Source organism: Lactuca serriola, chromosome 6 (assembly GCF_051521515.1).
Source record: "Lactuca serriola cultivar US96UC23 chromosome 6, Lser_US96UC23_V15, whole genome shotgun sequence".
Taxonomy (NCBI): Eukaryota; Viridiplantae; Streptophyta; class Magnoliopsida; order Asterales; family Asteraceae; genus Lactuca; species Lactuca serriola.
In genome coordinates, this window is record NC_136413.1 from 35,720,913 (window position 1) to 35,793,001 (window position 72,089).

Here is a 72,089-nt window from a genome sequence, read left to right on the forward strand (position 1 = left end):
CTGAGTTACCTGAAGGATCAGCCGAATCTGAATATGAGGCGGTTCCGGTGGTTGAATGTGGTGAAGGATTATGATTGTGAGATCCTTTACCATCCGGGAAAGGCCAATGTAGTGGCCGATGCTCTCAGCCGCAAGGCTGTCGCAGCTCTGATCAAGGATATTTTTTTCAGGATGACCATGATTACTCCACTTTTGGAGCGGATTCGTGAGGCTTAGATCAAGGCTATGCAGGAAGAGCACCAGAAAAGTGAGTGCATTGTGGGTCAGGTGGCTTCCTTCGATTATGATAGCTGAGGATTTTTGACTCTTTATCGGAGAGTATGGGTTCCGTATTGGAGTGGTGTGCGTCAAGTTCTGATGGAGGAGGCACACAAATCGAGGTTCTCCATTCATCCTGGGGCGATGAAGATGTATAGAGATCTTCGTCCTGATTATTGGTGGCCTTGCATGAAGCGGGATTTAGCTTTGTATGTGGAGAGCCGTTTGACTTGTAGGAAAGTCAATGCCGAGCATCAACAATGTCACAACAAGATGCAACCGTTAGATATTCCCGTTTGGAAATGGAAGGAGATTACCATGGATTTCATTACGAAGTTGCCTCAGACTGCGCACAAAGTGGATTTAATTTGGGTCATCATATATCGGTTGACCAAGAGCGCCCATTTTATTCAGATTTAGGAGAACATCTCTGCGGAGAAGTTGGCTGGGGTATACATCAGGGAGGTTGTAGCACGGCATGGGGTGCGGGTTTAAGCGGTTTCAGACAGGGACGTTTGGTTCTCTTCTAGATTATGGAAGAGGTTCCACGACGAGTTGGGTACTCGTCTCCATTTCAGCACGACATTCCATCGTAGACTGATGGTCAGAGCGAGCAGACTATTCAGACCTTGGAGGATATGCTTCGAGCGCATGTTTTGGATTTTAGTGGGAGTTGGGATACGTATCTTCTGTTGGCAGAATTTTCATATAACAACAACTCTCATGCTAGCATCGATGGACCTCCTTTTGAGATGCTTTATGGGAGGAAAGGCATGACCCTGATTTGTTAGGGTGAAGTCGGTCAGCAAGTTGTTGGGAGTACCGAGGTGGTACTCAAGCCTACTGATTTGATTCAACAATTTCGGAGTAGACTCCAGACAGCTCAAATTCGATAGAAGAGATATGCGGACAAACGTCGATCAGATCTAGAGTTCCAGGTGGGGAATATGGTTCTCATAAATGTGTCACCTTGGAAATGTGTCATCCGATTCAAAAAGAAAGGCAAGTTGGGCCCCAGGTACATCGGTCCTTTCATAGTTTTGGCTCGGGCGGGCCGGGTTGCTTATCGCTTGGATCTTCCCAAGGAGCTCAGTCAGATCCATAGCACGTTCCATTTCTCTCATTTGTGGAAGTGTTTATTGGATGATTCCACAATGGTTCCATTGGAGGATATTCAGGTGGATGACCGCCTGAATTATATTGAGAGACCGGTGTCGATCCTTGACCAAAAGACGAAAACCTTGAGGAAAAAGGTTGTGGAGCTGGTGAAAGTTTAGTGGTAGCGTCGCAAGGGTTCAAAATGGACGTGGGAGCCAGAGGACGAGATGAGGGAGCACTACCCAAGGTTATTTGAGGCAGCGAACTTCGATGATGAAGTCTGATTCAAGTGTGGGAAAATTATAACACTCAAGTTTTTGGTAAGTTTCCTTTTATCCCTTCAATGCAAATTCTTTTCATTTTGGTCCTTGGTTAGTACGCGGGGTGTACTTTATGAGCACGCTTAGCGTACTAGCTATAATTCGGCCGTGTGCATCACCTATGTATGCTGGGCGTACGCATGGTTTTGGCAAACCCTAATTTTTAGGGTTTGCACCCAATTTAAGCATCATTATATCGCCTCTTGGACATTTTAGACCAGCCTCCATCTCCCTTTACCCTGAAATCGAAACCCTAGAGCATTTGGTGAATTTTGAGCTTGAAAGAGTGTTCGGTGATGGTTTGTGAAAAAAAAAAGAAACTTTAAAGACTGAAATGGCAAAGTCAAAATACATAGTAGGGCTAATGTGTCATTTTCCCTTAATTTAAAGATCACCCAAAGAATGTTTGTCTTTGCCCCTACTTATAATATCGACACATACCTAACAGTATAATTTAAAAAGAATTTTATAAAGATTTGGAATAGCGTGTACCGAAAAATGTACTCAAATATATTACACACTAGTTTATAACCCGTGGGAACCACAGTTACAAAATTAATTAAACTTTTACAAAATCAATTATTTTAAATAACTTATTAATTAAGAGATTTTTTTATATAAAATTATAATCATTGATTTAAATAAATATGTGAAATTATATCACTTTATAATTTGTATTAATTTTATTTTAATTTTTATCATATTGTTATTAATTTAATATAATTAAAGTGAGAAGTTTATAATTTTGAAATATAAAATAGAGAATCAATAGATTGACAAATGACATGCATTAATTAGGAGACATAATAGAATGACACATGTCAAAAAAAATATGCATTAATTATGAGGCCTAATAGGATGATACATGTCAAAAAGAAAATAAAACTATTCTTTTTATTAGATAGAAAATAAAAAAATCTTAAATGATTAAAGAAAAGATTTCGAATAGCGAGTACTGAAAGTGTAGTCAAATATATTACACTAGTTGTGAAACATGTATGTTATACGGGTTGGATAAAACAAAAAAAAATTAAATATGAAGGTTTAAACAAAAATTTATTTAAATTTGAAATTTAAAATTTAAAATTTGAATTTAAAAGGAAACATATTTAATAGTATATGAGTTGTAATATTGTAATTTAATTGTTATTTTCAATTAAGACAATTCTTAATTGAATTGTAAATATGATGTGTTAATTAAGAAAAGATAAACAATGAGAAAATGACAAATGAAAAAAACATTTATTCAAAAATACCAAAAAATGACATGTGTCCAAGTTAATGAAAAAGTGACATGTGACAAAATTATTTTCATTTATTAGGGAGGATATCCTTACATGATTTTTTTTTGTCATGATAGGCAACATGTACGGCAACACAAACTTTTTAATCCACTTTTAGATTACAGAGTAAAATATATGAATGGTCTCTATGGTTCATAGTAATTTGTATGTTTGGTCATTAATTTCTTTTTTTTTTTAAATCGGAAGGTTTCTATTGTTTGTTTTTTTTATGCGTTTGGTCAATGTTTTACTTAAAAATATTATTTTACCCTAGACTTTTTAATTTATTTAAATAACCACATCTAACCCCACCTCCACCTCACTTTACCTTACCTTACCTATCCGCCTTATTTAAATAAATTAAAAAAACAAAGACAAGATAACATTTTTAGGTAAGATAAGGACCAAACTCGCAACAAAAACAAACTATAGAGACATTCCGAATTATAAAAATAAGTTATGAACAAAAAAATGCAAATTACTACAAACTTTAGGGACCTTTTGTGTGATTTACTCTAGATTATATAATTGTTTCAAACGCGACTCAACTATTTAGACTGTGGGTATCATTATAATTCCAAGTAACTTTGAATTAATAGTACTTGGATATAAATATAATATAATAACCTTGGGTCATTAGGATAGAAAAACTCAGGGTATTTTATGACTATTCATTGACAGATTACTCGCCCATCAACTATTATCAATTATTTATCAACGTTGTTATCACGTTTTCATCGATTGTAATACATGCCCGTTAAGAAAACATATAATTTTGGTTACTTTAAAAAGGAAACAATACAACATTATATTTAAATTTATAACAATACAACATTATATTAATAGAGTCCAACGGGTCATGCATTCTAATGTCATATCTCCTAGATCCACAAATGTTGTTTTCAAAAAAATTGATTTTGCCATCCAGAAAGGGCTAGCAGCGCAACTTGTTGCCCGTTTGCCTTCATAGATATGTATTGAATTTTATTATTGTGAATAAAAAAAAAATTAACATAAATATATCTCCTTTACTTTAATCAAAAACATTATATATATATATATATATATATATATATATATATATATATATATATATATATATATATATATATATATATATATATTATTTTGTTTTCATTATCTATTGTGTGCATTTAATTAATATTCATTATATTTTCAACATGTAATATACATTAATTACTTTCTTAAAATAATTAAAATGATTGGTCCAGAATCAATCATACATGCACACAATAGATAGTGAAAACAAAATAACCTAACCCATATATATATATATATATATATATATATATATATATATATATATATATATATATATATATAGGCTCATTTGAAACCATGTTAATTTCATAAGACTGTGAGACACAATCTAAAAATAATTTTTAAAATGCAAAATCAAAGAAAAATCCAAAATATCTTTTTTTTAATTATTATTTTCGTCATTTTCTGTACCTAAAAAAATTAAAAACATAAAAAAAAAATTACCGTTTTTTTTTTTAAAAATACGTGAAATATTCTAATAGAATATTACACAGTAAATATTCCAATGTGATTTTTAGAATGTTAGAATATTCTAGTATTCGAGTAGATTTGTCAGATATGTAAAATATTCTAATATTCTACTATAATATTTAACAGACATTTCAGAAAAATAGAAGTTTATTTTATTTTATTTTTTCGATAAAAATAGTGATGGAAATAATATTTTAAAAAAATAATTTTGAAAGTTTTCAATTATTTTGCATTTTAAAAATATTTTTTTTATCTACAAAATGAGTCACTAGGATTACGTCTCTCCGACTTACAAAATATTATGGTCCCACATGAACCTAACCCTATATATATATATATATATATATATATATATATATATATATATATATATATATATATATATATATATATATATGAGAAAAGTGAATATACAATTAAGGGTTTATAAGTTCAGGTACACAAACCCACTGTAATACATTATTTTGTTTGATATATTCATTATAATGTTCTTAAATTTCAACCCCTAACTTGATTTACTTTCAAGATTTTTGAAATTTCACTGTGATCTTCTCTTACATTACATCTTTTTGCCGAACCCCTACTAGGCTATATATATATATATATATATATATATATATATATATATATATATATATATATATATATATATATATATTACGGTTGAAAATGAAAATTATGTAAAAGGAAGATAAATGTGAAATTTATAAAAATGTTGAAAGTAAATCAAATTGGAAGTTGAATTATAAGAACATTGGACAATTACAATGTATATATAATACAAAACGATGTAGTATGACGAGTTTGAGTACCTAATTTTATATATCCTTAATGGTATATTTACTTTTCCATGTATATATATCAAGGTTCTAAATGGCGTGAGGCGTGTCATGGCGGCAAGGTCAAGGCTGAAGCTTAACGAGCCATAACGTTTTTCAAGGCGTGATGTAAGGCGGCGATTTTGTATTAATTTAAAATTATATTACCATATAAATATAAATTTATATTAAATATAAGTACTTTTTATAAGTGCTAGATCAATAACTAGTAACAAAATTTTAACGGAAACCACAATACCTGTATCTCCGATTAGAAAAGACATAACAAAGAGCAGAAAACCGTGTCTCAAACGAAAAAACACGCGCCATGGCGCGCCATATCACACCTTGCCACGCGCCACGCCTAACAGCAACGTTATGAGACTTTTCGTAACGGCGGAGCCACGCCTCACACCATGGTGCGCCTTTTAGAACACTGATATATATATATATATATATATATATATATATATATATATATATATATATACACACACACACACTCGGGATTTGTTGCGAACCCAGATTTTCCCGCGATCTTTCTCGTGTGGATTTTATTTTTAAAAGTGAATCAAGACTAAATCGGTCATATATAAGTTTATTGGCAACATAATAATTAATAATAATAATAATAAACTCGAAAAAATATGCAGATATGAAAGTTATTTTTAACGAAAATATGCATTTTCGATGTTTTTGCATATATGCATTTTTCATGTGTGCACATTTTTTCGAGATTTATTATTATTATTATTATTATTATTATTATTATTATTATTTTTTGCGAATTCACTCCTATATGACCGACTTAGCGTGTTAAGTCGTTATTTTTTAATTCACACGATAATGTTCACAGGAAAATATGGGTTTGCAAAAGGTCTTGAATATATATATATATATATATATATATATATATATATATATACACACACACACACACACACACACACACACTCACACAGGGAGAGAGAGAGAGAGAGAAAAGCATCAAAAGTGGTCCCAATGGTTAGCTGAAAATTACTACTTTGATCCAAAAATGTTTCGACTAGTACTAGAGGTCCAAAATTTTCATTTTATTGAGAATTAGATCCAACTAGTTTTAAAATTTTTTATAATGACGATTTTGCTTTTACTCTTTTCTTTTTTAATTTTATTTTTTTTATTTAAATACTCTTCTTATTAAAAGAAAAATTAAAATATAACAAAATTTAAAATATAACCCTAACCCTAAATACCCCCACTCCATATACATGATGGGTTTTATAGATAACACAAATTTAATGTGGCAGAAAAAACTCAACACTTAAGTTCACATTCAACCAATAAGGATTTATGTTTTCTCTATTGAATGTTAACTATGAATATCAAATAAACCCTAATGAAACCCTAGGTATTTTTTAAAATCATAAAAGATATTAGGGTTTACATACCTTTTAGTTGTTATTGTAAGCGACTAAGAATTCCCTCGTGTAGATCTCTTGGAAGCAAGCAACACAAGTGTCTTGCCTCTAATGGTTCACACCCAAGGTAGCAAGAGGAAAACTATAGAGAGAGGAGAAGAGTGAACAATTTTTGTCCAAGGTTCTTAGAAGAAAGGCATGGACGAAATTAAGAGGCCAGGGACTGCTTATATAGTTGAGGAAATTTGGTGCCAAAGCTATAGTTAAAGGGAAAGAAGAGCATGTGTAGGGTATGAGAATAGAAAAAAATGGGATGATATAAGAGTAAGGAACGAGAAAATAAATAAATTAAGAAGAGTACGATAGATGTAAAGATAGAAAAGAATAGATCATGAGAAGGATGCGAGATGAGATAATAAGATGTGAAAATAGAGTATGAGGAGAGTATGACATGATCCTGTGAGTAGGCTAAGGAAGTGTATGAGGTGAGAAGGAAAGATTAGATTTACATAGTATAGGAAGAAAGAATGTTAGAATATGTAAAAAAACGATTAGAGGAAGAATAGTATAACATAAAAACAATTAGAATATAACTCACCAAACCTGTGGTCTAATGTTGTAGATATTTTTAATGTTTTGTAGGTTTAGGTGTTAGCCGACGTACGAGAGGATGTAGGAGCACAAGGACTTAGAATAGAAAAATAATTTTACTTATTTTTATTTTCCCTTGTTGCCTTAAATTTTAGTTTGGTTTATTGTAAATCCCAAATTTACCCTTGGATGTAAATTGTTTGTGTTAATAGAATTTCTCAAATTTTTAGCAATAATTCTGATAATCCCTAGATTATTAGATGAGAAAAGTTTGGGTCGTTACAATCGGTATCAGAGGTATAGTTTAAGAGAATTAGGTTTGGTATGTCCATACATAGACCTAAACTATGCAAGATGAAAAGAACCAGAGTATGAGTTGGTTTTGTGATAAACCATGATATTAGATTTAGGTATATGACTATAGATATATGTAGATAATAAAGCTAAGAGTTTGAATATGGTAGATTGACCAACCGTATGGGTTTGGGTCAAGATTGTCAAGGATTAAGAAAGAAATGTCATTTTGTGAAATGATAAAAATGAACTCTATACTTAAGGAGATGCTAAGTGTATGTGTAGAAAGAATGATATTGTTGTTATCATGGTAGAAATAGGTGTTAGAGATGATGTGTCGTTGTAGATGGACAATAGTTAGGGCAAGTGTCCCTATATATAAGAGATAATGGAGACTTAGAGATAATGGTGGACATATATAGGGACAAAAAAAAGAAAGAGATAGAAATATGGAGAAAGAGTGGCAAGAAAGGGGACAAAAAGATTAGAAAGAGTAGGAGGGTTAGTATGCCTAGAAAATAGAGAGAAAGATAAAGAAATTATATCTTATGAAGACCTTAGGTTCAAAGAGTGCACTGATGAGTAAAAGTGTAGATTGGTGTTGCTTGAGGGCAAGTAGCATTGCAAAAAGAAAGTCCATTGTTATATGGAATGAGTATGTGATGTGTGGGTAGAGCTTGCACCATGTTGTTCGATGCAATGGTGATAGCATTAACAAAAGATACATTAGAAGAGAAATGACGTATTACTATAGACCACAAACTCCTCATTCTCCTCGAGAAGAAAAAGAAAGAGAGAGAGAGAGAGATAGAGAGAGAGTGAGTGTGAGAGAGAGAGAGAGAATAGGATCTTCGCACAAGATCTTCTTCAATGTATGAAATGCATCCTCCTGTTTATCATCCCAAACAAACGACTCTACCTTTTTAGTCAACTTGGTCAACGGACCGACGATCTTGGAAAATTCTTTAATAAATCTCTGATAATAGCTCGACAGGCCCAAGAAACTACGAATATTGGTAGGAATCTTCGGCTTTGGCCAATCCTTAACAACCATTATCAAGGTTGCATCCAATTTGATCCTATCTAATCCAACAATATGTCCAAGAACATCGACCTCCCTCAACAAAAACTTACATTTGAAGAACTTTGCATAGAGTTTCTCCTTGCGTCGCATCTCCAAAACCTCTCACAAATGCCTTTGATGGTATTCGGCACTCCGAGAATTTATCAGTATATCATCAATGAATACAATTACTGATATGTCCAAGAATGGACGACAAACCCGATTCATCAGGTCCATGAAAAACAGCAGGTTCATTCGTCAAACCAAACATCATCACTAGGAACTCATAATGCCCATATCGCATCCTGAAAGCAGTTTTGGGAACATCCCATTCACAGACCTGCACCTGATGATACCCCAAACACAAATATATTTTCTAAAAGTGAGTGGCTCCTTGCAACTGATCCAAAAGATCATCGATCCTCGGGATTAGGTATTTATACTTCTTAGTTACTGGTAGTCAATACACATCAACATTGAGCCAACATTTTTCTTCAGAAATAGGATTGGTACTCCCTAAGGCGAGGAGTTCGATCTAATAGAACCCCATTCTAATAAATCCTACACCTGAGACCACATCTCCTTTATCTCTGATGGAGCTAACCGATATGATTCCTTGACTATTGGAGTCGTGCCAGTAATGAGATCGATCTGGAAATCTACCTCCCGTGGTGATGGTAAACCAAGCAACGTATTAGGGAAAACATCGCTAAAATGCCTACCACCTCCACGTCGGCCAGATCCACTGTCTTCCTTGTGCTCTCGGTCGTATGAGCCAATAATAACTCACATCCCCTCTCCAGGAACTTGCATGCCTTCATCACAAAAATAATTTGTATAAGAACCATAAAAGTTTTCCCTCGAACCATAATACTTCCTCCCTCGGAAAGATTGATACGAACACGCTTCTCAGAACAAAAGATCCCAGCTTGATTGGTAGACAACCATCAAATTTCTCCTACACAAGAATAGAATTTCCTACAGTTATCTCAATGTCTAACCCAAAACTAAATGGACTACGAGGCTTGTATACCTATTTAATTTTCCAAATTCCATACCCGGATAGAACCCTTAGACTATATAAAGGCTCTCTTTCTACAATGACTTCGATCAATGATAAGCCAACAACTTGAAATGCTTGTTAAATTCGTGCATTCCAAACATCCCCTTAAGATGATCCTCCATTTCCTTGATGCATGTAATACCAGTTGAACTACAAATATTCTGGGATAACTGAGCTTGTGGGTCACAAGCAACTTGAGACAATGGGAATGCAACCTACATTAATATTTTTTTGGTAATTTAGAGCTCTTCTTGCTGCTCCTTGTTTGTTGATCCTTAGAGATAGAACCGTTTCCTTAAATATTGACCAATATTAACGATTGTAGGATCCTCGAGAAAGAATAGTGGGTGTTCCGATATTAAAAAGAGTAAGAATCCTAAGGCATATAGCAAATAACATAAAACTCTCAACACATACCCTTCCCCCTTAAGAACCTAAATCAACCTAATTAAGACAATCTACATTGTGAGTCTGAACACTAACCTCTTATTCAGTTCGCTCACAAACTGACTCTGATACCAACTTGTAACACCCTGATTTTTCATCTTAAATTTTTTTTATTTATAAAAACATTATTTAACCGATTTAAGAAATTCATGTCTTAATTAATGTCATAAAAACATCATGAGTATTAGTTTCAAAAACAAACCATCTAAATTTAAAGTTGTAAATTGGTACCAAAACAAGTACCAAAACCAAGTATAAATGAAACATCACATCAGGTCTCAAATTGGTATAATCTCTAAATAACATTATAAGAACTACCATGTAACATCTATTCTAGGTAAATGACTTATTTATATTTTTGGCAATTAAAGAAGTAAAATATGAGTTTTGTGATGACCACGACATGGTGGAGGATACATCGCGATGTGGTCATGTCCTTATGAAACACACATCAGTCTTGTGCACGACGACATGACAAGGTTATGGCCACAACATGGTGGCCACCAGAGTGCAAACCCTAATTTTCCGAGTTTCGGGACTTATTTAATGGATGTGATGGCTAGGTTTTCCACATCCTCAGCCTCTATCACCTCCCCTTTAGCCTCAAAGAATCCCTAACCTCCATTTTTTACCTTGTGATCTCTTTATGGTGATTTTAGCCTCTCGAAGAAGAAGAAGAATATGTTCTTGGTGCATTTTTTCAGCAAACAAACCTCCCCTTCATCATATTGTGTTGTTTTAGGACTCTTGTACGCCCTCAAGCTCCTGCCTTTATATGTCAATTATTCTATATCTAGGTTTTCTCCACTTTCTTCCATGTTTGAGGTGGTTTGAACGTATGAACTCCTTAAAGTTGGCAACTTCATGGGTCCTTGAGTTTCCTTTCTGGTTTATTGTCCAAGATATGGGGAGTTATTGAGTTTTGGGTTCATGCATGAGATATTGATCTCATTTTCCTCCATTTTAACCTAAATTATGCTCAACACATGCATTGGACATGCATGTCTACAAAGAAATGATTTTATGATGCTTTGGAGAGGGTAAAGCCTTATGGAAAGTTTGAGTGTATAGCTTGAAGGATTAAAATCTTAATTCATTAAGATGTCTAGAGCAGTTCCCACGACATGGCGATGGACATCCTTTGCAACTATTTTTTCCTAATGCTACGACGTCATGGCCATATAGTGTCCATGACGTGGGGGTCGGCACAGGCTGACTTTGACCATTGTTGACTTTAGTCAACTTAATAGTTTTAGTGTAGACTGATAGGATACTCGTATATTGTGTTGAGGTGTCTCGTAGTACCGGTCTTCTTTATCAGAGAGTTGTGTTAGCCTGTTATTTACGAGGTGAGTCTTATCACTATATTACGTATGTCATAGTAGATGCATGTTAAACTAGTTGAGTTTTATTTGTTGATTGTTGTTATGTGTGTTTATTGAGTGTTGATAACTCCAAGACTACTAATAGTCCATAGGATTTCTGATAATCCACAAGGTTGTTGTTAGCCCATAGGACTGTTGATAGTCCTAGGGTTACTGTTAACCCATAGTTGTTTATTGTGTTTTGTTATATGTGATATTTTGGGAAGTCACTAAGATTCATGCTTATAGTTGTAGATTTAAATGTGTTTCAGGTATTTCATATGATCGTCAGAAGGCAAAGGCTTGACTATACACTCTCATCGACAATTTTCATGATTTTTGATTTTATGATACTTTCATTTTTGGGATGAGTATATTTTGATACGTATGGTTTCTTGACTTGCTTTTCCCTAGAAATGATATTTTTACTTAATTTAAAAAATGAAAAAATTTGGTTGTGATTTTTTTGGGGTGTTACATTCCCAAAAGTCCCAACCTCACCAAGTCATCAATATCAAACTACCACCAATACAAAGACACACCAATAAGCAAAGAAACAAGTGTCAACATTAGCACAATGAGTCAATCCCAGGAACATGGATAAGAACATAAGCATACTTCATACAATATGCTTAGTCATGCAATCAAATAGTGTCATTCAACATTTATCTCTTATTATTATTAATATATATTGGATATATTATTCTGGATATTATTTCATAGTAGTAATTATTTTATTGTGTTCATCGTTATAAATAATTTTAATGTCCCTCGGTACACGGATTTAAAACATCGCTAAAATACCCAAGGAAAGACCCCGTTATCCAGTAACGTGACCTGGCAACCCAATGCACCAAATGGGTCGCAACCCCCACCTGCAACACTATCCCGAGTTCTTTGTGTTCACTACTTTGACTTTGAATGTACGAACATGATGTATTTTCATTGAAGGGTAGTTCAATGGTACTTTCAAACGCATACCCTCACCCATACGTGATGCTTGATCCGGCGTCTCTGAGTAGCCAACATCACTCCAGTCCTTATACACCAACGTGCACCAGAACCATGTTTTGAAATGAATATCTGGAAAACCACTCGACATTGACTTGGATTAAGCTCTTTTCATGCAATGATATCCTTCCACCGTGACATACAATAGGACAAGCACCTAAGTTTAGGTTTCTACCATTTTACCCCCACTATATGTATTCTCCTTCATTTTAATTAGTTTAATAATCAAATAATCCACTCGCATGCGGCATACACACACCTAAACCATTAACATTATGTAATCATGCTTGTATATTATTATTATTCCTCCAAGTCATATTACATCTCACAACATACAACAAAGGTATTCTCTCAAAATTACCAAATAACATCATTTTGTAGCACGTAAGGAAATACATTTTTTAACAACCAACTTCTAGCATGCATTTCGTAATTTCATTCAAGTATGACAAAATAGAAATATAACATGCATATAATCACATTTAAACAACATGAATAAAACTCACTAGTAGAATATCCCTAACACTCTCTTTTACGTCAACCAATAAATTTAAGAAGTATACCATACCAAAGGTCTCCTAAATCAAAAGTTTTTGCAAATACTTCACAATTTCAGATTACATACATCTCATATATTCAGCTTATAGCATCACACAAAATCAGTTAGTTCTAACATATGTTCAAGAGCATGCAATTTCCCATACTTGTGCCTAAACAACCATAAGAATTGAATCACCTCTAGTCCAAGATGTGCGGGGCTACGAACAAAGGAGAGGCACCTTCAAGAAAGAAATCTAACACCCCTAAAAGATTACACCAAGACCCCATCAAAACACAACAAAAAAAAACGAAAAGGTTATGTACAGACAGAAACACGTCATGGTGAAGAAGATGCCATGCCGTGGTCCGAGCTTCATCCGCGACCTGAAACCGATCAACTCTCACCTCCACATCGTGGTGGCTTGATGGTCACATCGTGGCGTCGTTGGTAGTTAAAAATCATAAATCAATTGACTACATTCTCCTGTTCGGTTTGGGTCCATCAAATCATAACTCCTCTATACCTTACCTAAGTGTTCATAATGTCTACGACAAGAATAGGACCAATGAACACACCTAAACCATGGATTTTTAGCATTATCCAAGGTTTCTTCTTGTGTGTGGTTTGAAGAACTACAAGATAATCTAAAGGGAAATGTTCATACCTTCTAGAAAATCTAAAAATGAATCCACCAAGATTGCAAATAGAGAAAGACTTCAAGACCACCACCAGAAACACCAAGCCTTCACTCCTACTTCACTTACTTTACATACACACTCCAAGGAAGGAAAGAAATCCCAGAACACACTTTAAAGTAGGGAGGAGGTTACCAAGTAGGGTTTAATCCTAGGTTTTAGGGTTAAGGTTGCTTAAATACTTGTAAACTTTCAATTTATATCCCTTGAGTGTAAGAAGATGACTCCATGACCCATGTATATGATTAAGTATCATTTTCTTGCACTTTGACCCCTTAAAGTTAACTTTCACCTTGTCAAAAGTGACTTAACAAAGGATACATAACAGAAAACTAACCTCGATGATGGAATATGAAAGTTCAGGTCGTTACAAAAAGCTAGACCCATGAGATTATATAGATATGTGTGTATGTAATATTTTACTTGTGAGTAACTATTTGAGAAAGAAGAAAGATTGAACCTTATAGATAATATAGAAAGTTACCAAGAGAGTGCGAAGTGGCATAGAGTTGTGAGAAGAGAGTGGACTCGTGAGAAGAGTTTAAGGTTGTGTGAAAAGTAGGGGTGAAATTGGTATGGTATAGATTCTTGTTTCCCTAAACCATGTACCGTACCAACTATAGTTGATATACAATTTTTTTTATTATTATCGTACCAAGTATACTTGGTACCAATATGTTTGGCTACCAACAAGTTTGGTTGGTACAAATTGGTAATGGTATATACCAAATTCTTTGAATTTGCTATTCTAGTTTGAAAATAAAGAAAGACATCTAGGTAATTTTTTCGTTTAGTAAAGAAGTTAGTTACGTAGTCCTTTTAATTTACAAAATAATTCTATTGAAGTAAAGATACCGTAACTTTTTAATTTTATGCTTTAATGTGGTAATAACTATTGACTAATGTGACCAAATGACATATATAATATTCTTAAAACTGTAAACACTAAAAGGAATAGAAAATTGAAATATATGATTTCATTGGTACATTATTACCATGGTATTCAAACTTTTGTACCATTAACGTAGCAATATTACCCAATTTGTACAGTACTACCAACCAAACATGTTGGCTACCAAATGTATTGGCTACCAACTTTTTTGGTTTGGTTGGTAACAAGTTGGTTGGTTTTCCGTGGTAAAATTTTGACATCCCTAGTGTAGAGTCCCAATAAAGGATGAAATGGCTAAGTTTCATATAGGAATGAAAGATTAAAAACATTGGGAGTGTGTGATTCCCCGATGTAAGAGATGAGTAAGTATGTGAAAATACATCTTTTAGATGTATCAAGTATGGAGTTAGTAAGAAGAAGTGTGAGAGTCATAGTAGTTGGCTAGTAAGCAGTTGGAGATAAAAGAAGAGATAGAATACTTAATAACCGGGGAATGAAATGGCGATATTGAAAGTATACAAGTATAATATGCATGCAGTAGTATGGGCATTGCAGACACATTGCACTTATTGTGGTTCAATGGAATCATAAAGTTACATGAGAATCGAGTGTCTAGATGAAAAGTTTTAACATGATACCCAGAACAAATTGTCATGTCTAGATTGATACTTAGGGTCTTAGTAGTAGTAGAGAGATAGATGTTAAAGTTTAGTGCACAAGCACTAAGAGAATTATGAGCAGAAATGAGTTGTAGTAGATATAACAATTCAAAATAAATGTGAAGTGATTTGATTTGATACATCACTAAGAATCTAGAAGGAAGTTAGAAAAGCAGCGGTAGGGCCACCTGTTGTGGAGTCAGAGTGGTGTAGTGGAAGTGCAGTGGTTTGCAACTTACGTACGAGTAGGTGGTTAAGAAGTCTGTTGGTTTGAAACGACACTTATGAGAAAAGAAAAGAAAAGAAAAGGTAAGTTTATGCTCATGGTTAAGTAAAGTGGGGCAAAAATTGGAAGAATGTTGTGAAGTATGCAATATGATTGCATAAGAGTATAGTAGATGTCCCTTAACAACCATTATGAGTACATAGATGAAGAGAGTTTGGTAACTCCATTAAGAATGCAAAGAATTGGAAAGTAGATTGCTATTTTGGGCTATGAGGTTAAAGAAGATAATAACCTAATAAAATAGCCATTGAGTGAGAAAATTGCTAAGGAATTTGAGAGAAGATTTCGTGGAAAAAACTTCTTAAAGGAAGGGAGATTGTAATAACCCAAATTTAGAGAGATATAACTTTTAGTCAAATAGTGACCAAGAGGGAAAAATGGTCATTTATAAGAGTTATATGAGTTTATGAAGTTGTGACATCATGAAATTAGCCAAGATAAGTTTAAGTCACTTAGATGAGATTGGATGAGTCGGTTTAACAAAAGAAATGCATGAGAAGATGCATTTTGGCTAAAAGCGTAAAATATGAATTTTTATGCTTTTTGGGCCAAGTTTGTGACTTAATATATTAAGACCCGTATTAATCCAGTGAGACGAGACTTAATAGAGTTTTACATATCCCCACCTTCGTGTAGATATAAATATCATAGAAAACGGGTATAAGACGAAAACAGGTATAAGGCGAAGGACATATGAATGTTAGAAGTTTGGAAGAAAGCTGTCACAAGCTGGAATGGAATCAGCTAAGGGAGCTGCTACTGATCAAACATCATTGTGACATTTCCAATTTTAAGGATAATTAAAATCTTTTTCTTTATGCTTATTTAAAACAAAGTATTATTTATATATTTGGAATTGTCCCAAAATAATAACGCGAGATAAAAGCATTTCAAAAGAAATGTTTTCCATTTATTCTTTAAAAACTTGGGATGTCATAACTGATACATGAAACATATGCATAAACATAGTCATTACAGGCCTTACAACCACTTATTGTATTAATGCCCTAATCTTCTCGAATCTCTCAGTGGATTCAAACATCACTATCCATGTATCTTCGTACTACTGCCTGTGATACAAAGAAACTGAGTTGGCCAGTGAAACATCTTATATGCTCAAGATTCATATTATAATGATATTGATAATTAAAATATGATACTAATGGGTCAAACTAATAACAACTTGATACAATTGATTATTTATTAGAAATTGATTTTAATAAATATTCAATAAACTCTTATAATTAAATGTAAATCAATTATTTCATGAAAATATTAATTTTCATTAACAAGTAAGATTACATATTTCACATGGTATGAATTAATACATCACGTACAAGATTTTGGACTAGAAAGACTCTTTTATCTTTTACTAAAAACTTAAGGTTTATATTTTATAAAAGAGTTTATAAAATTTACAAACTTTATATATTTCTTACTAGTAAAAAACATGGCTTTCTTTTAATCAAAAGTAAAGAAGCACCGGGGGGGGGTCTAGCTAGTAGATGCATGGGGGGTTAATGGTTAAAGACTCATGTGTAGTGTATATGCTTTAAGTGATGAAATAAAGGCTTTCATTTGATGACTTCTTCCTTGTAAAAAGTCGTGGATTGTTCTCCCAAACTCTCTCTATTTTGTTCTTAAAAATGTGTTAGAATACTACTTTCATTTGTTGTTGGATAATATGGATAACTTGTTTTTGTAAGGAAATGAGTCCATACATATTTTCTATGACAACTTTATTATTGTTATTCTTGAGACAAAAGTTTTCATGCATTTTTTGTCATTTAAAGTTGGCTTACAAAAACAAAGGTCGTTTTATGTATACTGTTGGGGCCAAGATCCTCAAGGCATTCGGGATCCTCAAACCTCATCAAATATTCAAGATCCTCAACTATCTCAGGATCCCGACTATTACCATAATTATTATTTATTTATAATGGTTATATTTGGATCACAAATAACACGTGTGCAGAAATAGTGAAGGGAAGAATTATTCTCGACAGAGTTTCGTCTCAACTATGCTGAAGAACTAGAATACTAAGTCAAAAAATGTTCACAAAGCTAGTCATAGAGGATCCCGGGAATATCGTATATTTTGTTAGGTAGTTTAGACTATAAATTAACACTTTTTATCTAGCACACAACACACTCTGCTTACTCTTAGCTTACTCTACGAACTTTTTCACTTATTCTTACTAGAATACTCTCTATAATCATTATTTTACATTAATAAAATCATCAATGCAGGTCATCATTATCACCTCCCAAGGTTTTGTGCTGGAGATCCTGGAAAGGATCAGGGGCTTTCCTTGTAAACAATTGTGTCATTCTCTTTACCTTTCTATATTACATAATTTGAACATCACACCCTCTCATTCAATTTGGTTGATCAACACTTGTGTAATTTTTCACCAAAACAATTTAACCCCCACCGTGGGGTTCAAAATCCTCGAAAGATCATGTCTGCACAATCGATCCTTTCTTCATCCTCCATTCCTTCTATTCCAACCAAAAACCTACCACCTCCTCCGAGTGGACCCCTTGGTCAGAGGAAAGTGCCTGACACTTCCAAGAAAAGCACCTCTCCGGTCACTAACCAAGGAAGTTTAGGATCTTCAGGACACCAGGATCCGACTGCTTTGATCACTACCACATAACTCTTCCCCCTGATGAGGAAAATGACGCAACAGATGACCCATCAGCAAGAGGAGAATAGAACACTACTTAGAGAAGTGGAGAGGATAAAGACAAAATTTCAGAAATCCCAAGAAACAACGCCCATAGTTGTACAACCAAGGATCCCGAACTTCGACAATGCAGGATCCTCTGGAAATCACCAGGGGGAACATAGTTTTTGCCACTGTTGTGTCACCTTGGGGGACAACTATGGACAATCGAGTATCTAGGATCAACGATCTCAATGAGCCTTTCAATACTCCTAGAAACCTTGATTCTAGTAACTTCTTAAACAACAATACTATCAATACTAACTCTACTAATGTTGTTGCAGGAATAAATCCAAACATGGCTAGGGAACTTCAGCAGTTGAGACAAATTATCTCAAGCGTTCCCGGGGTGGTCTAATCCACACCAGAAGCACCTCTAACAAGTCACAGGATCTCATGATTTTCTCATGCGATAGTCGATACCAAAGTTCCTAAGCACTTTCAAACTCCTAGCATGAAGCCTTATGATGGAACTACGTATCATGAAGAGCACGTAGCACAATACCGAGAAAGGATGGAGATCATCCCCATCCCAATGCACCTGAAGGAAGCTTGCCTATGCAAAGGCTTTGGTTCAACCCTTACGGGATCATATCTTAAATGGCTGCTAAACGTTCCCCCTAATCCACAACTTCCTTTGCACACTTAGTTAATATTTTCAATAACCAGTTTTCTTGTAGCAGAACCTTCGAGAAGATCACTAGTGATCTCTATCGGGTGGTTCAGGATCCTAAGGAATGACTTAGAGATTTTGTTAATAGGTTTGGCAGGGAGGCTTTAAGCATCCCCATCATCTGATGGATTTTAAGCACTCTAACAACCTTATGGTGCACATGCAACCCTAGATGCTTTGGATCTATGTTTTCTCTAATTATACATGCATTTCATTTTCCAAAGCATACATATCCTAACTAGCATGCAAATTATGCAATTGACAATTGAACAATACAAATGGTCAGAAACTTTACCTCTTGTTGTAGCTAGTTAACTTTGGCCTTTAAAAGCTTAGCACCTCAAATGTGATGCCTCAAATGCTTCACAAAACACCACCAACAATGGAGGACATGAGAGAGAGTTTCTTGCACAAAAATCAGCTACTATGAACTCTTAGAACATATGTATGTCTGATTTTAGCTATAGGGTAACATATATATATATATATATATATATATATATATATATATATGGTAGAATACTAAGGGTCATGGTTAAACCCTAATCCATACCTTTGGGCTTATTATCCATGATCCATGATCCATATGAACCAACTCTTTATGGATTCATCCATAAACTTAGTCCATTATGTATCATAAGCCCAAACCATATATATAACTAATTTACATAACTAGTCCCCATTAACTTAATTAGCCTCTTTTGATCACTAAATTAATTCCAAATTAATTTTTGATCAATACTAATTAAATTATATGATTTCTCAATATATTATACTTATAATATATTAGCAAATCATAAAAAACCTCTCAAATGTCTATTCTATCAGATTGTTCTGGTGAAATGTAACCCAAATGGACCATGCTACTCTCGAATCAAGTATATACCAAATATAGTTATGGGCTTAGGCACCTAATCCAACAGTCTCCTACTTGGATAAGTCTAATAACTATAACTGCAAGTACAACTTAATAAACCGACTAGCAATCGTAGCTTTTAAAAGCCTCTATCTAACTTTGACACGCCATTTAGATAAGTGATCATATAATCCTTTGTTCTTCAAGATATCAGCCAGACAAATACCTGGAATAATGTCATACTTATTGTCCGACAGTTTGTTTCTCGATTTACGATTTGTTTTACAGAGAACTTAATTGAACACATCAATTTAATCCCGATCGGGCTCGACACATAAGTCAAAACAAAATCATCGAGGGGCCCAAGATATCACTTTTAATCCTCCAACAATTAAAAGGAACATATCAACTTCGATATTATATGCTTGTAGTAACTATTCGTTAAATCATACACAATAGTGCGTTTTATAACATCAAGTTACTGATGCGTTTTCGCACTATCAATGTACAACCAATTCATAGTCAACAACTCATATATCTTGGTTTGAAGACTTATATGATATTATTGTCTCATGATTACTCGTGATAAATTCCATGAAGTGATTCAAGTGAGCGTGGGTTTAATCCAATACTCAGACCTTATGAGCACTCATGAATGTTGTAGCAAACTTTTGCTATGTCTAAACACTTCAGACAATCTACAAGCCCAATTCATGACAGTCTTGCCTCAATACCTATTTCCAAAGTATGATCGACTGTGGATAGTTTGAACAATATAATTATTCTGGAAATCAAAACATGCAAAATGAAACAATAGTAAACAATTGACACAAGATAGTAACTTTACTCATCAATAAATCACCTTTTATTTAATCATCAAATGTCAATTACATTTTATCTATTACAAGTTTCAAAATAGCTATCTAATCATTAAAACTAATATAATCCTTCAGCCCAATTCTCCTTGCATGCTACAAATGCTTAACCCTACTCAGTCCCTTCGTGGGGGGATCTGTTGGGTTCTCATCTGATGATACCCTCTTTACCAAGAGGAATCCTTCTTCTATCCGATGTCTTATGAAGTGATATTTTCTGTCGATGTGCCTGGATTTGCCATGATCCCTCGGTTCCTGGGCTAAGGCGACCATACTCTCGCTGTCACAAAAAATTTCCATAGGCTCCTTTATAGCTGGTACCACTCCAAGTTCTCCGATGAATTTCTTCAGCCATATTGCCTCTTTCGACGCTTCGCTTGTTGCTATGTACTCTGATTCGCACGTTGAATCAACTACAGTCTCCTGTTTGGAACTTCTCCAAGTTATTGTTCATCCAGTTAGGGTAAATATCCAGCCTGACTGAGAGCGGAAATTATCTTGGTCAGTCTGAAAGCTGGCGTCACTATACCCCATCACTCTTAAGTCAACACTCCCACCGTGAGTAAGGACCCAGTCCTTAGTCCTGCGTAGGTACTTAAGAATATTCTTTATTGTAGACCGGTAAGATTAACTAGGATTCCCTTGATATCTTTTGACCATGCTCAAAGCAAAGGCCACATTAGGGCGAGTACAAGTCATATAATACATGATCGAGAAAACTGTGGAAGCATACGGTACTCGACTCATCTCAGCTATTTCAGCGTCTGTACTCGGACTCTAAGTCTTACTCAGTTTGGTATTGCCTTGGATGGGTAAGTCACCTTTCATGGAGTTCTCCATGCGGAATCTCTTCAACACCTTCTCCAAGTAGGCACTTTGACTAAGTCCAATTAGTCTTTTACTCCTATTTCTCAATATCCTTATCCTTAGGATGTAAGCAGCTTCTTCAAGGTCCTTCATAGCGAAACACTTCCCAAGCCATGACTTAACTTCCTATAAGGCTGGAATGTCATTTTCTATGGGTAGTATGTCATCCACATACAACACCATAAAGCTAACTATACTCCCACTAGCCTTAATATACACACATGACTCATCCTAGCTTCTCGAAAATCCAAACTCTTTGACTTTCTCATAGAAACAAAGATTCCATTTGTGAGATGCTTGTTTCAATCCATAAATGGATTTCTCAAGCTTATACACTATGTTAGGATACTTTGGATTGAGAAAACCCTCTGGCTGACTCATGTAAACATCTTCAGCCAACTTCCCATTAAGGAAAGCAGTTTTGACATCCATTTTCCATCTTTCATAGTCATGAAATGCAGCTATGGCCAACATAATCCTAATAGATTTAATCTTTGCTACTAGTGAGAAGGTCTCATCATAGTTAACTCCATGAGTTTGAGTAAAGCCCTTTGCAACCAGCTGCGCCTTATATGTGTGTACATTCCCATCCATGTCGGTCTTCTTCTTGAAGATCCATTGGCACTCGACTGTCTTACAACCCGGTACATTGTCAACAAAGTTCCAAACTTGATTGTCGTACATGGATTGAATCTCGCTGTCCATAGCCTCTTTCCACTATACAGACTCGGGGCCTGGCATGGCTTCCTTGTAATTGTTAGGTTCATCAAAATTTACCAATATGCTATCACTGATAATGTATTGATGGGTTTTGGTCATAAGACATCCTATGTGCTCATACAAACCCTAATGCTTGGATCTAGGTTTCTCTATTGTACATGCTTTGAATCCAAGACTATAAACCCTAATTCTAGCATATGTAAATCGATATTAACATATAATTAGGTTTATGATATTACCTTGATTGTTATGTAGCAATAACAATCCTAATTCCTCCTTGAATTGACCTTGGAAGGCTTAGAGTCACAAGTGACACTCCTCTAATGGCTTACAAACACCAAGAGCAAATGGAGAAGGTATAAGGAGAGAGGGGAGGTACTGAATTCGTTTCGAGGACCTCTTGGGAAGGCATGGACGAATTCATGAGCCTTGGGGGGTCTTTATATAGGTGTAGAGATTAGGGTTTTAGTCCTTATCCTTATCTAGTTGCTTGCCTACCAAGTAACCATAAGATAAGTCTTGAAACCCTTATCCTAGTCGAATTCTAAGGCCTTATCACCTTAAATTCGTCCAACCTATTAATAAGATAATCCTTACCTTATTTTGTAACTATCACATAATTACAATTCAGCCCCTCTAGTTTAATTAATTACACTTGATCACAAAATTAATTCTTAATTAATTATTGACCAATATTAATTAAACAAATATGATTTCTCCTTTAATATATTATTCTAATAACATATTAATAAATCATAATAACCTTTCTCTTAATTTATTTCTCCAATCAAGTTGCTTTGGTGAAGGCAACCCAAAAGGACCATGCACCATCGGGTCAAGTACATACCAAAATAGTTATGGACTTAGACACTAATCCAACAGTCTCCCACTTGGATAAGTCTAATAACTATTATGCGTATGACTTCAAATCCTGATCTGCAATCGTAGCTTTCCAAAGCCACTGTCAACTCTGATCCTATCAGATACGCGTGTCCTTAAGATAAGGGATCATATATTCCTCCATTCTAGATATCATATGAGATATGATTTCAAATCATTCTCTTTGTACTGTATCTCGATTCCAATTTATGACGACTGACTAATTGAACAAATCAAATTAGCCCTAGCCCGGCCGAGCATTTATGTTTGTCATCACTAAATCATCGAAGGGCCCAAAGATATCGCTTTTATCCTACTTTGAATAAAAGGAATGGATAAACTTTGATACAATGCTTGCTTGCACTCACGCACCGAATCACACACAACAATATGTTTTATAACACCAAGTTACTAGTGCGTTTACATATTATCAATGTGCAACCGATTTGCAAGATACAACTCACATATCTCGGTTTCAAGAATATAAGATGTTATCGTCTCACCAATCACTCGTGATACAATCCATGGAGTGATCCAAGTGAGCGTGGGTTTAATCCAATGCTCAAATCATATTCATAAGCACTCATGAACGTTGCAGCAAACATTTGCTTATGTCTAATACCTTATAGACAATCTACACACCAATTCATGACAGTCTTCATTCATATCTACTTCCAACATATGAACGACTGTGGCCCGTCTGAATAATTCGATTATTCTTAATAAACTCAATTATTCTGGAAGTCAAAACATGCAAATGTGAAACACAAGAATAATACTAATCCCATATGGCCTCAAACCTTTGAGTATAAATAAAACTCCTTTTATTTATCACCATATCGATTACTCATTATCTATCGTTTCGGGTAATCAACTTCTTACTTGAATTATTACACTTGTCCCATGCTCTTAGCATGCACACAATGTTTACCTATGGTTCTTACTTTTGTGAAATATATCAAATTGAACACATTTCCAACCATTCTCATTTCACAACTCCAAATCCTTTTTCATAAGTATAAGAATATCAAATACTTGCCACTTATAGAATATGCTAGATTCTAACACTTTATGCAATGATCCTTTTTGTACTGTCACTGCACCAACGTCACAAAGACTATTGCCAATGATATTACAAAGTTCTCTATCGGAGATTGTTACAAGATAATTCCTTATATATGATGTCTCTCACTCAAAGTACATTCCTTTGAACATCCTTTTGCATAAAAGTTTCTAATCTTAGACATAGATTTTTCAATATTCAATTTCCAATATGGACACGCTTCCATATTTTCCATATGACAACTCATTCTTAATAGAATATTACCTATTCATAATAATGTCGATATGGTCCATCCAATATGGAAAAATTTCCATATTTTCCAATACTATACTTCCAACTACTCACAAGCGACCAATCCTCGTCGAACTTTGGATTGTCCTTTGATAGTTGTTTAATTATTTTAGTCAAAACCGATTCTAGTCCTTTTTCCCTCTAAATGCGCTAGACATTTGGAAAATTTTAGAATGGTCAAACATTAAAACATTTGCAATCGATCCTATACCCGAAGCGTATGGGACACGACGCATAATGTTTTATTTGCTATGTTCTCAAAATTCGAATTGTGAAGAGGAATGCCGTAATCATAATCGAAATTTTAAGAACACACTATGTACCTTTGACTAAATTTATTAACATTTCTCAACCTAAGCCTTTAGATTTGAAATGAAGCATAATATTCTCTCCCTTAATTATAGCAAAACAACTATTCCATCCTTACAACTTTGCAAAGAATGACTCTTGTTTTCTATAATTAATATTGCCAACTTGCAATACTTTCCTCAATAATCATACAATCATAACTTTTATGCTCCTACTATCATGATGATTATTATAAAACATAACACTTATGCTCCCACTAGCTTCGACATGTATTTATAACCATCTTAACTTTCAGAAAAAAATACCTATTGAATTTCTTAAGTCCATGTTTCTAATACTTAATGCTTTGATAATCTTTTATCAAGGCCTCTTAAACTTATACACCTTTGCCTTAGATAGTTCATATGTGTGTCTAAACATTTAAGACTAATTGCCAAACCTCACAATTCAAATCATGGAAAGGGATACTCTAACCATAATTGAATTCGAGAATGCAATTTTACAATCACTATCTTCTTAAAATCTTTCTTAGTGAAAGCATTTCCTCACAATCATTTTCATGAAAGAGGAAATCTTATGACACTTAGATTTTAAATGGTGTATATGTTCCTATCCATGTGAATTTGTTGAAACTAAGGTTTACGACAAATTCAAACTCATATGGACCGATTTTTCTTAATCTTGATTTCTTGCCACCATGTCTTCCAAGTAGTTAAGCAGCTCACCCTTTCCTATCAATGTACCTTTCATTTATTAAGGTGCTTTTCCTTTTATGCGTTCAAAATGAGAACTCATAGAACTCACATGCATAATTAACTCAACTGGAACAACACAGAAACAAAATAATGTCAACACGATAGGTTGTAAACCTCAACTCGTGTGCTAGTGATAATCGATTAAGGTTTATTTGATTTGTTCTTGAAATCTTTCAAGACCATTAAGACTCCCACTTACTCCTTGTCATATAAGATTCTCTTGTCAATAAACATTTCTTGACAAACAAATATTCAAGAGTTAGTGTAGTTTTTATCAAACACTTCATAAATTGGTCCTAGTTGGTCTTTGTCTTATCCAAGACATCACAACTTTCCACATTTGATGAATGTTATAAACCTTTTAATACTTGTCACTCATTGTCACAATCTTAACTCTAAGACTTGTTTTGGAACGAAGTATGATTGACTTCATGATTTAACCATTTCTTCAATTCTTGATTCCTCTTCTTAGACATACAATTGTACTAAGACTCATTAAGAGGATCAATTGAGATATGGTTCTTAATCATTAAGACCTATCATAAAGCATAAAAGGTACTCTCCCATCTTCTTAGAATGGAGAAACTTTTATCTTTCTGCCTACTTGATTCTTCTTATTCGTTCTGCTATTGATCTAAACCCTTTAATCAATTCAGAATTACACTTAATCTTGTAAGTATAATCATATTTACTAAACCTTTAGTAAATCATGACGAATATCTTTGTTACTCTTATGGTGGACTTGATCAACACGCAACTTTGTGTATTCGATCTCCAAGTCCTTCACTTGACACTTTGTCAATGAATTAGTCTAATTTCCAAATATGAAATTTCTCATTCATCGTGCAACCAAGTTGCATGATTCCAAATTTCTGTCCAATTGAAACTTGGGCGATGAGAAACTCTCCCTATTTGGTAAATTCTCGACTTTTCCATAAACACCATAAATAAGAATCATATCCATTTGTTGTAGAAATATGCAAACACCAATTTTCATAACGATTTCATTGCAAGGAAATAAACAAATAAATAAATAAGTCAAACGAAAATTTATTTTATTTATAAAAGCAGCGGAAAACATTTGTCCTTACAATGCAAAATCCATTGAAAACTATGTATTTCAAAAGAAAATTTTCTAACAATTCTATCATAACTATCTAAGCTCAAAATCTAATCTTCAAGTCCATACGATCAAGATCCATTCCTTGTGATTAGATTCATCTTGCTCTTTCACCAAGCTTCCTTTCTTTTCACCGATCCTGTAAAACATTCAAATGCAATCTTATTACATTATGTATTAAGAATTAATGAATAGGAACTTAATGGAGTTAGATAGTGGATTTTACCTGAAGCGCAACCATACTCTTTGACTCTCCCATCTTCTGGACTCTTCAGGCTCTTTGGGCAGACTTGTATCCAACGCCCTTTCTTTTGGCAGCAAACGCAGGTCGGTTCTCCTAGAACTTCCTTGGAAGCATGGTCGGTTGACTTTTCCAACAAATACGCTCCATTGTTTCGCCAAATCATTTCTGATTCAGCAGCAATGAGCATGTAAGTTAGGTCAATGAGGTTGTCGTCATGGTCCATCATATAATACTTTCTTTTGAACTCATTATATGATTTAGGAAGTGACTGCAAAACCCAATTTACAGCCAACTCATCTGGGAATGACACACCCAACATTATCAACCTATCAATGTGTGATTTCATTCCTCGAACGTGGGCACACACGGGTTTACCATCTTCATGTTTCATTTCCAATAGGGCATTAGTGATATTGAACCTTTCAATTCTTCGATCTTGTGGGTTGGGGAGAACAATAGGAGGAGGAGGAGGAAGTGAAGCATGATTTCTCGTTCCTCGATTGAATCGTGGAATACCATCGTCATGTGGAATGCTTGTTCCACGGGATTTGGGAAGACCATAGTTGTCGAACTTTGACATCTACAAAACGAGAGAAAAACAAATTCAAGTTAGTTGATTGATTGAGTCCTTAGTAAATCACCCAAATGAGATACTAAGGCTAGGACCCAACACAATATTCTACAACTCGGGAGAGGGATGCCGTAACCCTAATTGCAGAATATTTGAAGGTAAGTGAATGACGATTCACTAATTTCCACAACGAAAAACGAAAAGGAATTTAAGTTTTAAATCTATGAAAACTCCTAGATTCTTTGAGATTCATTGAACTTTCAATGGCATGTTTAAATCTCGGTATGCCCCTCTTGTTTGTGACTGGGATGCCGAGGATCACAAAGCGGGTGTGAATAACCATGCAAACTTACGTGGTGCCCTCACATGTTACAGTCACCTATTCGATGTGCCGGTAAACCACACACGCTCCACCGAACTATGACAAACATTGAGTCACCCTTTGCTACCTTTGCTTAGAACCATTTAGTGTGCCGGTTAACCACACACGCTCCACTAACGTCTTCGCAAGGGCACAAAGTGTAATTTCATGGAATTACATCAATTCACTTTTGCCTAAGTAACTAAGATTGGGAATTTTATGAAAACATTTAGTTACTTTGATAATTCATTATACTTATAATGGAAGGTTTCGTCCTATCCTACCCGTTCGGCTAACGACCCTCCACTAGTCAAGAGTGCGGTGGGTAAGAGTGGATACCCATTCAATCGCCATTTTATAGGCAATTTTCTTAAACACCCTTATAGACCAGCTTCTTGAATGAGGCCTACTAACGGTAAGACTGACTTTTACTCATACATATATATAATGTTAGACTTTTAATGCTATATATATAGTATAGGGTGTATTTTACACTTTTAAAATATTAGGTGGTCTAATTTAACAATTATACTTTTAATTCAATTAAATTATAAACCTAAACTTTTATGGATTTATTAAACCTCTTTTAATTATACACCTTAATTAACTAATAAAACCATAAGGGTGTGATTTGAACCTTTTCAAAACTATACTAGAGTTTTAGAATTTAACATTCCTAATTAAACTTTTAATCAACTTTTAAATTCCAAAACTTGAGGGCATGTTTTGAAACATTTCAACACATTAGGGTTTAGAATTTAAATATGCATCAAAATTAAACTATTAATCAAAATTTAAATTCCAAAACTTGAGGGCAAGTTTAGAAACCTTTTTTCAAAACATTAGGGTTTCAACTATTTAAATTTCAAAACAACAAAACCTTTGGGTTCAAATTTAAACTATAAAACCTAAAGGGGAAAATATGAAACTTTTCAAAGCACAAGGATCAAATAACAAATAAACTAAATTAACATTTAATTACATAATTATCCATGTTTGATTTATTTTAATGATTTCTTGCAAAACAATTTATCAATTTAGTCAAAATAATTAATCAGTTATCACATAAGGAAACAATTATCTTATTAATTGATAAATATCTTCAATTAGATCAAAAATATAGTCAAATATATCATAAAATCGGATTTATATTGATCTAACATGATAAGGTAACTATCCATAAGCAAAAACAGCAAGAAATCGCGAAATACCCTCCAACTGACGAGTTGACTCGTCTAGTCAAGCATGGACTCGTCGAGTCTGCATGGACTCGGCGAGTTCAGCTATGGACTCGGCGAGTCCAGCCTCCAGAACATCAAAAATCGAATTTTTTGAACATGTAATGCATCAATACAATTGAAACCAGTATAGGCTCTGATACCACTGATGGGTTTTGGTCATATGACATCCTATGTGCTCATACAAACCCTAATGCTTGGATCTAGGTTTCTCTATTGTACATGCTTTGAATCCAAGACTATAAACCCTAATTCTAGCATATGGAAATCGATATTAACATATAATTAGGTTTATGATATTACCTTGATTGTTATGTAGCATTAACAATCCTAATTCCTCCTTGAATTGACCTTAGAAGGCTTAGAGTCACAAGTGTCACTCCTCTAATGGCTTACAAACACCAAGAGCAAATGGAGAAGGTATAAGGAGAGAGGGGAGGTATTGAATTCGTTTCTAGGACCTCTTGGGAAGGCATGGACGAATTCATGAGCCTTGGGGGTCTTTATATAGGTGTAGAGATTAGGGTTTTAGTCATTATCCTTATCTAGTTGCTTGCCCACCAAGTAACCATAAGATAAGTCTTGAAACCCTTATCCTAGTCGAATTCTAAGGCGTTATCACCTTAAATTCGTCCATCCTATTAATAAGATAATCCTTACCTTATTTTGTAACTATCACATAATTACAATTCATCCCCTCTAGTTTAATTAATTACACTTGATCACAAAATTAATTCTTAATTAATTATTGACCAATATTAATTAAACAAATATGATATCTCCTTTAATATATTATTCTTATAACATATTAATAAATCATAATAACCTCTCTCTTAATTTATTTCTCCAATCAAGTTGCTTTAGTGAAGGCAACCCAAAAGGACCATGCACCATCGGGTCAAGTACATACCAAAATAGTTATGGACTTAGACACTAATCCAACATGTATCACCCTCAGATGTTTTATTAAAACCATATAACATAGGTGGAACACTAACTCTACTGGAGCGCCTCATAGGTACGAACTTGTCAACTGGTTCAACAGGAGTTTCCTCCTCAGGTTGATTGCTAGTGTTTGAGGTTCCTTCACCGCTTGAATCTTGAAGCTCTTCAAGGTCAATTTGCCTCCCACTGTCCCCTTGGCCTATGAGTTCTCTCTCGCAAAAGACTCCTCTCCTTGAAACGAAGACAAGATTATCACTCGGTCTTTAGAAGAGATATCCAAAGGAATTCTGTGGGTAGCCGATGAAAATACACCGCTCAATACGAGGTTCGAGCTTGTCATGAGTCTCACATCTCTCGAAAGCCTCGCAACCCCAGACCTTGATGTGTGCTAACGAGGGAACCTTCCCTGTCCACATCTCGTGAGGTGCTTTGGCAACCTTCTTAGTTGGGACTAGATTAAGGATATGGTCGGCAGTCTCTAAGGCATAGCCCCAAAATGAGATAGGTTACGAAACTCTACTCATCATGGAATGAACCATGTCCAACAAGGTTCGATTGCACCTCTCAACCAAACCATTAAGTTGTGGTGTATTAGGTGGCATCAATTGTGAAACAATACCACATTCCTTAAGATAGTCTTGGAACTCGATACTAAGATACTTACCATCCCGATCGGATCGAAGCATCTTTATTTTCCTACCCAATTGATTCTCCACTTCTTATTTAAACTCTTTGAATCTTTTAAAGGTTTCTGACTTACGTTTGATTAAGTAGATGTACTCATATCTTTTGTAATCATCAATAAAAGTCACATAGAAGCACTTAACATCCCTTGTGGCGATTTTGAATGGTCCACACACATCGGTGTGTATGAGATCCAACAAACCTTCACTTCTTTCACATGTACCAGTGAAGGGTGACTTGGTCATCTTTCCAAGTAAACAAGATTTACAAGTGTCATACGACCTTAATTCGAATGACTCCAAAACTCCAACCTTTTGGAGTTGGCCTATGCGCTTCTTGTTGACATGTCCTAGACGACAATGCCACAAGCATGCCTTATCCAAATCATTGGAAGAATCAATGTCCAACACATTATTTCCTAAGTTGTTTACAACCATCACAGTTTCATATACACCATTATAAGGAAATGCTTTAAAATAAAAAACACCATTATAAAAAGCATTAATAGCACCAATTTCATTATCAAATGAAAAACTAAAACCTTGTTTGTACAAACCATGAAAAGAAACAATATTTCTCACCATTTCATATGAGTAGCAAAAATTATTCAAATCTAATTCTAACCAACTATTAAGGAATATAGAATAAACTCCAATCTTGGTGACAAGTGAAACCTTCCTATTCCCCATGATCAAGTTCATCTTCCCATGATTCATATCCTTACTTCTTTTTCGTCCCTGCAAATCAGAACAAATGTGAAATCCAAAACCTGTATCAAGGATCTAAGAACAAGAACATGATGAGTTATTAGATAGAATAGTATAAATACATGCATGGGTGGGTTTAACATTCCCATCCTTGACATCCTGCAAGTATTTGGGACAGCTTCGCTTATAGTGCCCCTTTTCATGACAATAGAAACACTATGCTTCCTTAGGAATGGTAGAGGGAGTGGCAGAACCAGCTGTGGTCCCACTAGAAGATGATCCATCAAGAGATTTTCGATTGCAGCTCTTGGAGGGAGCCTTCCTCTTCTTCCCTTTCCCATGTCCAATTGCAAAGATAGGGGTAGTAGCAGTAGGAGTAGGAAAAACATTTTTACCTTTAAGACTACTTTTTGCAGTCCTCAAAAGGCCTTGAAGCTTGCTAAGAGTGACCTCCTCCTTGTTCATATGATAGGTCATATGGAACTGATCATAACATGGAGGTAATGAGTGTAGAATTGTCACACCCCAAAACCGAGAACGGCGGAAACGTTCTGGGGTGGAGGACGTCATGTAAAGTATCACAACAATGCAAAGTAGTAAACAAGCAACAACATCATCCATTGCATTAGTATTATAATTTTAAATACAGGTGTTCTTTCATAGTATAAAACAACATAATGAATATTCAAAATAAAAGACGAGTCTTGATTGCTCCGTCTTCACAAAACCTGGTCGGCGTACCAATGATGGCTTTTTAGCACTCTAACAACCTTATGGTACACATGCAACCCTATATGCTTTGGATCTATGTTTTCTCTAATTATACATGCATTTCATTTTCAAAAGCATACATATCCTAACAAGCATGAAATTGACTATTGAACAATACAAGTGGTTAGAAACTTTACCTCTTGTTGTAGCTAGTTAACTTTGGCCTTTAAAAGCTTAGCACCTCAAATGTGATGCCTCAAATGCTTCACAAAACACCACCGACAATGGAGGATTTGAGAGAGAGTTTCTTGCACAAAAATCGGCTACTATGAACTCTTAGAACATATGTATGTCTGATTTTAGCTATAGGGTAACATATATATATGGTAGAATGTTGAGGGTCATGGTTAAACCCTAATCCATACCCTTGGGCTTATTATCCATGATCCATAATCCATATGAACCAAATCTTTATGGATTCATCCATAAACTTAGTCTATCATGTGCCATAAGTCCAAACCATATATATATATATATATATATATATATATATATATATATATATATATATATATATATATATATATATAACTAGTTTACACAACTAGTCCCCATTAACTTAATTAGCCTCTTGTGATCACTAAATTAAATCCAAATTAATTCTTGATCAAGAATAGTTAAATTATATGATTTCTCAATATATTATACTTATAATATATTAGCAAATCATAAACAACCTCTCAAATATCCATCCTATCAGATTGTTATGGTGAAATGCAACCCAAATGGACCATATTACTCTCGGGTCAAGTATATACCAATTATAGTTATGGGCTTAGACACCTAATCCAACATCATCGACATGGCGACTACCATAGAGGCCTTCAAGATGGGTCTAAGGACGGATTCACCCTTCTATGAAGATCTTCTGATGACGCTATGCAACATATTAGATGAAGTTAGGTGCCGAGCATTGAGATTCATAAGGCTTGAAGAGGATAAAGAAATCCAGAAAAGGAGAAAACCTTCAAGTTAATACGAGAATCCCAATAGGAAGGCTGAATCCTCGGCCCCAAGATCCTACAAATCGAAGCCCTATTCCAAACCGAATCATAACAGGGTTAATGCCCTCGAAGTCGAAGGAGAAGAAGAGGTACTTCCTTAGATCGCTGGCTATTGCTTTTCTTTGGATGTTTCAGGTATAATCCATGTTATGCAGAATCTCGGAGACAAAGCAAGATGGCCAAAGAGGGATAATAAGTCCACCAGTTGGAAAGACAAGTCCAAATGGTGCGCTTACCACGAAGACTTCGCTCACATGACGGAAGATTGTATAGCCCTAAGAAAAGAGATCAGCTACCTCCTTAGCAAGGGGAACCACAAAGAGATCCTCAAAAAAAAAGAAAGAAAAGTCCCAGGAGAACAACTAGGATGGCCAGAAGATCCCAGAGAAATCAGGATCTCCACCCCCAAATGCCAAGATAATCGATGTTATCTCAGGTGGATCTAACTTTTGTGGTACTTCTTATTCTCGGGCTAAAAGACACGCCAAGGTTTCTAAAACAGAAAAGGAGGATAGGCCACGAAAGAACACCATGATTAGCAACGAAAAGGAAATCACATTCGAGGAGATGGACATAAAAGGGATTCAGGATCCTCATCATGACGGACTCATGATAACACTATACATGGCCAACCACTTCATCAGAAGGATCCTTGTTGGCGAAGGATCCTTGGTCAACATCGTACACCTAGACGCACTAAAAAGGATGAACATCCCAGAATCAGAGATAATCAAAAGATCCTTGGTCCTCATATGATTTAGTAGGGAAACAGAACACACTATTGTAGAGATAAAGCTGCCAATATACATAGAGGGGGTAAACTCTATACAAAATTTATGTGTTATTGACACTTTATCTTCTTATAATGTGATATTAGGTAGACCGTGGATCCACGAGATGAAAGTTGTTCCATAAACATATCCCTAGTGTGTAAAGATTCCAACTCCATGGGGAACAGTGAAGATCATGGGAGATCAACAAGAATCGAAGGAATGCTATAAAAAGTCTATGAAGCCTATGACCAAAACCCAATAAACATAGCAATTAAGGCAGGGGGCACGACATGTTCTAGAAACAAAAGAGCAAAATGTGAAGGAAGTGCCCCTGGGCATAGAGAATCCTGAAGCCAAAGTCCTCACATGATCTTCAATACCTGAGCAAATCGAGCAAGACCTATTAAACATCCTTCAAACCAAGAGCAATACATTCGCATGGAAACATAAAGATATGATAGGTATAGACAAGAGTATTATCACTCACAAACTTAATATTGACCCTTCTTTCAGACCAATACACCAATAGAGAAGGAAGTTTGCACCTAAAAGGAATCAGATCATCCAAGAAGAAGTGGAAAAGCTCCTCAAGACAGGGATGATCAAGGAAATAAAGTTCCCAAGATGGCTAGCTAACATGGTTGGAAGAACGGAAAATGACGAGTATGTGTAGACTACACGGATCTTAACAAGTCTTGTCCTAAGGATCCTTACCCTCTACCACACATTGACTCCATGATAGACACAACGGTTGGCTACAAACTCCTAACCTTCGTGGACGCTTCAGTACGATTCCAACAAATCCAAATGAAACCATCCAATCAAGAAGATACAATATTTATAACACCAAAACGTATATATTGTTACACTGCAATGCCTTTTGGTCTTAAAAATGCAGGTGCAATATATCAAAGATTGGTGAATCAGATGTTTAAAGACAAGTTGGGGGACGCCATGAAGGTCTATATTGACGACATGGTGGTGAAGTAAATGAAAGCTGAAGATCATCTTAGGGATCTCACAGAAGCCTTCGACATCCTAGACGAGTACAATATGAAGTTGAATCCACTCAAATGCCACTTTGGGATGAATTCGGGCAAGTTCCTTGGGTATACGGTAACCAAGAGAGGAATAGAAGCCAAGTGCGCAGTAGATTAAAGCAATCATCGATCCGAAATCTCCATCTTCAACGAAAGACATCCAAAGGCTAACTGGAAGAGTAGCGACACTCAACAGGTTCATTTCAAGATCCCCAGAAAGGTGTAAGCCCTTCTACGATATCTTAAAGAAGAACAAGAAGTTTGAATGGAATGAAGAGCACGAAAAAGCTATTTAGGAACTCAAAAAATACTTAAGTTCTGCGCCATTACTAGTAAAGCCCATAGATGGAGAACCGTTTCTCCTCTACCTCTCGGTATCCTCAAACGCGGTAAGTGTTGTCCTGGCCACAGATCTTAATGGAAACCAACATCCTATCTACTATGTAAGTAAAAGTCTTCTGGATCCTGAGACCAAGTATTCACATCTCGAAAAATTAATTGTTGCATTAGTAACTACCTCTACTAAGTTTAGACATTATTTCGAGACACATACTATGCATGTGAAAACTAATTATCCTATTAAGAATGTCATGAGAAAACCAGAGATGTATGGAAGGATGGTAAAATGGTCAGTGAAGTTAAGAACGTTTGACATCAAATATGAGCCAAGATCTGCCATAAAGTCACAAGCATTAGTAGACTGTGTGGCTGACTTTAGTGATGAGCTACAAAACGAATTAGACATGGAAGCCAAACAACTCCTAGAAGATGACCACTTGGGAAAATGGACACTGTTAACAGATGGAGCTTCAAACCAAAAAGGAACAGGTCTAGGGATCATACTAAAATCGCCACAGGAGGACATCCTACCCCATACAGTTAGTTGTGAATTTAACATTACCAACAACGAAACAGAATATGAAGCACTCATCATGGGACTACAATTGGCTAAGGATCTTCAGATCAAGGATCTTCAAGTATTTCTAGATTCTTTATTATTAACTAATCACTTCAATTGATCTTATGCAGTTTAATTCACCCCCGTTTATAATTTATGTTTTATTGACTAGAATGTGCCTGATGCAAAAATACATTGACCGTTAGGCTGTGTCCCAGAGGATTCGATCCTGTTTCCTTATGCTCTACTATTAGTGCAACCAACAGTGAAGTTTTATTTGCTTAATATGCCTACGACAACGTGTTAACAGATACCATGTTCATCAAATACTCTGATGGATTTTGTTCCTATATGACTTATATCGGTCAAGCAAGCTTCTAGCTATGTAGTCAAACCATTTGTCTAAATGATTCATCAGGCGAGTTGATTTTTCCTAGATAATTATGAACTAGAATCTGTGAGGATTGTTTGGGATGGTTATGTATAGGTGTAAGGTTTTATAAATATCTAAGTTATAGAATATATCTATATGTTTTCGATAAATGTTGGTTTTGAAGGTTTGATAATTAGAAAATAGACATTTAAAGCCCCTGTCATAAAGGGTATAGATGACACACAAATGCATATCATTGAAGCCCCAATCGTAAAGGAGGATGACTTGCATTTACGACACACATTGCATGTCATTAAAAACCCTGCCATAAAGAAGACGACACACATTTTTTTGTGTCATAATTTTAAGTGTTTTAAACAGTATATATTTTTAAAAGATTTACTAAGTCTTAAATTAAATAACACATTTAAAGTATTGTAATACAAAATAAAATACCAAACACAAGAATGATAATTCATTGCACAAAATATAATATGTCAAATCCAAATGATCATTTCAATGGTAAATAAATGTATCAAATTGCCAATATTGCATAAAATTTTATTATAGAAAAACAAAACAAACCATTAAAAGGAACAAATAAGTAAGTTCTCATTTGATAGTCTATATGACAACTTTAAGCCTTGCAACTTCAGCACTTGAAGATGCATCCATCTCAACCAATGTAAATTGTGGAAATTTACCAACCTTGCCGGTCCTCCCCACTTTCATATCGTCCAATTAGAATATTGCAATCCACCGAAAATCATTGACTTGGTCAAAACAAAAGGGAAAAAGCAATATTATGAAGACAATCCAATTATTAATAAAAAAACCAAATGTCACGTACTTATTGTTTTTTAAGGAGTATTTCTTGCCTGTAAAGGGTTGGAATTTGTGTTCTTCCTTCTTATATGATTCTTGTTTAGCATCTTTCACAATAACCTGCAATTCAAATAATCATTCATCCAATTACTTTCAATACCCTTAATTAAAAAACAACTAATCTTTTGCTATAAAAAATATCATACTTTTGGTTTGCATTTGGCTTTTGCTCAACATTTGACCCAAAAACAAGTGTCCCATATTGTTTTCTTGAAGTAGATGTTGATGGGGTCGAGCCATTGGCATCAGTAGTTGTGGACTCGGTTTGTACCGATGGTCCAACAACTGGCTCAACTGGTTTCCCATCTAACCGTCTTCTTGAACCACAAAGTGGACTATACTTGGGTATTTACTTAGTCGACTTGGGACATCCCAAATTTTCATGATCCGAAAAGAACTTTGATTTATGCTTATTTTAAAAACTATGGGTGAGCATAATAACCGACAAAACGAACCATAACCAAATTAACCAATATAACCGAGTCATTAAAACTGAACCATTATTGAAAATAATGATTCAATTTTTTATTTTCATTAATCGATTGATAATGGTTTGGTTTCGGTTCTTCTATGAAACCTACTCATAATAAATCCAACCCCACCAATTAACTTATATAGATTTAAAAAATATTTAATATATTATATAATCGGTAATATGTTAACTAGGTTAATTATGTAAAGAAATAAATGAATCGAAAGCTTTAATTCTTTAACGAGATACCCAATAAAGGAATTGTATTGAAGAGGTCAACAAACATTATCACATTCTTCTTCATTATCCGGTATCATACACAACATTAAATAGAAGATACTATCATATACAAAATTGAGCAGAAGGCATGTTCTCAAACCCCAATGCAATTGTGAAACATTTTTTCTTGCAAGTGCGAGTACAAATTATTTCATTGTTTTCATTTAAAGTAAAGTATTTTAAATGGTGTATATTTTATTCCTTTATCTTGCAATGATGAGTTTGATAATGATGAGTTTTTATGTTTTAATGCAATATAAATTTTGTATATATTGTTTGTAATTACATTATGTTGTCGGATTTGAATTTTACTCCACAGGTTTATGATATGAGTAATACAAGAACGTAATCCTAAAACCATTGTATTACCACTCCTTATAGTTTCATTATAGTTTGTATTATAATAAATATAACGCCGTGATTAATTGTCTATATTAATTATTAATCTTTATAAAATTATAGTGAAGATCGTGCACATCATAAGGCGAGGAAGGGGTTCATTATTTTCTATTTTTATTGTTATTTTTGAGGATTACGCTTAATCGATATTAACTGTTAACCAAAATCATTAAACTCTCAGCCCATTAACCGAACCCATTACTAACCAATACCCAATTGCTATCAAAATATATTAACCGAATATAATGGTTATGGTTCGGTTTTAACCAATAACCGAACCAAACCGCCCCATACACACCCTTATTAAAAACAGTGTAGTGGGAAATTTGTCCCATAAAAAATATTTACAAAGAAAATGTTTTTCATTGGTTAATAAAACTTGAAATGTCATAATTGATACAAAATCTAAGCACAAATGTTACCATTATAGGCCTTACATCAACTTATTGTGCTAATGGCCTAAACTCCTCGAATATCGCAATGGAGTGTACCTTCGTATCGCTACCTGTGATACAACGTAGCTTAGTGGGTCAAGCTTGGGAGCATGGTGAACACATAGGGTTTTCAGCTGACAATAATTTTATTTATTTTTCTCAACAAATAATTAAACCGATTAATCATTCTCATTATTCTCACTCTCTTATCCTAAATATCTAAACCCAAGAGATCAACCCTAAGGATCTCTATGAGTAGACAATACTGTTGGATTAGGTGTCTAAGCCCATAACTATAATTGGTATGTGCTTGAATTGATAATAGCATGATCGTTTTGGGTTGCCTTCACACGTACAACTAGATAGGATGATTAATTGAGAAAGAGGAAGAATTTATTAATTTGATTAATAAATTGGAATTAATTCTTTATTAATATGTTACAGAAATAATATAATAATTAGTAATCATGTTATTAGTTAATATTTAATCAAAAATTAATTTGGAATTAATTTTGGGATTAAAGGAATTAATTAATAGTGTAGGGACTAAAAGTGCAATTACTCAATAGTTGAGCAAAAGGGTCCAAAATCTTCCTAGGGGAAGGTTGGATAGTTTTTGGTATGTATATGTAAGATTAATCTTGAGTTTCTAGAATACCTTATCATATATGGATAATAAAAGGGGGTGGATAATCACCATAAATGAAATTAGGGTTAATCCATAGCATCCTTTTGCACTATATAAAGAACTCTAAGGCTAGGATTTTCGGCCAACCTTTTGGAAGAAGCTAGAGCCGAAAATTCACCTTATCCTCTCTCATATCATCTTCTTGCATTGTGTGTTTGTGATTCATTAGAGGTGCTACACTTGTGACACTAAGTTCTCAAGCTTCAAGATCTACAAGGGATTCATGGTTATTACAATATAACAATCAAGGTATGTAACCTAACCCTAATTTTATATGAATTTCGAAAATAGTATATCTCTCCTAGGGTTTCTCCTTTCGTGTTCAAGTTTACATGTTCAATTAGAGAAAACCTATATCCAAAGCATTAGGGTTAAATGCACATTTAGGAATTGTTGTTATGCTCAAAACCTAACAGTGGTATAAAAGCCTAGGATTAGTTTTCTATTGAATATGATGCAAATTTGAATTGTTCAAAGGAGAAGGGAACACAATCGTCATTTTGTTCATCGAACTCGACGAGTTGACATCAACTCGACGAGTGCATTGCCCAACTCGACGAGTTGCACTGTTAGATCCTGAATTTTCGGTTTTGATAATTGTTTCATGGATTGATTAGGATAATTACCTTAAATTCGTTTTAATTGCTTAAAATGGGATATTTTAATCATTAATTTTGTATCATCATCATGAATTCATGATTGGGTTAAGTTTTGATAAAGATAAAATTAATTTATTAATTTAATTATTAAAAATTTGACCTAGTACTTTTGAAAAGTTTTAAAAATACACCATTGGTTTTAAAATTTAAAATATAAATTAAATAGTTTAATTTTGAAATAGTTAAAATTTAGAGCCCTTGTATTTTAAAACTTTAAAATACACCTTATATATTGTAAAATTAAAAGTTAATATATATATATATATATATATATATATATATATATATATATATATATATATATATATATCTTATTTCGACAAAGAAGGTTGCCAAAACACCTCACGAAATGTGGACAGGGAAGGTTCCCTCATTGGCACATATCAAGGTTTGGGGTTGTGAATCTTTCTTAGACGAGAGACTCACGGCAAGCTTGAACCTCGAAGGGAGCAATCTATTTTCATCGGCTATCCATAGAAGTCCTTTGGGTACTTGTTCTATAGACCTAGTGAGAACGTGGTCTTTGTAGCAAGAAGAGGAATCCTTTGCGAGAGAGAGAGAGAGAGAGAGAGAGAGAGAGAGAGATAGATCATATGCAAAGAGGGTAGTGGGAGTGTAGTTGATCTTGAAGAAATTTAAGAGCTAAGCGATAGAGGAACCTCTAACACTAGCACTCAACCCAAGGAAGAAATTCATGTTGAACCTATTGACGAGTCATTACCTCTTAGATGTTCCACTCGAGTTAGAATGACACCAGAGTTTTACGATTTGCATATAACTATGGATGGTAATATGTTTATCAATGAAAATACACTGGTAAATTTGGACGAACCTTCTAATTACAAGGAAGCCATGGCGGGCCCTGAGTCTGCTAAATGGAAAGAGGCAACGGACAGCGAGATATAGTCCATGTATGACAATCAAGTTTGGAACTTGGTTGACAATATACCAGGTCGAAAGACAGTTGGGTGCAAATGGATCTTCAAGAAGAACACCGACATGGAAGGAAAGGTGCACACCTTCAAGGCACGACTGTTTGCGAAGGGCTTTACTCAAAACCCAAGGGTTGACTATGATGAGACCTTCTCACTGGTGGCCAAGATTAAATCTATTAGGGTTATGTTAGCCAGAGTTGCGTTTCATGATTATGAAATTTGGTAGATGGATGTTAAAACCGCTTTCCTAAATGGAAAGTTGGCTGAGGATGTGTACATGAATCAGATGGAATCTTTTCTTTGATGAGAAAGTCAAAGAGTTTGGTTTCTCTAGAAGTGAAGATGAGTCTTGTGTGTATGTCAAAGCTAGTGGGAGTATAATCACTTTGCTAGTGTTGTGTGTTGATGACATACTACTTATAGGAAACTAAATTCCAACCTTATAGGAAGTTAAGTCCTGGCTTGGAAAGTGTTTTGCAATGAAGGATCTGGGAGAGGCTGCTTATATTCTAGGAATAAGAATTTTAAGAAATAGGAGTAGAAGACTAATTGGACTTAGTGAAAGTACACATTTGGATAAGGTTCTAAAGCGTTTTAGCATGGAGAATTCAAAGAAAAGGGAGTTAACTATCAAAAGTAATACCAGGCTGAGTAAGAATCAGAGTCCAAGTATCGATGCAGAGATAGCAGAAATGAGTCGAGTCTCATATGTACTCGCCCTGACGTGGCTTTTGCTTTGAGCATGGTTAGTCGATATTAGGGAACTCCGAAGTAAAGCTCATTGGATAGCAGTTAAGAACATACTTAAGTATCTGTAAAGAACCAAGGACTGGGTCCTTGTGCTTTATGGTAGTGATGACTTAAGAGTTACTGGGTATAGTGACGTCAGCTTTCAGACAGATAGAGACAACTTCTGTTCTCAGTCGGGCTGGGTGTTTACCCTTAATGAAGTAGCAGTAACTTGGAAGACTTCCACGGAGGAGACCATGGCTGATTCTACTTGTGAGCCATAGAATATTTCCGCAAGCGAAGAATAGAAGGAGGCTATACGGTTGAAGAACTTCATTGGAGATCTTGGAGTAGTGCCAGCCATTAAGGAGCCGATAAAAATTTTATGCGATAATGAAGGAGCGATTTCCTTGACCAAGGAACCAAGAGATCATGGTAGATCAAGACATATCGGCAGAAAATATCACTTTATCAGACATCGTGTAGAAGAAGGAAGCCTCGTTGTTAAGATGGTATCATCAGAGGAGAATCCTGCAGATCCCCTCACAAAGGGTCTGAGTAGGATTAAGCATGTTCCACACATATGGAGCATTGGTCTAAAGGATGATATTAGTTTTAGTGAGTAGATAGTTATTTAGAAACTTGTAACAAATAAATGTAATTGACATTTGATGATTAAATAATATAGATTTATTTATGAGTATCGTTTACTATCTTTTGTCAATTGTTTTTCTTTATGCTTCTTTTGCATGTTTTGCATCCCGAATAACTGGATTATTCAAACATCTACAGTCGATCATACTTTGGAAGTAAGTAGTGAATTAAGACTGTCATGAAAGCTATGAGAGCTACGATTGCTTATTAGTTTTTGAAGTCATACTTGCAGTTGTAGTTATGAGACTTATGCAAGTGGGATACTGTTGGATTAGGTGTCTAAGCCCATAACTATAATTGGTACGTGCTTGAATTGATAGTGGCATGGTTCTTTTGGGTTGCCTTCACACATGCAACTAGACAGTATGATTAATTGAGAAAGAGGAAGAATTTATTAATTTGATTGATAAATTGGAATTAATGATTTATTAATATGTTATGGAAACAATATATTAATTATTAATCATGTTATTGGTTAATATTTAATCAGAAATTAATTTGATTTTGGGATTAAAGGAATTAATTATTAGTATAGAGACTAAAAGTGCAATTACTCAACAGTTGAGCAAAAGGGTCCAGAACCTTCCTAGGGGAAGGGTGGACGGTTTTTGGTGCCTATATGTAAGATTATTCTAGAGTTTCTAGAATATTTATCATATATGGATAATTAAAGGAGGTGGATAATTACCATAATTGAAATTAGGGTTAATCCATAGCATCCTTTGTGCACTATATAAAGAACCCTAAGGCTAGGATTTTTGGCCAACCTTTTGGAAGAAGCTAGAGCCGAAAATTCACCTCCTCCTCTCTCATATCATCTTCTTGCATTGTGTGTTTGTGAGCCATACACTAGTGACACTAAGTTCTCAAGCTTCAAGATCTACAAGGGATTCATTGTTATTACAATACAACAATTTAGGTATGTAACCTAACCCTAGTTTTATATGAATTCCGAATATAATATACCTCTCCTAGGGGTTCCCCTTTTGTGTTTAAGTTTGCATGTTCAATTAGAGAAAACCTAGATCCTAAGCATCAGGGTTGCATGCACACTTAGGAATTGTTGTTATGCTCAAAACCCATCAAATACTACTTCAGGGAATCCGTAGCAATATGTGTCAATAAGGCAACCCTGAGGATGATAAAGTGACCGATTGAACAACTTTCCTTTTCCTTGAAAAGTATGATCATTAACACCACATGCTTTTGTTCCAACGGATGGTCTAGAATATTTAGTGGTCATCATCTATACTTTTTAGATGACTATTCCAGGTAAAACAGATAGTACAATGGATGGCGTTTCGACATTATTTTATTTTCCCAAAATTATTTTATTTTTCCCAATACCCTTCATTACCCAATACGAATATGATAAAGTAACTTATATAAGTAAAATCATGTCATATTATAGCATAAATTTCAAGAACATATAGAATTTAATAGATACTTTATATCTATGTGTGAGCTGCAAGTAACTATGCTTTCATTGTTAAAAGTGGATGCCTCAAAATTTTGGCAACATTTTTCCTAGGACCTTGATGTTTCCCTTGATATGACCTATGTATGATTCTTACTAAGTCTTAGTATGATATTCTACATAGATAATGATAGTCTAGATTCCTCAACAATCCCAATGTTTACACCAAGATCTATCAAGTATGGAATAACCAGGTAGGATCATATTGGAGGTAGGGTTCATTTGGTATACACAATATATTATTTGGAAATCCCAATTTAAACACTTCACTAAATCCAACCTAGACATCAACCCCATAAGTAGATCAATCAACATTTTCACATGAAATTAATAATAATAAATCTTATTTATAGATTCATAATAAGGATTATGAGTATAAATATAAGTTAAACTTGAAGCATAATAAGTGTAGATTACCTTACAGAGGTTTTTGACAAAGGTCAAGGTAGTTCATAGGCAGAACTTCACCCGAACACTTCTATCTCTTTGATGAATAAGGGCTTCGCTAAAAACTTCTAAAAATCTAGGGGGAAATTGAGCTAAAGTTACAGAGAATCGCAGAGAGAAATTGGGAAGGTGTAAGGAATAGAATAGGGTTGCACCTACTATTTTATAGATGTATTTTAATCATGTGCATCACGCACATAAGTCAATGTCTCCCCAACAGTTTTGTGCCACATGTCAGCTTCTCTGTAGTCCACGTTGCCACTTTCTAGAAGCGCGCCACATAAATAATAGATTTTGTAAATTACATAACTTCTTCATACAAGCTCCGTTTTCGACGTTGTTTATATCCACGCATAGATATTAACTAGTACTATAACTTTCACTTAGTTCACTTCTGCTAATTCTCACTTTATATTTAAAGTTGTATTTTTAAAGGTCTTATACTGTTAAAAGCTATATAAAGATCATAAATCTTCCATAAGACATCCATTCTTCACTGTATTTATATCGATGAAACTATATCTATTAGATCTTCAACTCTCATTTAGATTACTTCGGCTAACAATCAACTGATATCAATTTCGGTTTCTGTGTCACATACTGCTGCGCTAAAACATATAAAAATCACAAATTCCTCTTGCAAATTCAGATTTGAGTATTCTTTATATAAACGAGTTCGTTTTTTATTACTATGAATTTTGTTTAGATTATTTAGCATAAATAACCTTCTATCAAAACATTTACATATCATCGTGACAAATAATTATCCTTTTATTCCTTAATCATCAAGACCTATCTTGCGGGCATTACACGGTTCTTCTTCAACTTCAAATTTAAGATCAATTATCACAATTTTTTTTAATAAAAAATGAAGCAAAATGTAAAAGAAAGAAGAGAAAACAGAACTTTTGGTGGTGTCTTAGATTTAATAGTTCTTTTAGGTTCTGTGTAATCGAGAGGTGGTGCAAAATCTCCCTGACAATTTGTTTCAATTATACTTATTGCAACTAATGGTTTAGTTTCAACTATAACAATATAAAATTTGTTATTGCTATAAAGACAATGATAACAAGTTTGGGGTCAGAGTGAATTCACAGATTAATGAAACATTTGAGAGATAATTTACAACTTGGTGGATCTACAGCAGTGGCTTCCCCACTTTACCGCCAACTTAGTCTAGTTAACCACCAATTGGAAAGGGACCAAAACTAAAGTCTTCAAATGACCAGTTTAAGGCCCTTTGAAAAGAAAAAACAAAAAAGAACAATCAGAAAAAAAAGATCAAGAGAAAGTTGTAGTATAGAGAAGTAGACAAATGAGACTAATAAGCAATTTTTTTGACATAATATTGACTTTTGCAAAAAACAATTGATTTTTCCAAGTAGATTTTGCGAAATGGGTCGTTTTGATCATTAATCATAGAGCCAATAATATGCATATTGTTGCTTTTCACTACTAAAATATTTAGGGAAAATATAGAAATCACAGATTCAACAAACTCATCGGCAATAACAACAAGAATGTCTTACACTTTAGGATCGAATCTTTCATCTGGATCAATCTGTTCATTACAGATCCCCAAAAATGAATTCTCAACAGTTTCAATGGTTATATTATATGTAGCACTTCATATGAAAGAAACTAGTGAAAGGTGCTTACTTGAGCAACTATTATTGGAACTTCTTTTGCTTGTAATCTTATTACAAGGCTCGCTAATCCCATTTAATTATTTACTCACCTCACCAAGTAAAAGTATTAATTTCACTAAAATGAGAATAGCACCCCAAGCTATGATCATACTATCCAGAAAAACTGGGAGAGCCTGGTAAAATAATAACCATTTTAAAAGTTGTAATAATTTGTTTTAAAAAAATATCACCAAAATCACCTCCATTGCTGCAACATTACAAATGAGAAGTGTGTAGAGTAATAGATGCTATTTATTTTTTACCATAAGAAGTATCTTCTCTATACAGACAATGAAATAATACTCATTAGAGTTAATGTAAACATGAAAAATTTAAACTCTTGTATCCCAATACTAGACGTTATCATGTAGGTGTAGTAATAAGTTCTAACTTTGTAAGGAGTTAGTATATCCAGTAGTACCAATAAGTTAGCAAAAAATACACCATCTTCATTGGGGCAATATATCGAACACTTGGTGCTCTTTAAAATAAAAAACCATGACTTAGTTATGTAATGAAACTAGGTCCCATGAAATACCAGATTGTGGGTTCAAATTACCCATCATGAAGTTACATCCTACGTTCGGGGAAGATAAAAGAACAAAAGATGATTTTCATAAGCCAAAACTGAACAAAAACAATTAGGGTTTTCATTAAAACACAAAGTATTGGTTGTTTAATATACCAAAAAGACTTAAAAACAAATCTCAAGCAATAAGAGAAGTGATAAACAACGGACCTGAGAAGATCAACTACAAGCGAGACTTGGCTCGAGGAACATAGAAGATTATCGGCTAGGATAAGTGGAAGTGGAAATGATGGGACTAAGATGGTTTGTTTTAGGAAATGAAAAGGGATTTTGATTCATCCATAGAAACATTATATTGAAGGACTCCCCATGATCCCATTATGTTATTATGTTTCCATGGCTTCAAAGGTGATTACCAGATCGTTATTGTGTGTGCCTGAGTTTGGGAGGCGAAAGTGAAATAGAGGAATTGATGTGAGGAGGAAACACCGATCGATTTCCAAACGAAATTTTTGTGAAGAGATTGATGAAGAGGGGAGATATGATAGGTCGTCAAAAAGAAATCCGTGTCGATTTTGTTAAGACTGATTAAAGAGGGAAACATTGGTTATTGAATTTTTTTGGGATATTATTTCCCACTTCCTGATACGGAATTAAGGGCGAGCTTACTTAAAAGTTTATAAAATGACACTTAATTTTTGGACACGCAATAATGCGTGTCCTTTATTCTTCAAATTTTTTGAGAGCTGGCATTATTTTTAGGAGACGCATTTTTATGTATCATAAACTAGTACGTGTCATGGTTCATGTGTCATTAAAGAGATGTTTTCTAGTAGTGGTATGAAAACCCTATGTATCTCACGAAATTTTCCAACCCTTCCCAATCATTTTATATGCATCACTGGTAACGGTGTTAAGACTATTGAAGACTCTAATAGGATGTTGAGTGTGTAAAGAGAATACTTACAATAGTGTTTAGGACCTTCAGGTCTTTATACTGTAACATGTGCTATGTATCGATTATAACATTAGAGGTTTCACATTTTGAAACAATTATTTGTATTCAAGATGTTGTAATATACTGTGATTTCCCGAAAATAAAGATATTATGATTTTTTAAAGTGTAAAGAAATTTTTTTTCGGTTCTTAAAAATAGGGGATGTCACCGTATGCCCCATAGTTGTAAATGATTTGGATTTTATAGTCTTAGAATGCTTGATTTGGACTTACTTCCCATGCATATGGTTCTGACCCATTCTCACACATCAACAAGTTATTGGTTGAGATAGACCACGGAAAGAAATGCATGGAAGATTGGTGGTCAATGGAATCCAACAGAAGGGAGATGATAATTCTCCAGTTGCAAAGACGACTACAATCAGTTCAGTCCTAAATGGAATAGCCTTTGGTAATATCCATCTAGATCGGCTATATATGGATAAAACCAATCTCCTTGATGATAAACTGTAAGGAAGCATCTGGAAGACACAACCATAGAGTGTTATTACAACTAGTAAGAAAAAACGGTGCTCATGAAAAAGAAAAATCTATATGGCATGAAGCAAATTTCTATGTAGTGGTACTTAAAGTTTGGTAGCTTCAAGAAGAGGAGCGGGTTTAAGAGATGTGAGATTGACAATGGGTAATAATTAAATAATTTTAGCTCCTCATACATCATACTCATGTAAAATTTTAATGTCATATTGATTTCTAGTTCCGATACACAAAAGATTAATAAGCCTAAGACGCGGCTGGCCAGAGAGTTCAAGATAATGAAGGGGCAGCTAAGATGAAGAAAGTCCTTAGTATGGTGAACTTAGAAGATGAATTTAATATAATGTTAACAATGAGAAGTAGAAGTTGGGCATGGCTACAACTTCCTTTCCAATGTTTTAAGAGAAGGGTCTTGGTGAAGATATATATATATATATATATATATATATATATATATATATATATATATATATATATATATGTTAAGCTCAAATGAGAACACTATTTAATGTGAGAACGTGAGAACACTACTTTATGTTACTATTCTATTATGAATTTTGTATATACAACGATATGACATTATTCATCAACAAATATACGAACAATCACACATTAATATTCACATTAAAATTTTGTATGTACAACTTTATGACATTATTCATCACCGAATATATGAACAATCACATATTTAACATTCACATTAAATTTTACTAAATTACTACATATATATATATATATATATATATATATATATATATATATATATATATATATATATTATAGTAGAACATCAATATAAAATTGAATATATTCATATTATAATTACTACAATACTATACATATTAAATTCATAATAGAATAGTAACTTCAAGTAGTGTTCTCACGTTCTCACATTAAATAGTGTTCTCATTTGAACTTAACCCTATATATATATATATATATATATATATATATATATATATATATATATATATATATATATATATATATATATATATATATATAGAGAGAGAGAGAGAGAGAGAGAGAGAGAGAAAGAAAGAAAGAAAGAAAGAAAGAAAGGGAATATGATTAAGGAAAGTTTAGAGTTTAATAACATAGAACAGTAAGTTGTCTACACCTTCAAGTGGGTGATTTTTAGGGTGTGAATTCTTTTCAAAAAGCTCTATTGGTGAGAGATAACTCTGCTTGGTAGTAGAAAGGGTTGTTGGTGAGATAAAGCATGTCAAGTGCTAAAAAGCTTTATTGATGGCAGAATGCTTTGCTAGTGACAGAAAGCTCATTATGATGGAAGAAAGCTCTGCTGGTAAGGAAAAGCTATGTTTGGTAGCAGAGAGCTCTTCTGGTGATAGAAAGCTCACTCACGAAGGAAGAACCTACTACATGACATTCAATGACTACTTAAAAATTAGGGCATTCCCTTCACGGTATAATTATGGGTGGGTTTGGCCCATAAGAATTTGGATTTCCCATGATTTTTTATAAATACGTACATATCTCCACCAAAATTCTTGTGTAGAAATTTCAAGAGAACACATCATTCTGAGGTTGGGATCACATCCTTTGGAGTAGTTTATAATAAAGAGAGATTATTTTGTTTTGAGAGCTCAAGTGAGCTTTGTGAGTGATTGTAAATCTTCTTGGAAGTTTAATAAAACCTTCTCTCCCATGTTCGCCTGTAGATGTAGATCTAATTGGCCGAACCACGTTAAACATCTTGTTTCTATTTTGAAGTTTTTCGTTTGTAGTTTTTTTAGATGTTTTACTTTGCGAGTTTCTTCGAAGTTTGTTTATCATTTTGTATGAAGTTCTTAAATTGTTTTATTTAATTTTAAGAAATTGGTATCAGAGTTTGACAAGTGGTATTAGAGCTCTTCTAATTCTTGACATATGATATCTGATTCCAAACATGTAAATTATTAAACATTAACTTTTAGTGACTCAAATTAAGTCACCTATGTGATAGAGAAGTAGAGTCGCTTCATATGGAATTGTATGGTGTACAAATAGAAGGAGCTTATATAGAACTATACAAGTATCAATGACCATAACATACACACTACTGAATATTTTAAACCAAGAAGAGTCTAGTGTGAAATATGCTAAACATTTACACAAAATGCAAAATAGTTCAAGGACATCGAGTCTATTGGTTAGCTAGTAAAAGAAATGTATATCCTAATGGAATGATTAAGGATAACACTCACCTCTCTATGTACGGTTCAAATGTTGAGAATTATATATGTACTTGATGTAAGGGATTTTTGAAAAAATGGAATTGTTCCCACTTTGCGCCTGAAACAAAGTTGAGTAATATCTATAATTCATAAAAAATTTGTAGGTTTATGCATACCTAGAAAATAACATTCATTTTGATATGTCATATACTTCAAATGGAATTCTTGTAGTGGTGTTGATTATGATGGCATGTGCGGAATAATAAAGATCTAGTGAATCATCATACAAATCATGAACACATGGAGTAAATAAATCTTTTAAGATCTCATTAGTTTAATTAGAAAGAGTACAAATGGGTTTGCTAGTTTCTCTCTCTAAAACTAATGCTCTCCAAATGGTTCATTACATAATGGGAGTCACTCACTTCCTAATTATAGGAAAGACTCAACCTATTTACACATACAAGAGGGTAAGCCATAACACTCCACATGTTGCTAAAGATAGAGATTTGTCCCACAAATTATGAGAATGGATGTTTGGGCCACATTATATATTGTAATGTTTGATCAAGTTTTGAATAAAATAAACGTATTAACACTCTTTAGTAATCTATACAAATTCCACAAATAATTGAAGAAACATCTTATTTATTAATTATATGGATTTATGTACCTAATAATTAGTTAATGTTACATATTTATAGTTAATTTTATAGTCATAAAGGAAAAGAATAACACACAAATTCTCTAAAGAACAAACAATGAACATATGATCATAAGTTGTATGTTCTTTAACACCATGAAAGAGAAATAATAGGTGTGGAATGTTTCACGGTAAGTTTTAGGATTTTTTTTCTTAAGTCCGATGGTCTTCAAGAATTACTTTGGCTATTAATATCCTAGTAGATGCCCAATAATATAGACAAAATGTATTTTTAAGAAAAATATGTTTTACAAGTGTCTTAGTCGATATGTTATTTACATATATTTTAGATTTGGGTAATATGATTCTTATGTTTTTGGGTTGCATTGTCTGGGTCTGGGGTTTACATGAATGTTAACATTTTGTAACAAGTTTCACCTATGGCAGAAAAAAGTCGCATAGACATAGACAACATAATTCTTCCTTTCATTTTTGTTGACCACAAAATTTGGAAGAGTTATACAAGCATAAATTTATAGTCATTTTATATGTTTATGCATATCTATACAATAACATTCATTTCTACATGTCATACGTTCCAAATGAAGTTTGTATGAATAAGATGTTGATTATCTAAGTGTTGTTCTTAAAATAGATGTTGTAGAAGATAAAGATTTGTCCCATAAAGTATGAGCATGTGTTGTTCTGAAAATAAATGGTGTAAAAGATAAAGATTTGCCCCGCAAAATAGGAGCATGTAAGTTTGAACTAATTTATATGGTATGAAATTAGATGAAGTTTTGAATAAAATAAAATTGTTAATGCTCTCTTGAAATGTACACAAATGACACACATAAATTAATAAAAACAAAAAAATTACTCATTTTTTTTTCAAATTCCATAACATCTAGATATTTATTATATGACGTATTATTTATTACTTATACAGATTTATGTCCCTTATAACTAGAATTAATGTTACGTATTAATAATTATTTCACTACAAGGAAACAAGACATTAGCGGCGACAACCACTATTAACGTCGACAACTAATGTTGTTAACGGTAATAATGTTTGTTGCTACCAATGCTAAATGGATCAATCCACATCAATGGTATGTTGTAAACCCCATCCTTTCAATTGAGCTTCAAATTCACTAGTTGAGAATCCGTTTCGCATATAACACAATAACGGTGACACCAATACCGGTGACAAATGTTGCCGCTAATAGTTGAAAAAAAGATGCGCAAATATTTCCATTCATCAATGTCTCCACAATTGGCCTAAGTTGCTTCTAATAATAAACCCGTCACCACTATTTCATGTCGCCGCTATTGCATCTCATAGAAAAACCCTTTTCCGTATGTACTTTTTCCATGTTGTTTCCCATTTCACTATGGACGTTTGCTTTGGTGATTTTCTTTTTTGCGAGGTTAATTACTCCGATTGAGGTCAAAGAACACCACCCCCACTACCGTCAACCACCAACAAGTATTACCATCGACAAATCTCCGACAACTTCAAGCTTTTTTGGTGACAAACCTTTTTCGGCGACGAAATAGGTAAGTTTTTAATGTTTCCCTTTTGTTTTCTCCTCTCACCACTGATATGTGTGGTTTTTTATGATTTGATTAGCCACTCTGGATTTCTGGAAATCTATGGGGTAATAAAGACTCGCCAGAATCCCGCTGGAGATTGTCGAATTTCTGTGTTTTCCACCTGAAAATCTTGAAGACAACCATCATAGGTTAGTTTCTCAGTGCTCTCATATTTTTTATATGCATATGTGCATTTGTGTGTGTATTTGTTTATAATATTTTGTATTTGTGTATAAAATATGTAGTGTATTTATTTATACAATGTATGTGTATTTATATATGCAATGTGTTTGTGTATGTATACGTGTATTTGTGTATATAACTAGTGATATCTGTATATAATATATATGTATGTTCATTTGTGTATATAATGTATACATGAAAATTGGAAATTATGTTTGTATATGTGTATTTGTATGGAAATAGAAAACAATGTATGCAATTTGGAATGTATATGTTTATGTCTATGCAATTTGGAAGATGACTTAAGTTTTAAGGCTTAATCATTAAGGACTTAATTAAAAAAAATCTAACTAATAGTAACTTTTATTTGTTGTAGCTTAAAAGTTTGTTTTTGTTTTGAATTATTTGTTTATAAGATTATGCATTAGTTATGTAATTATTATGATTGTATGTTTAATAAAATTTCTTACAACTTCCATTAGGCAATCCCTAAAAAATACATAATGTGTAAAGTAGAATGCTATAATAGGAAAAAAGGAAAAAAAATGTAAGAATGCTTAATTGTAAATATTTCTTACAATGTAGAAAAAGGACTTCAAATAATACCAACTTAATTAGGCAAGCCCTCAAAAGTACACAATGTGTAAAATAGAATGCTATAATAGAAAAACAAAAAAGTAAGATGCTATAATTCAAAATGTCATCTAAAATACAATACTACAGTAGAAAATACAACAAAATATAATTGTTTAAAGTACAATGCTATAATAGGAAAAACTATTATACTATAAATAAAACGAATATGCAAAAGTACAATGCTCAAATAGAAAAAACAATATAATTTTTAAAGTACAATGTTATTGTAGAAAAATTGAAACGTAATCAAATGCCATAAATAACAAAAAATATTTTAAATTACAATGCCATAATAGGTAAAAAATATAATACTAGAAATAAAAAATATATGAAAAAGTACAATTTTCAAATAGAAAAAACAATATAATATTTTAAGTACAATGATATTATATAAAACTTAAAACAAAATCAAATACCATAAAAACAAAAATATAAAAAAGTACGATGCTATAAATAACACAAAATATCTTCCAAATTCTATTCATTTGTGTGTCTTTTTTTGTAATCATCACGAGCTTAGAAATATCTGCCTGAAATTGATTTAGAAATTAATTCCTTGCTATCCCTGTTTTGAATTGATTTTTGATTACTTTATCTTATCTAGGATGTGAACATGTATCATCATGTACTTTCAAAACCTTCCTAAAGTTGATGATCTTGACGTAGAGAGTGTAAGTGAAGTTCCTCCGTTAACCGGTAGAGTCAACGATGTTTCTGATTGTGAGATTGATTATGCTGAGAACAATCATGATTATGATAATAAAGGAGACACTAAAGTATATGAGGTAGATTCTGATTAGAATCATTCTTTTGAAATGTGTATTTGTAATAGAAACTTTATTTGGATTCCTAGTTTAAATAAATATGTTTATTCCTATGTAATGTGTATTTGTAATAGAAACTCTATCTGTATATCTTATAATTTTTCAGGTAATGGCGTATATTTGGATCTTGTATCTTTACACCATGGTTGCTGTTATGGGTCGCAAATTGAGGGTGAAGGAGCCGAGGATCCACCACACCCAGGCAGTAGAGGTCCAGGTCAGCATGAGTAGGATGGTAAGTCTTGTTATGATTTTTTATTTACTATAAATTACCATTACTAATAATTGTTAATTATATTTGTAGCTATTCTACCGAAGAGAACTAAAGGAAAAGCAAAAAGTATTAAGCTCGAAAAGGCGCTTTTAAAAAATAATTGCAAACCAATATACATGGACCTTGATTGGGATATTACATATGATCCCATAGTAGAACCTAAAGACGTGTTTTCATGTGATATTGGGAAGATAATGTGGCGATTAGTCCCTTTTGATAGAAGAAGTTGGAACAAAGTTTCCTTTACACTACAAGATATAGTAAATCAACATATCCGTGTAAATTATTTATATAAGAATATTTTATATGTTTACTAGTTTTTACTTAATTAACTTTTTTGCTTTTGTAGAAAAAGTTTGATTTGGATCGACTTTTCCTGGATCCAAGGAGTGCTAGGTTGTTAGAGAGTATTGATGCGACTTTAAGAAAGCATTTTAGAGATCGTAAAGCTGACGCCAAATAACTTTTTTGAAATTCAGAGGGTATGATGATATCCCGAGAGTATTAGTCATCCCCGAAAGACATGGATAATGATAATTAGGAGAAAGTGTTAGAGTATATCCAAACGGATGAACACAAAAAGGCTTTGGAAAGAAACAACAAAGTATGTGAACATCAACAATATGCAAACCTTGGGGGGTCGAGCTCGTATACTAGTACTTGCTATAAAAAGGTGTGACATCCCCAAAATCTCGGCCAGAAAAGACCGATTTCATTTATGCTTTTTAAACATTTTCAGAGTAAATCCGTTTGATTTTAAAAGAGATGCGGAATTTGTTCCCAAAAACAAAACATGATAAAATAGATATTTATCAAAACATTTCATATAGAAATATGATTTCATTTCATACTCAAAAGTCGGGATGTCATGTTCCGATATAGATCATAAAGCATAAACGATAACATTACAAGTCGTTCAACAAATATACACATATACAGACTTGTAAACAAAACAACTTGATGTTTCGCCCATCTTAAGCTCTTGCGCCACTTCCTGTAATACAAATCAACTGAGTGGGTCAGGCTTGGGAGCCTGGTGAGCATATAGGGTTTTCAAACCCATAATAATTATATTTAATTACAACAATCAACAATAAACCCGATTACCCATTCCCGTTATCCTCACCTTACGTTCCTAAAAATAACGTCTATTATAAGGAACTTATTTCAGGATTTTCATCGGGACGGACATTACTGCAGAGGGGCTTCCTCAACAATAAGTGTCCTAAAGGCAACCATGTGGGGGATAGAGTACACCGGTGAACACGTCGTTCACAACACCTACAGGTAATGAGCCTGCTAGTGTTCCACAGGACAATCTAGAATAGTCCGTGGTCGTCATCCATACTCTGCTGAATGACTAGAATAACACCAATAACACCGAGGCCTCTCATCTGTTTATTTCACACCAATTATCTACCCATGTTCTACCCAACATATTAGTAGATAAAAATATACATTTTTATACATTGTTTAAAAAAAACCTGTATAGCATGCTTTAATCAATACATATTCCACATAACATATGAGGCATACACACATAACACGTATTTCATAGAGAATATACATTCACACATATAACCACAAAATATATACACGTAGCACGTATTTTATATTAAATACTTCATAATATTGCGTTGGAGAGAAAATAACTACACACTCACTTGATCAGAAGATGATCCGACAGCACTACGGCTTATAGAAGTAGTATCTCTCCGTAGATCTGGAAGATCTTCACAAAAACCGGGCTCCTCGCGGGCAGGGCTTCGGCTCGGGAATAACGCTCTTCGGGATCCTCGGGGCTTCGGATCTTGCTTCGGGGCTCGGGAATAATACCGGGGCTTCGGGGTACAAATGGCACGCAAATCGAGGCAAAAGATGAGAGAAGATGAAGAATTTGTAAAAGAAAACTCGGCTGCTTCGGACCTCCTTTTATAGGTGCTGAACCCACGCACGTACGCGGGGCGTACGAGGCTACGCGGGGCTTACGCCTCGGTGGTCGTCAGCGCTTACGTCGTCGGGCCCTCTACGTCATTGCTTACGACTTCGGACTACTCGAGTGCACCTCGCTGTACGCGGGGCGTACAGCAGTACGCGCTGCGTACTTCGGATAGACCGCCTTATCCTTCTTCGGATAATATCGGAGGTTAAATAAAAATAAATATTAAATATTTATTAAACTTCAAAAATTCATATCTCCTTCATACAAACTCCGTTTTCGACGTTCTTTATATCCACGCGAAGGTGAGACTAAGCTCTACAACTTTCGTTTAGACTCCGTCGGCTAATTTTGACTTTTATTTTTATTAATTATTTTTTAGAAGCCTCGGACAGGAAAACTTCGTTATAAAATCATAACTTCTTCGTCCGACGTCCGTTCTCGCCTATCTTTACATCGTTTCGCTACTAACAACGAGATCTTCGATTCTCATTTAGATTGTTTCAGCTAGAAATCGCTCGATCTCAAATCAAGTATTCGGGCTGCATACTGCCACGTCGAAACTTCAGAAAATCATAACTTCATCATACGAAGTCAGATTTGGGCGTTCCTTTTACGCACGCTCTCGGTTTAACGAAATCTACGACTTTCGTTTAGATCGCTAAGGCTAAATGTCTCTCTATCTTAAATTCATGTTTTACGTCAGTCGGCGTCGTGCCGGTTCTGACGCGAAACTTCGACAGGTCATAACTTCTTCGTTATAACTCGGATTTTGGCATTCCTTATATCTCCGGAATCCTTGTTTCAACCACTACAACTTTATGCAAAGATATCGGGCATATCTAATACTTTAATTTTGACGTTTATTTTATTCTTAATTTAATTACATCACATAATTAAGCAAATAAACACATAACTCACATAATTCACAAATAATACATTTTATAATTTCAAATTGGGGTTACAATGGCTAACCTAGACTATTACATTGCTAAAAATGGCAAGCCTAGAAACACGGGCGTTACAAAAGGTAACATATGATATATATATATATATATATATATATATATATATATATATATATATATATATATAATTATTTATTTAAAATATAATCTAACTTTAAATGTTAAATAGAACTTGAAGAGGGTTGAAGCGTTCTTGGCTACTCACACCGATAAAAATGGTTTATTTGTTAGTGGTGTAGCTGAGGAGCAATACGTAAGTAGTTGAATATAATTTTATCATATAATTAAGTGTTTATTTATACTTAGTTGTTAATCATTTTTTTGGAAAACACAAAATCAGTTATTGCACCAGCTCCTAGAACAAACTCAAGGGTTAAACGAAGAAAGAGATCTAACACCATCTTAAGAAAGAGCTTGTTTTTAGAACATATTAGGTTCTCGGCGTGGCCATATTCCAGGTAATGAACGAAAAACTTCTGCCAATCCTCCGATTACACAACCATCACAACCACACCACAATCACAACCATTGCAGGTAAAACAAGACTATTTAATTTCAAAGTCTTATATATATATATATATATATATATATATATATATATATATATATATATTGGGTTTTCATTCAAAAATATTTTCTAAAACATGATTTTAGGCAACGAAAGACTTGATATTCTGAACAATATAAAAATCATCTTCCAAGTTGTAGAAAGATTAAAAAACCAACCAAAGAAAGGATGAAAATATAACAACGTTTGTAGTCCTTTGGGTCCTCTTGGGAGGCATGAAAGTTGATGAAGAAAAATGAACGTTAGAGACATCAACAATGACTCAACTTGATGTAGAAGGCTAGTTCTTTTGTATAAAACTCTTAATCTCTTAAGCTTGAAGTTCATAACCAACATGAAATTCAAGATAATATAAGATATGCAAGTGTTCTTCAAGAAATGATGAATGAGAGAGAGAGAGAGAGATAAATATAGATAAAGATAAAGAGAGACCCCATGCATAAGCATGTTACCATTTTAGAGGCAAAGAGAAGCATTCCAAATGCAAGCCTCATAAAGTGTATATATTACACAAAGGGTATTAAGCTTTTAAGACAACCCATGCACCTAAGACATGGTTTCCCCAATCCATTAAAGAAACCATTTACTTTTGATTAAACTAATCAAAAGTATATACCACCTTTCTTTCTCTTATTTTTTAAATTTTAAGATACAAAAAGAAATCACGAGTTTAGTATTTTATAAACCGAGTTGATAAAATATAAACTTTAACTCTTTGGTAAAAGACAAAAGAGTTTAACTTGTCCAAAATTTTGTGCATGGCTTATTAATTTATACCATATGAATTATGTAATCTTACATGCTAATGAAAATTATTATTTCGAAGAAATAAATAATTTCCAATTTAATTATAAGAGTTTATTGAATATTATTAAAATCAGTTTCTAATAAATAATCAATTGTATCAATTTGTTGTTAGTGTGACCCATTAGTATCATATGTTAATTAGCAATATCACTATAATAATGTTCTTGAGCATACAAGATCCTTCAATCTCCTACTTGCGCAAGATTCATATTAGACTGATATAGACAATGGTGAACGTCTAACAATATTTCACTATCCCCAACAACATAAGATTTTGTTCCATTCAATCAACACCCAAATCCCAAAATGTTGAAAGATACAATTGGTGTATAAGGTAAGTTTATCAATTATCTATTGTCACAGACATCATGTTAAACATGAGATACAAATCGCAATCAATCCCATATGGTGTTCAACTTTTGCTAAGGCGTCTTAGATGTCTAACTCTCAACACATAAGAGGAACAAATCCCATCTTGACTACATAAGCCTCTTGCATAGTTCACAGCATACCTTAAAATGGCTTTTATAACTGCCTGGTAAAGGACGATCATTTAACCAAATCTAAGCACAACACTCCGTACACTTAAGTCCCACTATGTATCTTAGGTGTTAAGGATACAAGATAGCACCTTTTAATCAAGTATCATTCATGATAGCGATCCATGAGATGATCTTGATGCAGGTCGGTTCAATACCAGTTCTCTGACAAGTACATATGAAACTTGGTTACAAACCATTGCCTACCTTCATCCAGTGAAAGTCAACCAATCCAATTCATATTAGTCTTGTGTCAGAATTTGTCCCGCAGTTATAATCGACTATGAACTTTTACAATAATAAGATTATTAATGTATTAAACATGTTAATATAGAACACAACAAGTTTTGATGTTATGATCATATCCCAGTATATATCAAAACATTATATAATAGTTGTTGTCACAATGTTCAAATATCCAAATACTAAATGCAATTCAAAATCCCATTTCTAAAATAATAAAGACCTATAGCTGAAGTTTTACCATCCATACTTAGCTTAGAAGAAGAAGAAGGGCTTTATTAATGGGTTTGACTAAACTTAATTTGTGTGGATTTTGGGAATACTATCATCTCCATAATTGACTTTACTCTAGGTATAGCTAAATATCTTGGAGTATATGATTGATGTTCTTTTGTGACATAGAGTCCCTTAGCTCGACTAAGTATGCTATCGAAGTCACAAAGATTTATTTGTGATCCTTGAATGGTAGAGATCAACATAGTTTTTGAATGAACTCATTAATTCAATCATATTAGATTTCAACTATTAAAGTAGTGTATTGATATGGGCATATCTAGTTATAAAATTCATGCATTATCTTAATACTTTATGTTGATTTTATCTCATTTAATGAACAAAATGTGCTTAATTAGTTTAGAATTTCATTTTTCAGCAACAATGACATGCTCAGGTGGAAAATGAAGCGGAATTGGCGATTGGAAGCTTGGATCTTGGATTTTGAAGAAAGAAGGATGTTGTTGGACAACTTGACCCCTCGTCAGTGTTTTGACCATATCTCATGAACCGTAACTCCTATTGACGAGATTCAAAATGTTCTGAAAACTAGACATAATTTCGGACGACTTTTGTGTTTTGAGAAAATGCTGATTCCAAACGGACTTGGCGAGTAGGCCATGAACTCGCCGAGTTGGTCAGAAGTTTCGCGATTCTGGACGCTCTGACTTGCCGTACATGGGTTTTAAGTGACGGACTCGCCGAGTAGGTCACTGGACTCGCTGAGTAGCCTCTGTTTTGTGCAAATCTATATAAAGGGACTTTCAGATCGATACCATAGCATAGAGGTGAACCCTTGGAGGCCAATTGTCGACTAAAGGTGTTGCTGGAGCATGGGAAGCAAGGGAATCAACCCTACATTCAATTTTAAGGAGAATCAAGGCAAAATCAAGTTTACTCTTTACCTAATTTATTGTTTGAACTATGTTTTTACCAATTGATTTCGTTTTTGAGCTTGTTTCTGCTGTAATCATGAGCTAAAACTCATAACTTCTGTTTAGGTAGATGAATTTGTGAACATGGATTGATTATTTGATTAGGATTAATTTTAATTGGTGATTATGTTTTATTAAGCTTGTTAAAGAACCTTATGTGTTAACAATAACTATTCTTCTATTAATAAATTAGTAATTAAGTTGTATGAACATCTCTTAGTTATTAATTCATATGATTTATTGTGACCACATAGTTGTATGTCTAGGAATAGCGAATGTGAAACTAGAATTAACTAGAAGACAGGTAAGTTAATGTGTGAGATTGTTTGATGAACATCAGCAAGAGGTTAATTGAAGGGCCAATTTAATTAACCATTACAAGTCTTATTTAACCCGAATCAATAACTAGGAAATCCGTTAATTTAGAAAACTGGCCACTGCTTGAGTTAATTTGTTTCCTAAGGATTAGTAATAGCGAACGTGAAACTAATCATCTTAGTCGGTAGCCAATGAAGAATTAATCCGATACATTGAAATCATCCATGAGAACAAATGAGTCGAACCTAAACAGAAGTCCTCTTTATTATTGAATTTAGTCGATTTTTATTTGCGTAGCTCTTAGTTTCTTAGTTTAAGTTTTAGTTAATTGTTTAAGTTTCTAGTCTTGCAAAACTAGAGAAAACCCTCTTTCTATTACTTGTTTTATTTAGATAATATTAACATTTATTTTAATTGTTTACCGTTCCCTGTGTTCGATACCCTACTTATCTGAACTAAATTGCTAATCGATAGGTACACTGCCTTTTATGTGTTCTTCTTTGTGTTTAAGTTAGTAGGATTAAAACTAGTTCGTTTCACACACATCAAGTTTTTGGCGCCGTTGCCGGGGAACAGTTCTAAATAGTTAATTTTATTTGCTAATTGTTATTCTTTTTTTTTTATTTGTTGATTAATTTTTTTTATTTAGTTTAATTTTTATTTTTATTTTTATTTATTATGTGTTATCCAAATCTCAATGTTTCTGATGCTTTTCTTGAAGGAAAAGTACATAAATTGAGCAAGATGAAGAGTATGACTCAGATGAAGATTTGAGGAAATTTGATAGATGGTTAGATAACATCTTGTCTAACGATCAAGAACAATTTGAGTCACAAGAGCTAAACTTACAAGATGAAGAATTTAATCCAGAAAGAGACTTGGAGGTGCTGGAAAGGTTGGTGGCAGAGGGGTCAGACGAAGAACAAGAACAAGCTGAGTTGCAGGAACCAAGCCATGGTTTGACCATTACCACCACATAGTCCCCTGTTCTTCCAGTTTGTGTTTCGAAGCATGGGGTGACGATTCCAACTTTGGAGAAAGTTCTAAATCACGATCCATTTATGATTAGTATCCAACCGGTTCCAACCCTTGTCAATATTCTTGGGTTTTATGAATTCAAGCTCGTTTGGCCAATTTTAGAAGTAAAGAGCCAAATTTTACAAATTGGTCCAAAGAAAATATTTAATGCAACAGATGGATTGGAATTGATTTTATTGGAAGTTTATTAAGTTGGGAGTCCAGCTAAAGACTCGCACAAAAAGAAGCGCCTACAGGAGGCAACCCGTCATTAGAGTTTGCTTTTCTTTTTCTTTTTTAAACTTCTAGTTTATTAGGGTAATTTAGGAATTTAATTTTGATGTTTTTTTTTCCTTTTTCTATTACTTGTGTGTTGTTTTGATCTTTTCAGTTTGAAGCTTAGGATTGCATGTGAGGGTCTAGAGTCAAGGCTGACGAAGCGAGAAATCGAGTCTAGGCGAGAGAGGAAACGAAGTTTTGAGTCAAGATATGAGTCCAATTGATAGAAGGGTTATAGAGTGTTTATTCCCTGAAGAAAAATGACGGAAATTATTAGTTTATATAACCTCCATACATCAGAAACGGACTTGGGCAGAATAAAAATTTTGTCACACATCGGTCTACTCGCCGAGTGCATCTTATGGACTCGTCGAGTCCATGTGAAAATTCACGATTCTTCTGCCATTTATGCTTCAACTCGGCGAGTCTACATACTTACTCGACGAGTCGCTCATTCTTCTTACTTTTGAGCTGAAGATTTGATGACATTCGATATGGGCATTGGTTCTATTCTTTGAAGATCATTTTCCGAGCATTTCCAAGAGTTTTTCCATTATATTTGGAGCTTTTATAAAGACTGTACCACACGAGATTTTGACACCCAAGACATGGATGAGTTGTTCCCATGTCTAAAGTCAATTGAAGATGGAGCTGAAGAGAAGAGATATCAACCTCGCCACTACTATCCCAGGGGAGTTTGTTCCAATTCTCTCTTTATTTTATTGTTCTTTATCATGCATAATATGCAATGGGGACATTGCATAAATTAAGTGTGGGGTAGGGGGTTGGTTAAATTAGTTAAATTTCGAAAATCTTGAAATTTTAGTTAATTTTGAAATTTTTGCATTAAAATTGCTAGGGCTAATTTAGAAAATTTTGGTAAAGCAATTAGGGATCATGCTAGTATTATATTTGATGATTTTATGAAGACCCAAATGTTTAGTTTAGCCTATATACGTTCTAGTGCATTTGTGTCTTCCTTATTCTATTGAAATCATGAGACAAAAACACGACCTCGCTTATTTTGAAGGATGCAATATGTTTAGCATCGTGTACCAGAAATGTATCCAGGAAAATTATTATCGTTAACCAATAAAGGTTGAAGTTGAGCGCCCCTGCTTAAGCCTGTAGGGTTTTGAGTGAAAAAAGTGAGTTACATGTTAAAAAAAAAGAGAGAGAGAGAATTACAAGAAAAAATTGTAACAATTTTGGAGCAGTCATAAAGTGAAGATCAAAAGATCAAAATTCCAAAAACTCAAAAAATTGAAGATACCAAAAAAAATTAAGAAGTTGGTGAATTCAAGGAAATCAAGATCAAGTTATCAAAAAAGTGAAGAATTCCAAAGAGCTCCATAGTGGTATCGAAAAGTTGTAATTGTCTAGATTATGTATGCTTGGGTTGCTCAACCAAAAATACGTTGAGGTTAAGAGATTTTCTGCGGATGGATTCAGAGGGATGCATAAAATGAGCATCGTTCAAAAGAAGTGGGCGAGTGTTTATGAGGATTGTGAGTATTTAGAGTATGGGGGTTCCTTAGGAAAATTTTAGACACAAATGCATGCGTTGCGGTCTTGGCATAATGGCCGGGTTCAATTGGGATTATCTTATGTGGTACTAGTATGTTAAAATTCAGTTTTGCTTGGGGGCACGCAAAAGTCAGGTGTGGGGTATTTTGATATGGGCATATCTAGTTATAAAATTCATGCATTATCTTAATACTTTATGTTGATTTTATCTCATTTAATGAACAAAAGGTGCTTAATTAGTTTAGAATTTCATTTTTCAGCAACAATGACATGCTCGGGTGGAAAATGAAGCGGAATTGGCGATTGGACGCTTGGATCTTGGATTTTGAAGAAAGAAGGATGTTGTTGGACAGCTTGACCCCTCGTCAGTGTTTTGGCCATATCTCATGAACCATAACTCCGATTGACGAGATTCAAAATGTTCTGAAAACTAGACATAATATCGGACGACTTTCGTGTTTTGAGAAAATGCTGATTCCAAACGGACTTGGCGAGTAGGCCATGAATTCGCCGAGTCTGTCAGAAGTTTCGCGATTCTGGACGCACTGACTTGCCGGACATGGGTTTTAAGTGACGGACTCGCCGAGTAGGTCATTGGACTTACCGAGTAGCCTCTGTTTTGTGAAAATCTATATAAAGGGACTTTCAGATCGATACCATAGCATAGAGGTGAACCCTTGGAGGCCAATTGTCGACTAAAGGTGTTGCTGGAGCGTGGGAAGCAAGGGAATCAACCCTACATTCAGTTTTAAGCAGAATCAAGGCAAAATCAAGTTTACTCTTTACCTAATGTATTGTTTGAACTATGTTTTTACCAATTGATTTCGTTTTTGAGCTTGTTTCTGCTGTAATCATGAGCTAAAACTCATAACTTCTGTTTAGGTAGATGTATTTGTGAACATGGATTGATTATTTGATTAGGATTAATTTTAATTGGTGATTATGTTTTATTAAGCTTGTTAAAGAACCTTATGTGTTAACAATAACTATTCTTCTGTTAATAAATTAGTAATTAAGTTGTATGAACATCTCTTAGTTATTAATTTCATATGATTTATTGTGACTACATAGTTGTATGTCTAGGAATAGCGAATGTGAAACTAGAATTAACTAGAAGATAGGTAAGTTAATGTGTGAGATTGTTTGATGAACATTAGCAAGAGGTTAATTGAAGGGCCAATTTAATTAACCATTACAAGTCTTATTTAACCCGAATCAATAACTAGGAAATCCGTTAATTTATACAACTGGCCACTGCTTGAGTTAATTTATTTCCTAAGGATTAGTAATAGCGAACGTGAAACTAATCATCTTAGTCGGTAGCCAATGAAGAATTAATCCGATACATTGAAATCATCCATGGGAACAAATGAGTCGAACCTAAACAGAAGTCCTCTTTATTATTGAATTTAGTCGATTTTTATTTGCGTAGCTCTTAGTTTCTTAGTTTAAGTTTTAGTTAATTGTTTAAGTTTCTAGTCTTGCAAAACTAGAGAAAACCCTCTTTCTATTACTTTTTTTATTTAGATAATATTAGCATTTATTTTAATTATTTACCGTTCCCTGTGTTCGATACCCTACTTACCTGAACTAAACTGCTAGTTGATAGGTACACTTTCTTTTGTGTGTTCTTCTTTGTGTTTAAGTTAGTAAGATTAAAACTAGTTCGTTTCACACACAACATGTATTCTTTTTTTGTAGTATGGTGTGTTTTATTTTGTTTTTCTTGGAGCTCATTCCAACTAAACTTACTCTTCATCCTAAAATGAAGTCATAATCCAGTTATAATTCATAATTATATACATTTGTTTAGAAATCAGAATCTTATGTAGCTCTTTACATAAAGATTTTATTATAAACTAATTGTCTCATATAGATTCTCTTAGTTCTTCTAAAGTACTCTTAGAATATTCCTATAATCATCCAGTGACTTAACTATGTATTTAATTGGTATATTATGATATGCTCATAGCATGATAATATACTAAGTCTTATGCATAATATGGCATAAATGATGGATTCATTTGCCAAGAAAATCGAATATAAATCATTTCAGCTAGTTTAAAAGTATGAGCTAAGTTCCTTTTGAGGCTGGCTTACAAATAGTTCCATGTGACAATGCGAAGATTCCTCTAAATAAATCTTCGATCGTCATCTCTTTCAAGATATTTTCAATATAAACATAAAGATATATGAAACTTTTAGCATTTATTTTATCTATTTCTTTAGATTTTACATTCCAAGAATGTATCTTGTCCTTCCTAAGTCTGTCATTATAGAAACACATTCCAAGTCAAGGTGAAAAGGTATGTCATGGTTAGAATGTAATTTCTCATGATTAAGTATGTCTCATTCATACAAGATTACAAATGTCACTATGATATGACCAGTTCTTAGTAAACACACATGTTCTATTCATTTTGATATAAAAGCATAACTTGTGGTTTTACATCAAAATGATGATTACAACATTGAGATGTTTGCTTTATATCCACAAGTGGATCTCAAGCTTTACACATTTTTCTAGGATAACATGCATTTAGAAAACCACCAGGCTAATCTATATAGATATCTTCTAGTAGATGTCTATTAAGAAAAGTGACCCTTACAGAAATCTTTATCTTATATCTCATATTAAGAATATGAATTTATAGTAAATAATATCCTTGTTGATACAATCATAGCTATTTGTGAAAAAGGTTTGATGGTAGTCAATTTCATGAGTATGATAAGGACCATAGCCAATGACATGAGTATGAGAAAATACTTTTATAACAAGTCTTGCTTTAAATGTGTATAATTATCCACGTAATGTATTCTTTCTAAAAGAATCACTTACTACTTCTTGCCTGGATATGGGGAGGAAGGTTAATCAAGACCATACTTGATTATTACACATGTATTACATATCATGTTCATGACTCTAAGTCATTAATTAGTTTCGAGATCTGACATAGCATCTTGGTATTTGATGGGTTTGCCATTAACCATCAACAAAAGTTCATCAATAAGAGATTCGACGTTTCTCAAGTCATAGATGATTTCTACCACTAATGCGAACAATTTTTGTTTGTGAATAGTTATTATTATAGTTTAATAATCCTTGTTAAAACTAGTTCCAAATGTAACTATATCAGTTTATGGTTCTTGAGCTACTTCAAGTTTTATGTACCTCCCACTTGGTTTCTCATTAGAAGCTTACTTTCTGCTAACTTAGCTATCAGAGGAATAAGATAACTTATTCTTGGTGGGTTTGCATATAAAAATCTAAGCCACATTTAGATTATTGCACAAATATGTATCTAGTAGATTTTGGGATTAGAAGCTTTAGTCCAACATGGGCTTCAAATCCATAAAATATTTAAATTAGATAGGGATGGATCCTTTCCAAACAAAATCTTATAAAGAAAATGTTTTTTCTCCCTATTAGTTGGATTTGTACTCAAGGTACAATTGTTAGTTTTCTAGGTGTTATCCTAAGAAAATAAAATGAGGACTTTTCTACCGATTAGAAAGTAAATTATACCAAGAAAGATTCAATTCATCATTTATTATCATTAAAGCTTTAGATTGTTCTTATCGTTTTGTATCTCAACTTTATACTTAAAACTTAAACAAATGTTTCACAATTATGTTTTACCATGTAAAATATAATTAAAACTACTATAGGTGTTAATAAAGTTGATTTGGTATCTTATGCTAAATCTTAGACATTAATTGGAAAGGAAGTCATACGTCACAGTGTATAATCCCTTAATAATTTATTTTCTCTACTACTTAGTGAAAACATCATTACGAATCTTTTATAAACAAATAAGATTTGCATATGTCAAACAAATTACATTATTTTACTTCAAAGATCCCTCTCTTGAAGTTGAAATATGTGAATGTTATTTATATAATAAAGATAACAATGGAAAAGATGAGTTTGATTTAAAACAAGTTTAAGTCAAAAGTACTTTGCATACAGAACTTGTTATTTATAAAACATTGATTTAATTTATGATTCTTATTAAGAGATCTAGTCTTGAAATCATAATTTTAATCATTTCTAAATATAAAGGTGATCGTTATGAATAACGATTTAAGTAAATAGTCAATCATTCATAAATTAAAATAACTGAGACATATATTTAAACAAGCTAAATTAAAACATACATTGTTCCAAAACAAACATAGTTTTATATTAAAAGTACGTTATCTTCCTAGCATAACTAATAAAGTAAACTCTGAGAGTGTAATTCCAACTTGATTGTGCTCAATTGTTTACTCTTTTGTAAATATCTGCAACCAAATAGAAAAATTAGATTAACATTTAAGTACCAAGCACCTAAATGTTATATGAAAAGTATGAGTTCTATCTAGTAGATACCAGAAATACTAGTCTCTTCAAGACTTTCTTTCCAGATAAGAGGAGCAAATCCTCTTTTAGTGTCAAGTTTCTCCACAAAAGAAGCAAGATCTATCTATGTGGGCCTTATTGGATTTCTTGGCCTTAAATGTGTTTAGTCCACAAAGCATGGTCCTTCTAGATCTCACAAGGTGACTCTTTTACCCTTGCACCATTCCAAATGTTTGGACTAGTTTAAATAAAATATCATTGTATTTATTGGAATATTGCTTAACCTGTTATATATATATATATATATATATATATATATATATATATATATATATATATATAGGAGTAGGATCAAATGAGAACACCTAAAAGGTTGAGAACGCGACAACAGATCTAGACCATTTAAATACTTAAATCTAAGGTCATTATTGAAAGGGGGATTTATGAAAATTCTAAAACCACAGGTATTTAAGTGTAACTTGTAAAAGGTCACAAGGCTATAATGGTAATTGCAATTTTAACTTATTCCTATAATTTCTCAATCACCTCTCATATTTCCGTTTAAATTATTTTCCCCCACCTCATCTCTCTCTCTCTCTCTCTCTCTCTCTCTCTCTATTCCTAGGGTTGAATCAATAAACCGCCTCCATCATCTGTATTCCCCCGATTTCTTCCTAATCGCAACATCATCTTCGCTCCACCATCTATCGCAGCCTTAATCGGACCTTTGTAAGTCATCTGATTTCTCATCTTTCTGAGTTTTCTCGTTCACATCACATGGTAACGTTGTATCAGTGAGGCTATCAGGGATGCATATTTTCACAATGTAACTTTGACTAAAAGTCAACAGTAGATTTAGTGGATGGAAAGGAACGCATTGTTCACAGGTATGCTCTTTGAAATTTTATTATCCAAATACAAATATCTTAACACATGGCTACCCAGATTTGGTATTTAATCGAAAATCATGGATCGTTCTCAACAATTGTACATTTTTGTTTAGAAATTGGCAATGGTCTTTAATTTGTTGAATGAATGGGAACCAATGGGTCCAAGAGGGTCTGTTCGTGAAGAGGGGATGAACTGTGCACATAAGGTGCTCAATAAAATGTCTTTGAGAGCATTTTCGACTGGAATGATGGAAGGGGTCTCGATGGGGCAGTTTCTTCGATCGTTAATGATTATCTTCTCTTTTATTTTTATTTTGACTGTAAATCAATGAAGTTCAATCAACTACATTTCTTTACTCGTATTTCTTTCTATTCATACATGAATCTAGATTTGGAATTAAGTTTTATGAACCACAAGATCTTATCGTGAAAACGTCTACTCAAAACCACAAGGTTTCTGCTATTTTGGTGTTCGGAGACTCCACTTCTGATCCTGGAAACAACAACTACATTCTGACCCCTTTCAGGGGCAATTTCCCACCTTATGGGAGAGATTTTGCAAACCAAAAAGCGACAACGAGGTGTACCAATGGAAAGAAACACAATCCTAATTTTCGAATTTTTTGGTAATAATTTCTTGAAGGGGGTGCGTGAATGGTTGTATTTATTTATGAATAGCACGTGTATTCATTTATGAATAACATTGTAGTTATGTTTGAATAGTTGTATTCATTTATTAATAGAACGTGTATTCATTTATGATAGAATGTATATTAATTTATAAATAACAGTGTATTCATTTGTGAATTGCAATGTATTCATGTGTGAATGATTGTATTTATTTATGAATATTGGTGTATTCATGTGAATGGGTGTATTTATTTATGATTAGAGGTATTCATTTTATGAAAAAATGATAATTTTTACACTTTTTTTTATTTTTAATTTATGAAAAATGCATTGAATTATTTGTAATTTGATGTGTTTTCATTTATGATTGGAAGTGTATTGATTTGCGATTGGATTTCTATTCATTTTTTTAAAAAAAAACAAAAACATGAAATAGTAGAAAATAATATATTTTTTTTAAGATTTTCTTTTCATATTTAAAATAAAAGGAAATATTAATTTTTTTAGGTGATTTTTTTGAAACGGTCATAAATCATTTTTGGGAAAAATCATAAAAAAAATATTTATATATATTTTATTTAACTAAAAGGAAATATTAATTTTGTTAGGTAATTAAAATCATTATCCCTAGATTTTAGGAAATCAATAATTAATATTTATATAAAGTTACTAATATACCCTTATAAAATGATTGATCCAGAACTGTTCTCGCGTTCTCAACCTCTTAAGTGTTCTCATTTGATCATCTCCCTATATATATATATATATATATATATATATATATATATATATATATATATATATATATATATATATATATATATATATACATAATAGGTTAAGCAATATTTTAATAAATACAATGATATTTTTTTAAAACTAGTTCAAACATTTGGAATAGTGCAAGGGTAAAAGATTCATATATATATATATATATATATATATATATATATATATATATATATATATATATATATATATATATATATATATAGTTCATTTGAGACGAACATAATTTTGTGAGACCGTTATACCAAATTATTTTAGTGAAATATTCTAATATTCTATTGATCGTAAAAACAGAATATGCAATATATTGTAACATTATATGTTTTAGAAATTTTCAACGTAAAATATGTTAAAATTATTGTTTTAGAATATTATAATATTACACATATTTAATTTTTATAAACACTAAAATATTAGAATATTTCAGTAGAAAAAAGTGGTCTCACGGTCTCACAAAATTAGGTCATCTCACATGAACCTAATATATATATATATATATATATATATATATATATATATATATATATATATATATATATATATATATATATATAAGTCTTTTGCATCACAGTGATGTCTTTACCGAGTGTTATGTTCGGGTCAATTACTCAAAGAAAATAGTTTAGGACTAGGAACTTTAAACGTGTGAAATTTCATATCTCTCATGAGATTGTCTGTTAAGAAATAAACTCATTCATTACGGTTGTATCTATTGAATGTTATTGTTTCATTAAGTTATTAGAGAAAATTGATAATTCATGGTTATAGGAATAAATTATTTTTCCATAAAATTTTAACAAAATTCATTTAGTATTTTCAATATTTATACTTTTTAATAATTAATACCCTTTTAGTTTCAAAATCATTAATTATCAAAGTTTAGGATCCAAGCTGCAAAACCAATAAATGGTTAGGTGGCCTTTATCCTATTTCTTGAATCCAACCCAGGAGATATCAATTTTCAATTATATCTTAATTACTATATAATTTCGAGATTTATGGGATCGCTAATAATAATTTTAATTAGACATGTTTGGTTACATCTATGCCTCGAAACTCTCTTGCTTAAGTGACCATTATCACAAAAGATTTCCGATCAGATCATACAATTTGAAAAACATGTGTAATCAGCCTATAACTTGGTTATAGAAATCACGAAGACACCACAGCCATCAAAAGATAACACTAAACAGTTATGTGAATTATATGCCACTAGTGTATACAAGAGATGTGTGAATGTTCTTCAAGATGGATTGCATAAATTTGAGGTTTGAAATGGTCTTTTATATGTTTTATAATTCTAGTTTTAGAAACATATGATATCATGGTTATTAGATGCATATAGTAAACCATGGTACCAATTTTCAAAATAAAATCACTTTTAAAGGTTCTATATAAAAAGCTAGTTTTTATATAATTTTAGCACGATTCAATTTTAATAACCTATATTAAGTTTGAGTGCATTTGAACATTTTATATCTTTAATAAAACTTTATTTTATTACTTATATTTGTAGTTTGTGTAAGTTACAAAAATCACCATTTTAAAACTTATATTA

The 72,089-nt window shown here is 33.4% G+C and overlaps 1 pseudogene; it reads right to left on the reverse strand.

The window, feature by feature from the left end:
• Window positions 1–36,986: 36,986 nt before the first annotated feature.
• Window positions 36,987–46,142, reverse strand: LOC145059649 (ubiquitin fusion degradation protein 1 C-like; annotated as a pseudogene).
• Between the last annotated feature and the right edge of the window lie 25,947 nt (window positions 46,143–72,089).